General features: G+C 46.8%; 1 protein-coding gene and 1 long non-coding RNA gene across 3 annotated transcripts; one reads left to right on the top strand and one right to left on the bottom strand.

Annotated features, from left to right (window-relative positions):
• Positions 1 to 25,351: 25,351 nt before the first annotated feature.
• On the bottom strand, positions 25,352 to 42,904 carry Nrros (negative regulator of reactive oxygen species). Of its 2 annotated transcripts, none has more exons than XM_006248448.5 (3): positions 42,702 to 42,904; positions 30,597 to 30,717; positions 25,352 to 27,566 (listed from the first exon to the last, which is right to left on the bottom strand). In XM_006248448.5, the coding sequence occupies exons 2-3, from the start codon at positions 30,702 to 30,704 to the stop codon at positions 25,596 to 25,598; spliced, it is 2,079 nt and encodes a 692-aa protein (XP_006248510.1). In that variant the 5' UTR covers positions 30,705 to 30,717; positions 42,702 to 42,904; the 3' UTR covers positions 25,352 to 25,595. The 2 variants fall into 2 exon arrangements, with proteins under 2 accessions (XP_006248510.1, NP_001020166.1); NM_001024995.1 differs by having other exon boundaries at positions 42,642 to 42,787.
• Positions 42,905 to 42,948: 44 nt separating this feature from the next.
• On the top strand, positions 42,949 to 53,945 carry LOC134481090 (uncharacterized). Its single transcript, XR_010056310.1, has 3 exons — positions 42,949 to 43,525; positions 45,011 to 45,135; positions 46,481 to 53,945. It is a non-coding gene; the product is annotated as an uncharacterized LOC134481090 (long non-coding RNA).
• Positions 53,946 to 64,778: the final 10,833 nt, after the last annotated feature.

Here is a 64,778-nt window from a genome sequence, read left to right as displayed (position 1 = left end):
AATTGAACTCAGGACCTCTGGAAGAGCAGTCAGTGCCCTGAACTGCTGAGCCATCTCTCCAGCCCTTGAACTACAAGTTTTTGTTTTTGTTTTTGTTTTTTTTTGGAGCTGGGGACCGAACCCAGGGCCTTGCGCTTGCTAGGCAAGCGCTTTACCACTGAGCTAAATCCCCAACCCTGAACTACAAGTTTTTAAAATGCAGTTATTTGATTATTCAATGTACATGTGTGCCTGTATATATGCATGTGAACCACATGTGTGTCTTGTGCCCTTGGAGATCTAAAGAGGCCCTTGGGTCCCCTGAAATTGGAGTTCCAGACAGTTGTGAGCCATCATGTGTATCCTGGGAATTGAACAGGTTCTCTCTTAATCACTGGGCCATCTCTCCAGCCTCCTTTTTTGAGACAGCATTTCCCTCTACCTCAGGTTGTCCTTAGTAGGCCTCATGTCTCAGCTTCTCAGCTGCTGGAAGCTGGGAACCACAATACCCACTATATTTTCATCCTAAGAAAAGCAGGATGCGGGGCTGAAGGGATGGCTCAGTGGTTAAAAGCACTGACTGCTCTTCCAGAGGTCCTGAGTTCAATTCCCAGCAACCACACGGTGGCTCGCAACCATCTGTAATGGGATCTGGTACCCTCTTCTGGCCTTCAGGCACACATGTAGGCAGAATGCTGTATACATAATAAAATAAATAAGTAAATAAACAAACAAATAAATAAATAAATCTGGATGTAAGCCAAGCAGTAGTGACACTCACCTTTAACCCCAGCATTTTAGAGGTAGAGGCAGGCAAATCTCTGAGTTTGAGGCCAACCTGGTCTAGAGAGTGAGTTCCAGGACAGCCAGGGTACACAGAGAAACCCTGTCTCAAAAACCCAAAATCAACCAAACAAAAAACAACAATCAAAATCAGGATGTTTATTGCTGCTAAAACAAAATGTGAAAGAAAAAAAAAACTACCATCAGAGGGCAGTATTCGTTTTTTTAACTTATCAAAGTGTACCTTTCATCTGGTAGCAGAAGGTTTTAATCAATCTGTTTGATGACATAAGCAATGTGCCCTGGTGGACATCCATGAAGAGCCTTGCTCAGCCTCTTGTTGCCTTTTCATAATCTAAGTTAGAGTCGTTCTTTATTCGTCTTAAATCATTTCAAGCACTGACGAGATGCCAAGTGCTGTCCCCCTTAATGGGAACACAGCTCACATTTCAGTAGGGAGGACTGTCCATAAAAATGCCATATGGTCCTAAGTGCCGCAGACTAAGTGGGTGAGAGGAGGTCCGTCTTCGCTGACGTCACCACTGACGTCATCGCTACGCAGATCCCGAAAGGCGGCAGAGGAGAAAGTACAAGCCCAGAGGACTCCTGTGTATGCAAATTAGCTTCATAGAATTAGGGCACTGTATGGCCAAATCACATATTATAGAAACTTATGCTCAAACCAAGCTTGGAAGAGCGTACTTGTTATCACAGCACTCAAGGAGGCAGAGGCAGGGGGATCTCTGAGTTCGAGGACAGCCAAGACTACACAGAGAAATCTGTCTCAAAAACCCAAAAAAAGGGGGAAAAAAGAAAGAAACAAAATTTATGCTCGGTAGCTTTATGGTAAAATCTAACTTTATCCTTGGAGTTCTTTCCCTCTGACTTTATTTTATTCTCAAGGCTGAGACCTGTCACCCCACAGGTTTCTGCTTCCCTTTCTTCCAAATCCTAGGCCTTCATCTCTCTGCTGCTGAGCCCGGTACCTCCTATAACACTGCAGACTGCGGCTCCAGCAGCCACATCCACATCTGTATGCTTGGTTATCCCTGAGACTGCTGGCCTAAAACACAAACAAGCAATTGATAGAATACGTGTCAGTTCTTGCATGGGTAACGGTTGTACTTTTAATCAAACGTTATTAATTGTGGGGATGGAGATGAGCGTCAGAGGACCACTCTCAGGACTCAGTTCTCTCCTTCCTCCAGGTGGATTTCATGGATCAGACTCTAATCAGCTCGGCAGTGGGTCCCCCATCCACCACCGAGTCATCTCCCTGGGGCTTGCTAGTGCAGAGTGGGAGAGTCACAGCTGTTAGCAACTTGTTTCACATCTGCAGAGACCTCTGCGTTCAAATCCGACTGCTTTATCAAGACATGACCTTCAAGCCTCTAACTCAAGCTAGATTTCCATCTTGAGGATGTTTAGACTCTCACCCACCACAACCTCTGCCTCAGGGGTTCCCATTCCTGAGCCTGGGGGTACGACTGAGAATCTTCGATCCAACAGCCTCTCCAGACCCCACTTGGAGAACAACCATGCTGGGCTTTTGTTCTTCAATTTTGGAGACCCACAATCCACAATTCTCTCTTTTTCCCGTTAACGCCACCACAATCCCACTGTGGGTCTCTGCTCAAGAAACGCTCAAATAACTTATTAGATAACTTATTCTATTAGATCCAAGTTACCTTCCATTCAAACCTTCCCACAGCCACAACCCTTGGACATTGTGGCTCACTGGTCCACCCTTACTCGGGTGCTAAGCACGTGGAAGGCATTGTCACAAAAGAGATTCCACAGACAGAAGGATTGATCCAGGCTAAAGCAACCGGGACACTTTAAAATGGGGACCAGGTTCAGCCAGGAGGTGGTGGTGCACTTGGGGAGCAGAGTCAAGCGGATCTCAGAGTTCACGGCCACATGGTTTACAGAGTGAATTCTAGGACAGCCAGGACTACACAAGAGAGTCCCTGACTGGGTTCTGTTTTATTCTCAAAGGTAAATGTGTCTGTTTAGAATGCAGAGGAATGAGCATTGAAGAGAAATGAGCACTGCTGACACAGGAATTATGTGACCCCAGAGAGCAGGAGGATATACTGGGAAGGCAACAAGGCGGTAAATTATTCCATGGGAGGGGCCTGTCTTTTGCCAGAACCACTAGTCCAACCAACCTGCACTTAAGCCTGAGTGCTACCGAGTACTACAGGGTGAGGCAGTGTGCAGCCACCCGGGGAATGGGTGTGTTTACTTAGGCCTAGAGCAGATTAATCTACTTCTTCTTTCTGTGGAAAAAACTGCTCACCCCTGCAGGGCGCGGCAAAAACTGACCCGAGGAGGAAGCTTTGCTCAATAGGAAATGAGCACCAACATTAAAATGGGGAAGCACTGCTTCCCTCCAGCTCGATGATTCTGAGCTGAAAAGAGTAAGAAGTGGACCTGAACGGCAGGGGGTCCCTGGAAACAACCCACGTGGGTGCCAGGAAGACAACGCGAAATCACCGTGGAGCATCTGTGCAGTGGCTTACTGGATTAGCTTCACCTCGTACCCGTGATAAGGTGTCCTTACAAAAACAATTTTGGAGAGCTATTATTCTAGCTCACAACCTCAGACTACAATCCATGGAGGTCTTGGTGTTAGAGGCTTGAAAGAGCTGGTCACATGATAACTAGAACAAGTGCGCGCACGCACGCACGCACGCACGCACGCACGCTTCTCAGCTCAGTCCTTACTGTCTGGCGTTCAACCCATGAAATGGTGCTGTCTGTCCACGTTGGAAGCGAGTCTTCCCACCTCAATGAAGGAAATCCCTCACAGACATGCTTGAGGGCTAACTTAATCTAGACAGTTCCTCCTTCAGACTCCCTTCCTAGATGATTCTAGATTGGGTCAAATTGACAAATAAAACCAACCATCATACTTGGCCGTAGTGGCTCACGCCTTTAATCCCAACACTCAGAGGCTGAGGCGGGCAGATCTCACTGAGTTCCAGGCCAGCCTAGTGTACAGAGTGAATCCCAGGACAGCCAGGCATACACAGAGAAACCCTGTCTTGAAATCAAAGACTAGAGTTGGAGAGATAGATGGCTCAGCAGTTAAGAGCACTAACTGTTCTTCCTAGAGGTCCTGAGTTCAATTCCCAGCAACCACATGGTGGCTCACAACCATCTGTAATGGGCTCTGATGCCCTCTTCTGGTGTGTCTGAAGACAGCTGCAGTGTACTGTACTCATATAAATAAAAATAAATCTTTTAAAAAGAAGAAAGAAAACAAAGACTGACCTGGAGACCAGGGGTAAAGCCAAAGGTGACCTGGAAAGAGCTCGGGATGGGATCCATGACTAACTGAAAAGCAAGTTGCCACACAGAGAGCAGAATCTAAACCCCGTCCCATCGCCCAGCGGACCCCCCACCCTCACAGGTCCCAGGACCGCAGCCAGCTGAGGAGGGACTGTGCCAGAGTAGGGCTTCAGCACTTAAATGCAAAGACTTGGTTCCCGCCCTTTCGTTGACCTAAATCCCATCTCCAGATCTTTGCTTTACTTGTCCCTCCCTTGTTGCTTCCCTCTCCCACACCAGCTCCACACTCCCATATACAAACCAAACTGGACCTTTTAAAGAGGTGTCCTGCCAACCGAGCTGGGGTTGTAACGCCCTTCTGCTTAGTTCAGCGGGAAGCCTAATTCTTCAAGCTCCTTTCCCCGTAATTAAACCCAATTAATCAGTTTACAGCTTTGTTCAGTCTTGAATTCTTTCCCTGTTCTTTCACTTGCCCATGCCCTCATAGGCCTACTCATAGAAATTGCTATTGGCTGGATTTCGTACCTCTCCCAAGGCTTGGACTTTCATCATATCCCCTAATAACAGGAAGACGTGGATATGTTCCACAGATTAAAGTTCACTAAAGAATCAAAAAGAAAAAAGAAAGCAGGGGAACTGCAATTCCTGTGAGTAGGTGGGTGGCTTCTGACACTTCCTGCAGGTGTAGTGAACACTGATGGACAGGAAGCACCAGGGAGGCAAGAAAATTAACCATTTATTTCGGGGTTTTCTTTTCACGATTTCCACCTCGCTCTCGCTCTCGCTCTCGCTCTCGCTCTCGCTCTCGCTCTCGCTCTCGCTCTCGCTCTCGCTCTCGCTCTCGCTCTCGCTCTCGCTCTCGCTCTCGCTCTCGCTCTCGCTCTCGCTCTCTCCCTCTACCTCTATCTCTCTCTCTCTCTCTCTCTCCTCCCCCCCCCCCGCCCCTTTCTCTCTCACCCACACACCCCTCGGGCAAGCACCTCCGGCCTTGTCCATGCAGTTCCGAACATTGCCACCAGGGAGCAGGAGTGTTCCGGTGACTCTATGTCTTAACCTGCCTGGTTGAGGCTTTCCTTGAGAGCCTTCCGAAGAATTTCTAGCACTTTTAGAAACGACTTGGGAGTGGGTGACGGGTGACGTAAACAGCAGGAGACTTAGCATTTGGTGAACGTCAGAGGCGAGGCTAATCCGTGGTTAAGGGTCTTTAGAGATCATTGGAATTTATAACTTATTTCTCCATTTTCTTCAAACCCCCCTTACTAAAGGCAACATCAATGTTACTGCAACTCCTTTTCCCGGTTTATTTCACTTACTGTTTATTCATGTGATTGTGCTCACGTGTGTGAGGTACTTCCAGAGGCCCAGAAGAGGCCATACAATCACCTGGAACGGGAGATACGGTAGCTGTGAACTGACAGATAGGGCATTGGGAACTCAACCCAGTCCTCTGCTACAGCAGCGGGTGCTCCTAACCATTGAGCCGTTTCTCTAGCTCTCCACCCTTAGGGACAGTTCTGTGTATCCCAAGCTGCCCTCAACCTCACTAGGTAGCTGAAAATACCCTCCACCCTCTGATCCTCCTGTTTCCCTCTCTCTTTTTTTTTTTTTTTTTTTTTTTGGTTCTTTTTTTCCGGAGCTGGGGACCGAACCCAGGGCCTTGTGCTTCCTAGGTAAGCGCTCTACCACTGAGCTAAATCCCCAGCCCCCCTGTTTCCCTCTTTTCTGCAGGAATTGCAGACACGCAGCGCCTACGTTAATAGTTTTATTTGGTGCTGGGATGGAACCCAGGGCTTCATGCATGCTAGGCAAGTACCCTACGGAGCGAGCCACATCCCAGCCAAGGTTTATCATTTCCAATACCACCTGCCCTGTACTGAATATCAAAGAGAGGCTTAGCCACACCCACCGACCTTGACATACGTCTTCCATTGAGAAATAACTTCCACAGTGGTGTTTGCGTTGTTACAGCTTTCTTCTAAAATGCCACCAGAGTCCACTGGCTGTACGTGGGTGCATTCCTTAGATTAGATCTCTATGCTGAGCTGGCTAGATGCCCTAAACCAGTGTGTGTGCTGTAGGAGTGGTTAGCCAGGCAGGTTACACGCTTCAGAGAGCTCTGGGGCCAGCATGGTGGATGTGAGAGATTTTTTTTTCACTGGGGAAGTTGGTAGTGTCTAAGATGTGTGGCTTCTCTGGAAATACTGGGGACCACGCCCTGCCAAGCAGGGTCACAGGCCTGTCACCCACATGCTGTAGACTGAATGGTATTGAAGCCTGTTCTAGATGACCTGCAATTCACTGCTGGCTCAGAAAGACTTTTGTCTTGGCCCTAATTAAGACTTGATAGGGTGACAACCTCCTGGGGGGGGGAGGATGGGGGTTGGGAGAGTGGGCAAGAGGGTGGTACCTGGAGAGACAGAGGCCTGAGGCTTTGTGAGTCCACAAAATATGTCTTATGACGATTTTGTTAACGTATCTGATAGCAAACATTGTACACATGTGACCAAATTTGGGCAGCAGACCCTAACATAAGCAGCCAATTTGCCGCAGGCTGTTTCACAACACCTCGTTCACACAAAAATCTTCCTAATAAATGTATCTTCCAGGAGGGAGAGAGATCTTCATGGTTTAGTAAGAGGAAATAGTTCTCTTTTCTCCACTGTTTGAAGAACCATTTTCTACAACATGCTTTATAAACAAGGTGTATTCAATAACTGAATAGCCCTTTGGCAAGTTTCCCTAAGCTAGATCTTCTTAGATAATTTTTTTCCTTTCTTTCTATTTTTTTTAATTATTATTTTGTTTTTGACATAGGGTACACAGGGTGTCATTGTATAGCCTTGGCTGGCCTAAACTTGCTACATAGAATAGGCTGGTCCTGAACTCCGAGATTCACCAGCCTCTGCCTCTAAGTGCTAGATTAAGGGTGTACTCCACCATCCTGGGCCTGTTGTTGTTTTTAGTTTTTGAGACAGGATTTCACTGTGTAGTCCTGGCTAACCTGGGACTCACTAGGTAGACCATGCTGGCCACAAACTCATAGCACCTTTCTGCTTTTCAGAACTCAAGTACTGGGATGACAGGCATACGATTCACTTTTTTTTTTTTTTTTTTTTTGGTTCTTTTTTTTCGGAGCTGGGGACCGAACCCAGGGCCTTGCGCTTCCTAGGTAAGTGCTCTACCACTGAGCTAAATCCCCAGCCCCACGATTCACTTTTTGAAAAACATTTCTATCAAATATTTAAAGAATCAATGTCCCTTAAAATATAAGATAAAACTGCAAAGAAAGAGCATTTATATATTTATATACTCATCCGGGGAGGATTAGTTTTAGCCCTTTTTTTTTTCTCTAGGGTGACGTTCTTGTGGTTCCCTCCAAGTCTGTAAGCACCAGTCTCATGAACTCCTTCCTTCGCCCTATGTCCACATTTGCTTTCCTAGTCTGCTGTCTACTGTTCCAGTTCTCCACCATTGCTATCCCATAGTGCTTTTCATTGTGCGGAAGGACAAGGTGCACCTGCTTTAAATGTCTGGCCCGATTAATGTGTCACCTCACACTGTTCGGTCACCTCACACTGCGCCCCCAAAGGCAGCAGCCACTCTGAATCTGCCCACATTGTTCCCGTCTTACACATCATTGGCTTTTGCAGTGCGATCTCTGGCAGCTGACGTCTTTGCCCAACACAGGACAGTGAGACCCAGGTACCAGCATGTGCTGACACTTTACTGTTTGAGTTGCTATGTAACATCCCATTGATGGCTGTGTTACAACTTGGCCATCTTTTTTATCTGTGTCTGCCATGTGAGGTCAGGTACCCTTGGAGGCCAGAAGAGGGTACAGGGTACCTTAGAGCTGACCGTGAGCTTCCCCATGTGGTTGCTGGGTGTCAAATCTGGATCCTCTGGAAGAGCCGCCAAGTGCATTTAAAAGCGAAGTCTCTCCAGCTCCAGTGTCCAACCGAGAGTGGTGAACAGAGTTTTAAGCTGTTGCCAGTTTAGGGTTATTGTGAAGAATGTCAAATGTTCAGAGAAATGTCTTTGTCACGCTTTTGTTTTCTTGTATAGTAGAATGGGATTGTGGACTATAGGATATATACATATGTCTATGCATATTTACTGTGATGATTTGTATATGCTCAGCCCAGGGGTGGCACTATTAGAGCATGTGGCTCTGTTGGCATAGGTGTGGCCTTGCTGGAGTAGGTATGGTACTGTGGGTGTGGGCTTTAAGACCCTCATCCTAGCTGCCTGGAAGTCAGTGTTCTGCTAGCAGCCTTCGGATGAAGATGTAGAACTCTCAGCTCCTCCTGCACCATGCCTGCCTGGATGCTGCCATGTTCCTGCCTTGATGATAATGGACTGAACCTCTGAACCTGCAAGCAGCCCCAATTAAAGGTTGTCCTTATAAGAGTTGCCTTGGGGCTGGAGAGATGGCTCAGTGGTTAAGAGCACAGACTGCTCTTCCAGAGGTCCTGAGTTCAAATCCCAGCAACCACATGGTGGCTCACAACCATCTGTAATAAGGTCTGATGTCCTCTTCTGCTGTGTCTGAAGACAGCTACAGTGTACTTACATATAATAAATAAATCTTTAAAAAAAAATAAGAGTTGCCTTGGTCATGGTGTCTGTTCACAGCAGCAAAACCCTAAGACATTTGCTTTAATAGATATCATAACACTTCTACAAACTGCTTCAATTTGCCTTCCTATCAGACACTAGTGGTTCCATAACCTCAAGAAATTGGTATCACCAGAGTTTTTAAACCCTTTCTTGTAGGCCTGTGTTAGTAAATTATTTTGAGGTTGAATCTTCATCTTTTCCTGATTTTGAGCATCTTGTGTGTTTTTCGGTTGATTTGATATCCTGTTCTTGCAACACAGCCCTGGCTGACCCCAAACCCGCAGCCATCCTCTCGTATCTGTCTGCCTCTTGAGTGCTGGGGTTAGAGCCATGAGCCACCACACTCAGTTGAACACTGCAGCTGGAGAGACACTCAGCATTTAAATGCACTTGGCTGCTCTTCCCATGGACCCGGATTAGACACCCAGCACCCACATGGGGAAGCTCACAACCCCCTTAACTCCAGCTCCAAGGGACCCTGTACCCTCATCTGGCCACCAAGGGTACCTGACCTCACGTGGCAGACTCACAGATTAATAAGTAAACATTATAGTGTTTTATTGACTTTTGTTGTCCTTTTTTAAAAAAAGATTTATCTATTTATTATACATGAGTATACTGTAGCTGTCTTCAGACACACCAGAAGAGGGCATCAGATCTCATTACAGATGGTTGTGAGCCACCATGTGGTTGCTGGGAATTGAACTCAGGACCTCTGGAAGAGCAGTCAGTGCTCTTAATCACTGAACCATCTCTCCAGCTCCTTGTTGTCCTTTTATTGATTATATAAGTTCTCTGTATGTGCAGATAGTGAGTACAGGCTATGAACCTCTTCTCCCAGGTCAAGGCTTGTCTTTTCACCTTTTAAATAGTGTCTTCAATAAATGACTTCAATTACTTATTTATTTTTATCTTCTGAGACACTCCGGAGCCCAGGTTTGCTTGGATTTTGCTATATTGCCCAGAGTGGCCTTGAACTCGGTAGGCAGAGGCAAGTGGATCTCTGTGAGTTCAAGACTAACCTGCTCTACATGGTGAGTTCCAGGACAGTCAAGGCTGTATAGAGGAACCCTGTCTCAAACGAAAAAGTTAGACTAGGCATGATGATACATAATCCCAACACTTGGGAGGCTGAGGCAGGAGGATTTCAAGTCAGAGGACAATGTAGGTCACATAGGAAGTATCCCTCTCCCCACTATTATCTAAATGTTCTTGAAGAATACGTTTCTTCCTTCAATACCTTGGGTAGCTGGCAAAGCAATGCGGACATGGTATTTTCTTTGTGGGAAGTTTTCATTATAGATTCAGTTTACAGTGGTTTGTTTTCTCTTTGTACCCATTTTATTTATTTGTATTTCCCAAAGAACCTGCTGATTTCATCCTATATTGTCCAATGTATGCTTAGGCAGGAAGATTTCTTGAGCCCAGAATTTCTTGAGCCAGCCTAAGAAACACAGCAAGAGTCTTTCTCTTCCTCCCTCCCTCCTCTCCCTCCTTCCCTCCCTCCCTCCCTCCTTCCCTCCCTACCTCCCTCCTTCCCTTCTCTATCCATAGAGACCCTTCTCCCTCTGGCTTCTGAGTGCTGGGATTGAAGGCATGCACCACCATTTTAAAATTTAAGACTTAAATAAACAAAAGCAATAAACAAATCATTCAACCAAATACACAAAGATATATCATTTTACTAGCAATGTTATAGTGTTCATTTCTTCTTTTCTTCTTCCTCCTCCTCCTCTTAATCTTCCTTCTCTTCCTTCTCCTCCTCCTTTCCTTTCTTGGTTTGGAGAGGTTTTTGTTTGGGCTTACATTTTTGTTTTGTTCGGTATGGTTTGGTTTTCGTTTTGGCTTTTTGAGACAGGGCTTCTTTGTGTACCCTGGCTGTCCTAGAACTTACTCTTTAGACCAAGCTGGCCTCAAACTCAGAGGTCCACCTGCCTCTGCCTCCCAAATGCTGGGATGAACGGTAAATGTTAGCTTACCTGACCTAACTTTTATTTCTGATATTAGCAACTTGTATTTTTTTAAAGATTTATTTATTTATTATATATAAATTGCTGTCTTCAGACACTAACTTGTTCATTTTTTTCCCCCATCTTTATTAACTTGAGTATTTCTTATTTACATTTCGATTGTTATTCCCCTTCCCGGTTTCCGGGCCAAAATCCCCCTAACCCCTCCCTCTCCCCTTCTCTATGGGTGTTCCCCTCCCCATCCTCTCACCATTACCGCCCTCCCCCAAAATGTGAAGCCCAGGCTGACCTCGAACTCGTGATCCTCTTGCCTCTGCCTCCTTCAGCAAATCCTACTGGCGTGCACCACCACAACCGGCTTTTTTTTTTTTTTTTTTTTTTTTTTTTTGGCTTGTTTATTTTTAAGACAGGGTTTTGCGGGTTGGGGATTTAGCTCAGTGGTGGAGCGCTTGCCTAGGTTCCCTGGGTTCGGTCCCCAGCTCCGAAAAAAAAAGGAAAAAAAGAAAAAGAAAAAAAAAAAAGACAGGGTTTTGCTATGTAACCCCACTGGCCTGGAACTCATTACATAGATCAGGATAGCTTCAAATTTCCAGAGGTCTGCCCGTCTGTGCCTCCCAAGTGCTGGGATATAAAGACATGTGCCACTGTAACTGACTGGTAATTCATATTTTTTGCCTGATAAATTTATAGAAAATTCCTGTGCATTCCTTACCCAGTTTGTTTCCATACTACATTTACCAAATCTCAAAAATAGCATTCATGTACTGCTAACTCCATTAGTTAGCTCCAGCATGAACCAGATTTTACCAGAGTTTCACCAGGGGCTTGTTCCAGGATCTAATCCAGAATACTACATCACATTTGGTTTAGTTTCTGTCTTTCTTTGTTCTTTATGACCGTGATAAGTTTAAGAACTATTTGGTCTGATAGTTTATAGAATACCTCATACTGGAGTTGTTTTATGTTTTCTTATGACTGGCCTGTGTTAGAAATCAGGAGTGCTGGGCAGTGATCGCATACACCTTTGATTCCAGAACTCAGGAGGCAGAGGCAGATCCCAGAACTCTCTCTGCGTTCGAAGGTCAGCCTGATCTACAGAGTGACTTCTATGACATCCAAGGTTACACAGAGAAATCCTGACTTAAGAAAACAAAACACTCCCAAAATATTTGCTTTTATTATTTATTTGCGTGCATGAGCGCGCGCGTGTGGGTGCGTGCATGTGTGGTTGCATGGGTGCATGAGTGTGTGTGTAGGCCAGAGGAGGGCAGGAGATGCCCTGGAGCTGGAATTACAGGCTGTTGTGAGGTACCCAGATGTGGATGTTAGGATTCTGACTCGGGGCCCTCTGGAAGAGCAGGATGCACTCAACTACAGAGCTGTCCCTCTAGCGCCTGCTTTTCTCTTTTAATATTGTCTTTGTTGGTATTCTGTCCAAGCTCCACCCCCAGAGCTACCTGGCGTATGCTCCGCCCCACAGTTGCCTAGCAACAGCCAGCTGTGCCTGACACTATATAAGGGGCTGCTTGGCCCCTCCTCATTCTCTTGCTCTTTGCTCTCTTCTCTCCAAGTTCCTTCCCTTTGTCCCTTCTCTCCCTATCCCCGCCCCTTCCCTCCAAGTGCTCAGGACCGGTTACTTCTCCCGTCTTCTACTCTTCTTCTCTCATTAAACCTCTCCTCGTGGAACCATGTTGGTTCGGTGTGTTCTGTCCGGACGCGACCTGAGATTTAAACCCCAGCACCATTCTTTTGAAATGAGTCATTAACTCCAGCCCATACTTAGGAAACTGAGGAAGGTGGGTGGGGGAGGGGAGGGGGGGAAGGGATCAAACTTCACCTCTAGGGGCATTTGTCTACATTACCAAAACTCTGTAAAGAAGACTTTCCCTCACATTTAAAAAACGTATTTCTATAATACAGATGGACATGGAAAAGCAGGGGGAGTGGAGACAAAGTCTAAGGGGAAGAGGTTGCGGACTGGTGTGAGGGTTAAACTGATAATAGTAATTTCTTTATGATTCAGAGAGTAGAGCTTGGACTCGTGTACCTGTGGGATGACTAAATCTGTGACAGTTTGGTATTCTGTGTCACCCAGCTTTGGAACTGAAAATAAAAAGAGGCAACTGTGCTACATTACTAAGCAAACGCACAGATACATCACTCAGGAACAGAAACTGACTCCTCTCTTGGGACTTCACTGATTAAGAAATCTCAAGGGACGGAAGAGGGGAGATATTACTACACAGGCCCTCCCCGTTGCTGCCCACATATGACAGACAGCACTAGTCAGTTCTCAGCTCTCAAGGATGCTGAGGAGAGTCGAGCAGGGCAGGGACTAGAGATGCCAAGGAGGAGAGAGGATTTATAAGCCGATAAGAAACAAACAAGCAAAGCCCCAAACCCAAACTGTATGCATCCCCGGAGTTAAGAAGCACCCGACATAGAGCCAGGGGGATTGTAGATGTTTTCCTGAGCGGATGAGTAGCTGCTTCCTCCTTGGCAAACACTGAAGGGCAAGGAATCAAGGGTTTCTGTGTGTTCACACATAAAATAAGGCAAAATAACGGATGCTCGGTCCTAAAGGTTGATGCCCTTCAGGCTCATGATGCTGAAATCACAGAAGACCCTGAGCTACATGTGGCTGCCAGGTTTGGGGACCCGAGAATGGGCTGCTGACAAAGCTGTTTCTCTAAAACACCACTTGATAGACACCAGGAAATCTGTGGGCAGTTCTCTGGGGAGTATCCTTGGTCATGCTCAGAAACTTCTAATCTTTCTGTAGCCCTGTCCTCTCCACTTGGTGTCTGTTGATTTGGGAGCTGGAGAAGGGGAATTCCAGTCCATCTGGGAGCTACTTAAGATAGGGGTTCCGTTGTAATAAAATATAATAAAGATCCGTTTCTCTCCTCCCAGCCCCTTAGTCCTGGAGTGACGACTCTAAGACTATTTATTATTAAATGCCGTTGGCTCATTCTCAGACTAGCTCACAACTTATTGACCCATTCAAACTATTCTATGTCTTCCACATGGTTAGCTACCTCTCCTTCAGTCCCATCCTCCTTCTTCCTTAGTGTCTCTCTCAAATCTCTCCTTCAGTGTCTCTCCATGAGGCTCCTTCTAGTCGCTCACTACTTCCCAGAATCCTCTCTCTTCCTGCCAGTGTCCCGCCTCCTCTTTCCTGCCTCAGCTCATTGGCTGTCAGCTTTTCAGCCGGTGTCCCGCCTCCTCTTTCCTGCCTCAGCTCATTGGCGGTCAGTTTTTCTATTGACAAGTGTCGCTCATAAAAGATTCTCTCTGCATTCCATCCTGGTCATTCTGTCACAGGTTGATCCTGGAACTCCCATAGAAGGGTAGGGCCCAACCCTAGAAGGGTAGGGTCTCAAGTTCACCGAACTTTTCAGCAGGATCCAGTTTCATTTGAGCTAGGTAAAACTCTTAGGAAGTTTGAGAAGCAAGATCATCGAGGTGTTCCGACACACCTGGAAGCTCCCGTTATGTACAAGAAGATAAAAGTGGTGAGCACAGACAGTAAGACTAGCCAGGTGTGGTGGCCAGACCTGTATCCCAGCATCCAGCGAGCTGAGGCAGGAAAATTGCTGTCTGTCAAGGCTATATTAATTCCAGACTATCCTGAGCTAAAGTGTGAGATACTGTCCTGGTTGGTTATTTGTCAACTTGACACAAGCTAGAGTCATTTGAGGAGAAGGAGCCTCCATTGATAAAGTTCCCCCAGCAGATTTGAAACCTGTGGTGCATTTTCTTGATTGGTAATAATGTGGTGGGGCCAAGCCCACTGTGGGGTGTGGTACTGTCCTTGGGTTGGTGGTCCCAAGGTGCTGTGAGAAGAAAGGCTGAGCAAACTACTTGAAGCAAGGCAATAAGCAGCACCCTCCATGGCTTCTGCATCAGCTCCTGCCTCCAGGCTCCCGCCCTGCTTGAGTTCCTGTCCTGCCTTCCCAAAGTTATAGACCGTAGTCTGGAAGTATGAACGGAAATAAACCCTGTCCTCCCTATGTTGCTATTGGTCATGGTGTTTTATCACAATAATAGAAACCGTAACGAAGACAGACCCTGTCTCAAAAACAAAAGCCAGGGATGGAGAAATCGCTCGAGGGTTAAAGTGCTGGTCCAGCAAATCTGAGGGCCTCGGTTTGGATCTCCAGCCCTTACATCAAAGGCAGGCATAGTAGTATATTCCCATGAAACTTGTGCTAAGGAGGTGGATGCAGGAGGATGGCTGGGTTCAGTGTGAGACCTTGCCTTAAAAAAAAAAAAAAAAAAAAGGTAAAGGCTTACAGGTAAAAGCGCATGCTACTCAAGTGTGATGGTTGATTCCCAGAGCCCATAGTGAACAGAGAGAGCTGAATCCTGAAAGCTGTTTACCAGGTTCAAACATCATGGCTGCAGTCATGTGCACACCACATACACAAACAACAACAATAACAGCAATAATAATAAAATTACCCTTTAAATATTAAGAGGGGAAAGTGGTCTCCAAGCATACACAGGAACACACACACACACACACACACACACACACACACACACACACACACAGAGAGAGAAAGAGAGAGAGAGAGAGAGAGAGAGAGAGAGAGAGAGAGAGAAATAAAAACAAAGGTAGCCTGCATTTCCACACTGGAAAATCGAGCCAGCCTAAAGGCAAAATCACGAACTCACAAGAGCACAGAACATCTGCATATGAGAAAAGAGAGAGTAAGTGTGTTTCAGAGACAGGGTGTAGAAGCAGTACTAAGGGCACCAAGCACCACAGGCGTACAGACTGCTCGAGCCGGACCTTAGCTCATGAGTGGAAGCTAAATAGACCAGGCTACTCTTTGACAAGGACATTTGGTTTGCTGGAATGATTTGATTTAATAGCTGGAAATTTTCCACGGGGCACTGACAGATTCAAAAGATCTTCAACCTTTGCCTGCAAACATCCTGGCTCGTAGTTTATAGGCAGACGCACTGTCCCAAGGTCACTAGGTTTCCCGTGCAGCTGACACCATCTTCCTGCATAAACATTCTGGCCAGGCAGCTCCGTTTGGGCCTTTCCCCTCACCCTTCCCCTTATTTTATGGGTGTGGGTGTCTTGCCTACATGTTTGTCATGTGCATTTCTGGTGCTTACAAACATGGAGAAGTGGGCTTTGGATTCTCTGGAACTGGAGTTACAGACAGTTTGGAGTTACCCTGGGTGGGTAACTGGGAATTGAACCCATGTACTCTGGACAAGGAGCCAGTGCTCTTAACTGCTAAGCCATCTTTCTGGTCTGTGGGACAATGGACCATGCCAAGAAACTTGGTAAGGTTGAGGGGTCTGAGACCCCAGTACCCAAGTACCCACTTGAGAAGGCAGGGGTCTCCTTCCTCCCTACTGGATTCCTGGCCTGGAACATGGGCCACACTTCCCACATAAGAAATGAGATCTGTGGTCACATAACTCAGAACAGAGTTCTTCATGCTAATGAGGCATCTGGAGGCCTTGAGGGTTTAGCCAATAAGCTTCCCTTCTTGGGCATTCCTCCCTGCAAAAGGTATTCAATCTCTGGTCCAGAAGGTAGAATGTACCCATTTTCCACAATGAACAATCAGTAAATAGTTTGGAGCCAAGGACTGTCTCTGTCAGCAAGAACTGTTGTAGGGAACATGGAGAAGGCCCTTGCCTACCCAGCCACACTGCCTAAGTCTCCCACCGAAGACCTCTCTACATTCACACACACACACACACACACACACACACACACACACACACACACACACACAGCTAAGGACCCAGCACAGGACAGCAGCAGTGCTGGGTAAACGCAGTCCAGCATCTCTGGGTTCTGCCTACCCAGAGCAGTTTCCCACACCACAAAGCACGCGCACCCACACCCGCCTGGAGCTTATCTTGGACAGCTTTAGACAGTTGGGCTGCAGTTGCTGACAGATCACAAGGACAGAGGAGGAGTGACAGCTCACCAGCTCCTGTGAAGGATCAGTCTACAGAACAAGGAAAATCAGACACAAAGGTTAAGTCAGCAAAGGAGACAGGCACAGTGTAAAGATGGAGATGTCTGTCCCATTCCTGTCAACTATTAGATATCTGATGGGTAATATTAGATATCAGAGCCAGTGCTTTAACTGAAGGAACCCTTGGGTCACATCATGTTGGTTTGCTATACACTGAGAACTAATGGATATTAGAGAGCATTTGACAAACTTCCATTAAAGTTGGTCCAGAAGTTAATTAAATATAGCTGATATTTCTGGTTTAAAAAAAAAAGAGGAGGGAGAAGAGGAGGAGGAGAAGAGGAGAGGGGAGGAGGAGGACATCTTTAGAAACAAAACTGCAGGGGTTGGTGGGAAGGCTCATACAAAGAGTTCATCCTGGTCTTCTGCAGGATCAGAAGTGGGTTCTTGGCACCCAAGTCAGGAGGCTCAGAACTGCTTGTAACTCTAGCTGCAGGAGATCCAAGGATTTATTCTAGCCTCTGTGGGCACTTACACCTACAGAGCATTCAAACACTCACACACGCACACACACACACACACACACTCACACACACACACTCTTAATCAATCAATTAATGCACAAATATTAAAATCTTAATCAAGGGCTGGAGAGATGGCTCAGTGGTTAAGAGCACCGACTGCTCTTCCAGAGGTCCTGAGTTCAAATTCCAGCAACCACATGGTGGCTCACAACCATCTGTAATGGGATCTGACGCCCTCTTCTGGTGTGTCTGAAGACAGCTACAGTGTACTCATATACAAAATAAATAAATAAATCTTAAAAAAAATCTTAATAAAAAATATTAAATCCCCGTAGCCAGGCATGATGGTGCACTCCTTTAATTCCAGCACTCAGAGCAGAGGCTGGTGGATCTCTGTATTTAAAGCCAGCCTGGTCTACAGAGTAAGTTCAGGACAGCCAAGACTACACAGAAAAACCCTGTTTAGGGGGGGAAACCCCTTAAAAAAGAGAGAGGTAAAACCTCAGTGTGCCTGGGTGAGGGGACAGGAAGGCAAAGCAGACATTTGTGAAAAGCTAGAAATCTAGAGGATGTTTTCTTCTTCAATCGAGCATTAAGATAGAAGCAGGATTTTCATGTTGCTGTCTCTCTTCAGAGAAAGAATGCTCTACTCCCTCAAACAGGAACTGGAGGAAGTTGATATTACTTGAAATCGCATTCAAGAAAACCAGGGTTGGCTTGAAAGCAAACGTGAAGCTTCTTCAAACACTCAAAATGTTAGGAGCAGTGACCCGAGGGTGAACGGTCTCCCACGGTGTTAAGAGGGGAGCAGGGACGAGGCATGTGGCCCACCAACATGTTAGAGGGGAAAGAGGTGGGTTCTGAAGAATAAAATATCAGAGAAATGCTAGACACAGTCAGGTTCCTCTGGAAGGGACAAGGATGACAGTGCTGTGAGAAAGAAAGTTATTTGGCTTGGTTCTCTTGATAAAAACAAACGTCTAGTTCTCGTTCTCTTGTTCTCTCCTGTTCTTACCTTCTTCCCCCGTTGTCCCTTCTCTTCCCATTCCCTTCCTCCCTTCTCTCCACGTGCTTATGGCCAGCCTCTACTACGCTTCTTCTCCCCTCCCCCTTCCCCGTTCCCCTCCTCCTTCTTCCCTTCCTCCTCCTCTCCCTCCCTCTTCCTCTCTCTCTCTCTCTCTCTCTCTCTCTCTCTCTCTCTCTCTCTCTCTCTCTCCTTCTCTGCCTTATTACTCTTAACTCCCTTCCCCATGCCCTGAATAAACTCTAATATATACTATATAAAAAATAATCTAAATATCTCGTCACCCGTCAGCAGCACCCGTGGACTTGCACCCAGAGATGAGGATGCTGTCCTGCTAAATCCTACGAAATAGTTCATGGAAGCAGAGGTGCTTCCTTCCAGGGATGAGAAGCAGAATCTAATATTAAAATGATTCTTTCCATCTCTGCAGGGCGTTGGAGGTGGAATGGAAAGGGTGAAGGGGCACACGGAGGCTGCACAGAGTTCTTTGACAGTCCCACTCTTTATGTATATCTTCATCCTTAGGATCGTCAACGGTGCTGTCCATTCGGCTGCTTTTCAAGGTGGAGAAATTCTCTTCTGGTTCCGGATTGACCTGAGGATATGACATAGGAATGGTGCCTTTTCCTCTCCATCTCTTGGAAGAAAGCCAGATGTGGTCTTCTGGAGCCTGGCATCCTGACCTAGCCAGAGCGTTCCACTTCCTCCCTTTCCCCCCTTTTTTTCTTGGCTTAGTATTTGCCTTTTGCAGCAGCATTGGTAAGAACAGGAAGTGCCAGGTTTCCTCTCCAGGGCTTTCCATAAAAGGGATGTGCTTACCACATCGAAAACACCAGCCGGAAAGAGAAATGCACACACCCTCTAGAAAGCATGGCCCTCTCCGCCCACCCCACCGCCTCTGTGCCCACGCACCCCGCTCTGTGCACCTCCATGCTGGCCCCGCCCCACCGCCAAGAGCCTCAGAGCTGTAGTTATACCATAGTTTGAGCCATGGCATCAAACTTGACAACCTGAGTTCTATCCTTGGGGCCTACAAAAAAAGGAGGAGACAAACTCCACAACTCGTCCTCTTCTACACATGTTCCCTGGGTACACACACACACACACACACATTAAATGTATTTTTTGAAGGGAGGAGGCCAATGCTGTGCGAGGTGTCACTAGCTGTAATCCCAGTACTTAGGAGACAGGAGTTAGGGAAAATCAGAGATGAGTTTGAAGCGAACCTGGGTTACGTGGGACCACCATCTTAAACAAACAAACAGGAAGGAAAGAGCTGGTGAGATTGACTGTAAACTCCCTCCAGGCTGTCCCCAGGCTGCGACTGTGCCTCTGGAGTCCCAGTAAGTGATAACTGCTAGTCTGAGCCTCCTTACCTCTGCCCCCTATGAACCTTCTGCTTATTTGACATTTAATCGGTAAGCGCGTGTTTTTTGGGGACCGCTAGTCAGCCAGGGCCGACAGTTTGATATACTTGATAGAGATGGCGCGGTGCTGAGACGGCTTTCTGTAGCACGCTGATAACATCTTGACTCAATTCCATGTGATCTGCAAATCTTATCTGTTCTCAGCCCAGGGTTTCCCTCAGACGAAGTGAGTTATATAAAACATTAGAAAAGAGAGGTGTGTAAAAACCGTTGACGACGACGGAAGACGACGCGACTAGTGGGGACTTTTTAAAGCTGCTGTTAGTTTAATGGAGTCTCTTGTTTTAATTTTTGTCCTGAATTTCCCGTTGCATTCCAACCTTGCTGTCACCACCGACTCCATGGAACAGCGAGATCTCTGTGCAGAAACCCCTCAGAGAGCGCCTCACGACCAGAGTCAGGTGGCTGGGAACAATAGTATTGTCCTCGTTAAACAGAAAGTGCCTTAAAAATGTTTTTATGTTTGTTTGCTTTCTCTTTTTCTGTAGATGAATATTTTGGCTCCAGATACAATCACTTGTTGGCATTTCATCTAAGCTCCGCCCACAACTACCTGGCAACAGCCAGGTATACCTGACTCACTGTAAAAGGGGCTGCTTGCGGGTCTGGGGATTTAGCTCAGTGGTAGAGCGCTTACCTAGGAAGCGCAAGGCCCTGGGTTCGGTCCCCAGCTCCGGAAAAAAAAAGAAAAAAAAAAAGGGGGGGCTGCTTGCCCCCTCCTCACTCTCTCTAGCCCCTTCTCTCTCTCTCTCTCTCTCTCTCTCTCTCTCTCTCTCTCTCTCTCTGACTCCCTTCTCCTCTCTCCCTTACCCCCTCCACCCTCCCTCTCCATGTGTCTCCATGTGTTCCTGGCTCTCTCTCTCTCTCTCTCTCTCTCTCTCTCTCTCTCTCGGTGTGTCTCTGTCTCTGTCTGTCTGTCTGTCTCTCCTCCCTTCTCAACTCCCTTTCCCACACCCTAAATGAATGCTAGTCTACATTATACCCATTGTATGGATGGTACCTCAGAGGGAAGGGCTGTCTTGGCATGAGTCCACAGAGGCACCCCTCCCATACCTCACTCTACAAAACATATCCTTGGCTTAAACACACACACACACACACACACACACACACACACTCACACTCACAGAGCAATCACACCCTTTCTGTAGTTCTTTCTTTCCCATCACCCTCTCTCCTGCTTTTAGACCTTTAGCCCTCTATCTCTCTTTCCATAGGCACACGCTCCCACCTGCACATAAACGCACTCCCTGAGAAACCCATTCAGTGTCAGTTCTGTGCGTAAAAAAGAATGTAATGTGGAGTGTTCTGTTTTATTTTATGTTTTATACTTATTTGTCTCTCTCTGTGTGTGTGTGTCTGTCTGTCTGTGTGTGCAACTGTGTGTGTGCTCACGGAGGTTAGGGTATTGAATCCCCTGGACCAAGAGAATTGTGAGCTGTCTGGCAAGGGAAGTCCTATGGAAGGACAACATATGCTCTTAACCACTGAGCCATTGTTAGGTCTCAGGAAGCACATGCGTCCATAAATGGCAGTCTTGGCTCACTTAGCTCACACTGAACTGTAGAAGGATGTCTGCTGGTTAAATAAAAGCCAGCATTCCTCAGGAACTGTGAAATAGCTTTTCTGTCCACCAAAAGGAGCCATTTCCTTGCCTCTGGCCAAAGGAGCTTTCTATTGATCAATACCTGTGGTTTGCATGTCATGCTGGCCCATGCTGTCCTCCAGGCTCCCTCAGTCCCTAGTCACAAGTCCTGGTTCTAGATCAAAGCCCACACTAACACCCTGGCCCTTCTCACCTCCTCCTGCTCCAGTTCACAGGTTTCCTTCCCTGCAGCTATTCATCCTCCTTATAACCTGAGTGACTTCTTCACACCCTCCTGCCCTCCCTAGCCCTGGCATGTCCGATCTTTTTCTCTTGGCTCTGGAATCTTCCAGTTCCCTCTGGATGCTCCCTCTTTTTTTTTTTTTCCTTCCGGAGCTGGGGACTGAACCCAGGGCCTTGCGCTTGCTAGGCAAGTGCTCTACCACTGAGCTAAATCCCCAACCCCTGCTCCCTCTTTCTTATCCACAATACAACTGCAGCCGTTTGGGTTGCTTCTTTACTGTGTCCCTCACATAAACCATCTCTCCAGCCACAGAGAGTATTTTCAGTAACTCCTGTTTGGTTCAGACTCTGGTACAAGGGTCTGAGGTGCATATTTTACATATCAAAGCAGACCTGCCCTCCAGGTTCTCCCAGCATCACTCAGGGCATCCCACCTGGCATTCCCTGCCCCAAACCGTGAACTTTCCAGCCCAGGGGCTGCCCTTCCCCCAAAGGCTCTTCCCTATATAATCTAGACACTTTGGTCTCTCTTCTTCCTCCTCTTCCTCCTACTCCCCCTCCTTCTTTTCTCTCTGTTCCCTTTTCTAAGAGTACACTGGAGACAGGAGAACCTCAAAGCCTGTTCCCAGAGCTCTCTGGTAGGACCCAAATGGCTGTTTGCCTGAGATCTCCTACATAGCCAGACTGTGGGTGGGAAGTTGCCACATGCCAGAATACTCAGATGCGAGAACATTCAGAATACAGGAGAAAATGGAAGGCTTCTTCATTGGCACAATTCATAGCCATTCAGACTTTGACAGTCAGTCACAAGGCCAAAGCTGGAGGAGGTCTTTCTAGAAGTACTGAGTGCGTTATTAGAGATCTGCTGAGGTCTAACAGACCCTGATTGCGAGGAATTGTATGGCCCTTAGTTTGATTCCATCTGGTCTTCTATCCATTCACAGCACACTTTATGTTTACTCCGTGTGCCATATAATTCCCTCTGCAACTCCAGCTCTGTGGTCCACCCCACCTGGAAGGCTGGTTTGGTTAAATAGGAACCTCAGCAGTCTGGAGGGGAGACAGGGATTTCCAGACTTCTCCCTGTGGACTTACCTTGGGCTGGCTGCACACTTCTCTCAGGGTGGTCTGTTAAACTCACACCTCTGCCTGGCATCTAGGCCCCTGACTCTCCTGGTCTCTACTCTATGGGCCTAGGGCTGAGTAGCAATTCTGTGTCACCGGCCCTGTGTAGGTGCTTTGTCCTTTCTGGGATGCCTTTCCCTAACTGCCACTTTGTAAACCATCCCTTGGGAGTGCCTTGGGGTTCTGCTCTTGCTTGAATGTCCTATTTGGTTCCTATGGGTACCTCGAGTGGTAAAGTTCCTTATTTAGTAATACCAGCTTGGAAAAACCCTACAATTTGCATCCAAAAGCCACAGAATGCTAAGAAAAGAGCCAGGAAGGCCAACCCCAAAGGTGGCTTCTCTCTGCGTTACGGGTGGACTTGAGGAAGTAGATGGCTACGAATAGCTGGCCTATCTCATCATATTATGAATTGACTTAAACTTTACCCAAATTTACCATGGTTTCTAGCCAAAAGAATGTGGGTGTTGCGATGGCTCAGGGAGCAGACAGTGGGGCTAAGGAAAAGGGTGTTGGTAGCTTACTTGTCCTCTGCTGTGGTGAAATGAGCCAATTTAAGCCAGATTAGAATATATTAAAGGCAGGCTTATTGGGGAACTGTTCTCAGCCCCAAGAATTGAGACCAGGGGAGTTGCCATGGGAAGGGGCAGAGGGGGAGGAGAAAGGGAGAAAGGGTGTGTTGCTCCCGTGGGAGACTGGAGTTGGGTTTCCAGAAGCCACATCAGGTGACTCACAACCACCTCCAACACTAGTTCGGGGGAGGGGGGTCTAAGACTTCTACTCTTCACTAGCTCCTGTCTCACACGCTTACACCCACACATACACACATGATTACAATTACAATTATTCTTTTTCGAAAGTCCACCAGCACCAGCCAAACTTCACGAAAAAAGCCTTCAGACACTCGTGATAGAACAAACTTAGCAGGACAGTCAGAGTCTTCTGAAGCCACAGATAGTTGCAGGGCTTCCAAATTCTGAAACTGAGGTCCTGCCTGCTGGTTCCTAGGAATAGTGGTTATGACTTAAGGAGAGCTTCAAAGGGCCTCTCAGACCCCAAATGTCTCCCCCAAAAGACTGAAATTCCCTTCGAAGTTTCCATCATTTGAGTCAATCCTTTATGCCAAGAACCCACTTCTAGAAGCCTTCTGCTAAGACATACATGTCGGCCTAAAAATGTGTGACGGTTCTCGGCTCCTCTTTTGGTCTTTATGGCATCTTTCTTCTCTCCTGTGTTGGGAGACTCTGTCTAATATGAGCATCTGCAAGAGGCACAGATCGTTGTTGGCAAAGTATCCCACCTAGGGGCACATCACGTGCTCCGTGCGCATCCTGTTGGCAGCCAGTCATGGGACCTACAGGACCTAGGGGACCTACAGTCAGTTAGCCATGCACTTGAGTTCACCTGGTGGCACAGGAGAATTTATGGGACATTTATTAGGCAGTAGCTGGTGGTTGTGACATTAACCCTGTGGCCCTGGCAGTAGCATGAACTGTGGATCCAGGATTAACGGATGGCTTCGGCCACATTCTCAAAATCATTGCGTTTACATGGTGGCACCAATGCTAACACACCATCCTCTGCTCCCAGCTGCCTTCTGAGACGGATCCTCAGCCTCCCCAGAGAGCTCAGAACCTCCCAGGATCCTGTTGCTTAAATTCTCACGATGCTTTGATCAGGTAGGATCAAGCATTCGTTGGGAGATCCCCAAAGCACCAACTGGACTAAAGCTTGGCAGGCTAACAACTCAAGACCAAGCACAGATTAAGTTTCTTTGTCTGAGAAGCTGGTTATCACTCTGGCAAATAGCAGGGCCCCAGGGAATGGGTCATGTGAGCGGGAGGTTACGGGAGCCTGGTTTTGTGAGCAGTGGCTGACAGAGCTTGCCTATCTGAACAGAGGCTTCAAGGCAGTGTGAGGGGTAGAAGCACTAGGCAAAGGTTGTGCTGGATGATAGGAAAGGTGGGTGACTCTAAGGGCAAAGTCTAATGCCATCTAAGAGTTGCCACCAATGCCATGGAATGTGGGGCCTTTCAGAAACAGCTGGGAAGAACATTCAAGGGAAACATCCGCTTTGCCAAGTCAGGACCATTGTTTTCCTCTTTGGTGAGCACAGAGGTTGAACGTTGCTAACATGGGTGAGGTGGAGTGGGGAATCCATAGGGAGGAGGCTTGGGTTTCCTTCCTTTCTGCATATTCCTGTTTTCCCTCAGAGCAAGCCCAGTCCGTGGGTCACAGACAGGGCAAAACCAGGCTGAGTTACTCTTCTCTTAGCTTGTCAGTGGAAGTATTATGTCATGTTAGAGACTCCAGATGTGAACCCAGGGCATCTGGAAAGGGTCCTACCACAGCCCTTTTCTTCCTCTCGCCGCTGTGGCAATCAGCCATCACTACAGTGAAGACTTCTCATCTGGTGCCAGATTCTTCAGCAGTACCTTGAGATTCTTGTCCTGGGTAAATCTCCAGGATGCTGGCACTCACCCTCCTGGGACATGCAATAGGAGATGTATTTGGGGGCTCACTGACTGCTCTTCCAAAGGTCCTGAGTTCAATTCCCAACAACCACATGGTGGCTCACAACCATCTATAATGAGATCTGGGGTCATCTTCTGGCCTGCAGGCACACACGCAGGCAGAAAGCTGTATGATGTATACATAATAAATAAATATTTTAAAAAAGAAAAAGAAAAAAAAAGGAGGTGTATTTGTTGTCAGGGGGCACCAGACTGTCACCCTTTGCCTGCATAAATGACCCTAAAGAAAGATCACTGAAAAATAACCCAAGAGGAACCACTGAAGAACATCACACAAGATGCATTTGATTTTTAAAATATTTATAAGACGCACCCTTTATTCTCACAGAATGTCATTTAATAAATATTTCACCAGGACAATGAGGATAAATCACAAGGACGAGAGAAGTTAATGGGACTGCAGATGGAACTCATTCAAATTTTAGTTTGACCTTCAACGCACCACACTTGACCCCTGAACAAGTGAAGACCCAGTGGAGAGACGCATCCTCGAGAGACAAACCAAGTCTCTAACCTTGGCACCCGGGTCAGTATATGGAGGACCAGTGACAGCGGCTCTTGATGACCTGAAGCAAAGGCTTCTTAAAAGTGAGGAAGATGACGGTGCTGGCCACCAGCAGGGTGAGGCAGCTGGGCAGAATGAGCACGAGGTAGAATAGACCAGTGTCCACCTGCCCCCACTTACAGTCCTGAGGTATGCCCTCTGGCAGCTCTACCACACGAATGATCTTGGAAGAGAGGTTGCAAGTGACCATGGACAGGTCCGCAATAGTCTTGAAGTGCTGCAGGGCCCCCCATCCCTCCACCCCACAGCAGTCATAAGGGTTCTGGCTGAGGTAGATGGTCTGCAGACCCCTCAGAGGCTGCTCCGACACAACCCTCTGAGGTAGGGCTGTGAGAGAGTTTCTGCGGAGGTCGAGAGTCTGCAGGGCCGAACTGCCCTTGAACTTGGGGAAGCTGGTCAGGGAATTTCCTGACAGATCCAACTCCCTCAGATTCCCAAACCCAGAGAAGTCCATCTCTGCAGCGCCAGAACCAAGGCCCACGTTCCTGAGAGACAGGACCTGTAATGTAGGGGCAACAGCCGAGAGAGGGCTGACGCTCCCATTCAGAATCCCCCAGTTGCTAGACAGATCTAAATGAGTGAGGGAGGTCCCCTGGAATGGGCAGTCTTGTAATGCCTTCAGCCCACAGCCATCCAGAGAAAGGCTCCTCAAAGAGGCCATGTTTCTGAAATCCACACAACTGGAGGGCTCCTCCCAGTCTAAGGGCACTGTCTGGGGACAAAGTGAGATCTGATTGTGGCTCATGTCAAGTGTAGTGATGCTGCTGGCGCTGTGGAAAAGGCCAGTGGGGACTCCCAGGAGCTGGTTGGAGCTCAGGTTGAACACTCTGAGGTTCTTGAGGGAACCAGTGAGCCCAGGGGCCAAGTGCAGTTCTGCCAGCTGGTTGCGGCTCAGATCCAGCTCAGTGAGCGCTCCCGGCGGCTCGTGCTCCCGAATGTGGAGCTTCGTCAGGCAATTTTGGTTGAGGTTCAGGTGGGAAAGGGAAGGCGTTTTCTTCAGGAAACCATCCGGCAGGTGCCGCAACTGGTTTTGGCTCATGTCCAGGAAGCGAAGCGCTGACAGGTCGCTGGAGGAGAACTCCTCCCAGAGGCTGACGGTTGTGATATTAGTAACATTACCATCCACGAGAAGGAACTGGGCCACCATCTCCTGTGGGGAGGAGGTGTTGTAAAGCTCCCTGTAGAAGCCCATGCTGTTGTCCTGCAGCAGGAGCGTGTGCAGCTTGCCACACTGAGGCAGGAGCGGGAAGAAGAGCAGCTGGTTGTGAGACAGGTCCAGTATCTCCAGTTCGAAGGCCGCCTCTTCCCTGGCTGCCAGGAACCACTCCAGGATGTTGTAACTGACGTTGAGGAACCGCAACTGTGTGAGGCTGAAGTCCACGATGCAGGGGAGGTTGTTGTAGGCAAGGTTGAGACGCCTCAGCTCAGTCAAGCCGTCAAACGCACCGCCCTCGATCTCAAAGATGTAGTTTCTCTGCAAATCCAGCTCCACGAGGCGCTCCAGGCCCTCGAAGACAGAGTCGTCGAGCCTCATGAGGGTATTTCTTGCCAAGGACACGACCTCCAATGAGGAGAGGTTCTGAAGCATGAGAGCTGCCATGTCTTCTGTCAGGGAGTTTCCAGACAAGTCCAGTCTTCGAAGTCGCAGCAGGGTGTGGAGAGCTGTGGCCGACTCCTTGTAGTTCTCGGAGAGGCGGTTGTCTGCCAGAACCAGGTTTTGTAAGTGGCCTTGCTCATGGAAGGCCCAGTGGCTGATACGGTCCAGGTGACAGCTGTGCAGGCTGAGGTCCTCCAGGCGTGGGTAGGCCTGGAGGGAATGATTCCACAGAACCCTGAGAGGGTTGGCATCCAGAACGAGCATCCGGGAATGGGCCGGGAGGCCGCTGGGTACTGAAGCGAGGTTCAGACTGCGGCAGTCAGCGACTCGGTCGACCTAGGTCCAAAAACACGTGAGGCTTATGCACAGAAATATTGTTAGCAAAAGCAATCAGCTAGCCGGAAGGTATTAGTTAGATGTCCAGAAAAAAGAACGTTAAGAAGAGCACAGCCATCACTTTCTGCAGGCTGGTCAGGAGGACGCGGCCGTCGAGTACCAAAGGCCCATCTCTAAGACAAAGTGGAATGAGGTTGCATAAGTGGTCTTACTCTTGGAAGATACGGTGGTTAAAACAAAGATGCCCAGCTAGCACTCGCTCTGAATGAAGTTCTACTCTGCGGTATGTTAATTTGACCCTGAGCAAGGAACCAACTAACCTCTTGCAGTTTTAAATTCTTTATCTGCCTGTTCAAATAACGCCTACCTCTTACAGATTCAAATTCCTTATCTGGTTACTAAAATAAAACCTATATAACTAAAACGTTGATGCGATATTGAAGAATATAAATAAAAAAACAAGACAAAAACAAAAAGAAATTGGGCGTGGTGGCACAGGCCTTTAACCCCAGGACCAATGGAGACAGGAGAATCTCTGTGAGCTTGAGGCAATCTGGACTACATAGAGAGTTCCAGGCCAGCCAGGACTATATAGGAAGACCCTGTCTCAATAAATAAATAGGGGTTGGGGATTTAGCTCAGTGGTAGAGCGCTTGCCTAGCAAGCTCAAGGCCCTGGGTTCAGACCCCAACTCCAAAAAAAAAAAAAAAAAAAAAAAAAGGAAAGAAAAAAAAAGAAAAAAAACCAAACAAACGAACAAACAAAAGAAAGAAAGAAAGAAAGGAAGGAAGGAAGGAAGAAAAATAAAATAAAGACCCTCAGATAATCTCAAGTCTCCCTCTCAGAGAAAAGTCACTAACCATTATGCTTGTAATTTTCTTATAGAATTTTTTTTCAAGGATTAAGTATGATTATATATGCAAATCACATTTATTATAGCTAATAAGTGTTAGCTTAGCATGTCAGCTGTAATTACCAGCATGTGTTAATTAATTAGGCTGCTTATTGTTGAACACTTGAGGGTTTGTTTTTATTAATTTCAGCATAGACATTAGAATGAATTTTTCAGGTTCCTTCCTACCTGGACTGTCCCTCCCAAGGCCTACTGCATTAACATTGGGGTTGCATTAATGCGTGGAGAACTGACGTTTTAATAAATTGAATCTCTGCACTGAGAGACAGGTGTATCTATTTTCCTGAGGCCTCTGGAGATCACTGTGCTTAGAGGCTTGCCTCAGCCTGTAATGGAGCCTGTTCCTCCACAGTTGCTCTAGTCAAAGGGGGATCAGACTTGATTCCCACGGATCCACCAAAGTCTTGCAAAGGACACGGTGTGGCCACCCGAGCCCACAGACAACTTTACCATGCCCATTTTATGCTAAGGTTGAACAGCTCACGTAATGAAGAGCAACGGAGACGAATGCCTGAACTTGCAGACGCCTCAAATCGTAACAGCCAGAGGAAACCACTGCTTGACCTCTTTGATGGTCAAGTCCCTACCACATCCCTCCAAGCAGAGTCCAGACTGAGCCCCGAGAAGCAGCTGAATAACCCATACTTTGCTCCCTTCCCTTCCTATGCCTAGTGACCGCACATAGCTACGGTGGAGTTAGAGCCAGAGGGCTGGGTTGACACTGATAACGTACTAATGATACTTGGAATGGCACATGGCACTCACTGCACATCAGGCATCGTCCTCAGGGCTTGTTATAAATGCATTTGATCACCACAACAGCCCAGTGTCATGATACCATTAGCAGAAATCATTATTGTTGTCATCATCATTGATAGCCTCCTGTAGCCCACACTGGCCTTTAACTTGAAATGTAACTGAGACTGGCCTTGAACACTTGACCCTCCTGTCTCCATGTCTGGAGTACTGGGTTGTCAGGCATGTGCCACCATGACCAGCAGATATTATTACTTCTACCTTACAGATGGAGAAACTGGCTCAGAGTGGTTTTGTATCACCAGCTAAGCAGTATTGGAGTTAGGATTTAAGTCCAGGCTGACTGGTTGGTGACCTTATCATATTGGAGTGTCCTCAAGCACAGTGGTTACTGGTTACCACGAGCAGGTTAGAAGCACGATAGCCACCATCTTTAAGATTAATCAATGTTGGGCTGGAGAGATGGCTCACAGGTTAAGAGCACTGACTGTTCTTCCAGAGGTCCTGAGTTCAATTCCCAGCAACCACATGGTGGCTCACAACCATCTGTGATGGGATCTGATGCCCTCTTCTGGTGTGTTTGAAAACAGCTAGTGTACTCATATAAATGAAATAAATAAATCTTAAAAAAAAAAAAAGATTAATCAATGTTACGAACACTGTCTTTACCTAGCACCAAATCCACTGAAAAAGGTCCTGAATATAAGTATTGACTCTGGCTTCCGGTTTGTCTTTCCAGTTCTTGGGCTTGAGGAATGCATTAATAGGCACGTGGTTCTCAAACAGATGTTTGATAACCTTCAATTATAGGCAAATTCCTAGAATCGACCTCAGCGATGAACTAAATCTATCTCCTTGTGCAACCAAGAAGCCTTCAAACGGCTCACGACGCTCCACCTCTGAGTTTTCAGAGTCTTAAGCTTGGTCGTGGGCACCTGCTCTACAGCACCATTTGGGTACACGTTCTCTGCGGGGCTGCTGAAGCCATCTTTGTTGGCTCTCACATGACCTTGAAGGCAGGACTTCTCTGGTGCTGGTGTTTCCCTCAGTGACTCTGGAAGCACCCGTGGACCTCAGTCGCCCACAGGCTTAGCCTCTTGGTAGTTGCTCTAGGCCTGTTTCTGGGGCCTCTTGTCTTCGGTACATAGGAAACAGTGGGGCAGGGACTTCCGGTCCTTCCCAAGCGCTAAAAACTCGCCTGCTAGTGAGCAGTAAGCACACTGTGTACCGGGCAGGCACACACTGGGTCTGACTCGTTCACTCCATGTCTCCTTCAATTGACAAGTCATCTGCCTTCTGAGCAGACGAGGCCTCATCAGGACAGGGGCAAGGGAGAGATCCGAACCCAAGGAGAAACTCACCACCTTGCAGCCTCCTTGGGAAGCTGCAGTAGCTGTCCCACGTCCGCTCCTCCATTCCACAATCAAGAAGTGAAAACCCAGGCAAAGCCACAGGGGCAGGAACTCCATCTCAGGTGCAGCTCTGTGGATGGACGAGCAGGAAGAACTGAGTAAGACAGATTAGCCATGAGGGCTGCTCAACACGGGGCAGAAGGAGGCCTCCCACATGAGTCTGGTCTTAGAGGCCCACAACTACAAGGAGGTGGAAAACCACAGGTTATTCAAATTTCTCAGGTCAGCCAGCACGGTCAACCTTTCGCTGACACCAAGGACCAAGGGCAAGAACTCATTTTGTTTTGCCTATGCCATTTAATGGGCAGGTGGCTGACCTCTGAAACCCCAAAGGGGCAACATGGGGGAATGCAAAGGACTTGAGTACCAGGGCTGAGGTCACAGAGTTTTCTGTGCTTTGCCATTCTGCAGTCTTCCTCTCCGAAACTCATCTCTACCTGAGGTATACATGAGCTCAAGTTATACGCCATGAATGAATGAATGAGTGAATGAATGAATGAATAGACAAAAGAAGGAGAAACTAGGATAGAAATACTGACCGTAGCTTCTGGACTCATAAACATATCAATTATCTTGCTAAAAGAAGGCTTTTAGGCCAGGTAGTGGTGGTGGCGCACACCTTTAATCCTAGCGCTCAGGAGGCAGAGGCAGGAGGATCTCTCTGAGTCTGAGGCCAGCCAGGTCTACAGAGTGAGTTTCTAGACATCCAGGGCTACACAAAGAAAACCTGTCTTGAAATATGAAGGAGGAGAAGGAGGAGGAGGAGGAGGGGGAGGAGGAGGAGGAGGAGGGGGAGGAGGAGGGGGAGGGGGAGGAGGAGGGGGAGGAGGGGGAGGAGGGGGAGGAGGGGGAGGAAGAGGAGGAGGAGGAGGAGGAGGAGGAGGGGGAGGAGGAGGAGGAGGAGGGGGAGGAGGAGGAGGGGGAGGAGGAAGAGGGGGAGGAGGAGGAGGGGGAGGAGGATTTCAGAAATATGCCTATCACATTCGTTACCTCTTTTAAATATGGCCTTTCAAAAACAAACAATGTTCATGTTTTCACTTTGATAAGAAAAAAGCTTGAGAAAATGAAAAAGCAATCTTTGGATGGATTACAACATTCCAAAGTATGCTTGCAGCCCCCTTGTCTGAACAGCAGTCCTGGGAAGACTTGAAATGATACATGTAGCAACAGAAGTCTCCAATGAAGAGGCAACAGCACGGTCTTCACGAATTCCAGGGGAATAGGGGTCCAGGGATGACACTGGTCTATCTAGGGTTCCAAATGGACCGTGTATCGAGGGCTGAGACCTCCATAGTGGGAAACTGGGGGGCTTTCCCCTATAGATGTGATTGCATGGACAACCCTCCAAGTGTGAGGTCTAACAGCCCAGGGTCTATCCCTGCCCTTCTTTAGCCTTATCGGAAGCAAGAACCTGATGTAGATAATCTGCCCCGTTCTTGCCTGGACACCCCAGGAAGGACCACAGGGCAGCTCTTCAGTCTCTCCCTGGATCAGCCACACCCTGGTAACGAGAACCCCCTCACCTTCCGTGACACTTACTGACCTTTCCGCCGACACACACGGGCCACCTTTGCATTCCTCCTCTTTACTTTTCTTTTAGCGTGTCTACCCATCCTGAAGGGTAGTTTAACATCTTGGACAGATATGCATGCTCACCAGTGAAACCAGACTATCAGAAAAACTAACTGAAACCACACAAATCAGCCTCAGCCATCGCTACAGGCCAGGTCAGATCCCTGTTCCACAGAAACAATCTGGGATCTGTCCTCGCTAGCCTCTGGGAATCCTGCCCAGGGCCCTCTTTTCCGTTTCTGCACATGTGCAGGAATTATCACTCCATGGCCAGCACAGGGCACAGATGGCATATGTAGAGCCATCTGGACTCCTGTCCTCACTGTCCTCCCGGCACCCTCCCACACACACAAGGGCCCCTGAAGCTTTGGGATCCCCGCCCATCCTGAGAGAAGGTTGCCAAACTTAGTAAATGCTAAAGACGCTAAAGAATCGCTCGATCATGTTCTCATCTCACTGAACGTCCTGCGGCTGACGACGGAGGAGAGATGGGGAGATGGGAATTGTCAGCCCAGTAAATCTTCTCCACTTCCTGTCGTGCGTGGGCTGCTACGGGCCACAGTACCCTGAATACTGACACACTAGATCTCAATGTGTGCAGGCCAAGATACAGCTCTCCGAGGCTGGAGGACGCTTCAGACTGGCATGTTAAATAAACCTGGCCCGCCACACACACAAGTGTAATTTTAATTTGTGAAATATCAAAATGTTTACAAAATTTAAATCCTCCTAAACTCAGCCAACTAGCCCAGGATACATACATACATACATACATACACATACATACACACATGTATATACATAAATACACACGCACACATACATACATACACACATACATACATGCATGCACACATACATAAATACACACATGAATACATACATACATATTACATGCATACATACATGCACACACGCACGCTCACGCTCACAAACACACACACACACACATACACACACACACACACAAACACACACACACATACAATAATAAATCTTGCCATGCCCATAAGGGCAACATCTGGCCATAAGTAACAGAATGTCAGAAAGACTGTAGAGTTAGGAACCTGACAGTCCAGAGTTTAAATTCTGCCTCCATTCTCCATCATGTGTATGGAGTCTCCAAGACTTGGATAATCCTCCTGCAAAACAGGAGCAGCGATATCCACTCACAGACTTTTATGTGAGCCGCAGGGGATGGTGTATGTGAAAGTGCTTCATTAACCATGAAAGCCGCTAATGACCTAATTATTATTTATGAATTCCAAATAGCGCCGAGCAGCTCGAGTGGTTGCTGTCCTTATGTATCTTCTCTGTGACGATACAGAAAAAGGACAGCGGCGTGAACAGCTAGAGGGATGGCTGCATTGCTACACCAACTAGATACATAGCATCTATCCAGGAAGGCTGGCTCTAAAAGTCTGTATTAACGATCAAGACGAGGGGCCGAAGTGTTGGTTAATCACGATCATTGCTTTTGCAGAGGACCCAGTTTGATTACCAGTACCCATGCCATGTGGCTCACAACCTCCTACAGCTGCAGCTCCAGGAGAGCCAACACTTCTAGCCTCTCAGGGTACACACACACACTCACACACGCACACACACACACTCACACATGCACACTCACTCACACACACACATGCACACACACTTGTGCATGTGTTCATACCCACACACATGTGTTATAACCAAAAATAGATTTTTTTTTAAAGAAAAGAATAGGATGATCCTTGGACACACTGGAGCTGGTGAACAGCTATCTATCCTCAAAATGATGACCTCACCTTGCCTTGCTCTGCTCCCTGTGACAAACTGGGAAGGCTCTGCTTGCTCCCCAAGCCCTGGTAGCAACTGGCCCATAGCACGTTTAGGGTACTGGGAGCGCTGCTGGGAAGTTAGCAGGTAGGAGAGTGGAGAATCCAAAATATCTCTCTCTTCCCTCTCCCCTTGAGCTTTTCCTGGTAACCCCAGACTCTGGGACCACTTCCTCCCTCCTGCCTAGGGTACAGATTCCTGCATGGCCAAGGGGCTACTGTTGGGCTTCTTCCATGGTTTTGTGACAATCTCATGCATGTCATTTCCCATTGAAATAGTCTAGGTGACCTCTGCTTCCTTTCTGATATCTAACAATGTAAATTAAAGTGGCCTCGAAGCAGTGTCCCATAAACACACAGAACCAGAGGCGATGGTTTCTGCTCTGAATTCCAGCCAACTTAGGAGGCTGAGGCAGAAGGATCACAACTTTGAGGCCAGTCTGGTCAACTTTCTGAGACTCTCAAAAGGGAAGATAAAAAGGGCTGGTGTTCTTGGGCGGGGTGTAGCTCAGCAATAGGGTGTGGCAGACAAGCACGTGTGTGAGGTCCTGCGTGCACGGCATGAAATGATAGAGGGAAAGTAAAAGACTTTAAAAATAGCAACTTCTCAGGCTGGGAACACTCTTCTAGACTGCACACCTGCAGAAAGTTCCCAAGACACACAGCACGGCAGGGGCCAGGATAAACAGTGCAGCTATCATAGAAAATCCCAGGAACCCTTTCCTGGTACCCAGGACCACAGGACGACATCCTTACCTCTCCACCCTTCCAACTGTTACCACCATACCAGCTGCTGCCAGGAAAGCAATCTCCTCGCTAAAGGAGTCATCAGCAAGTGTCATACATACATTACCACATAGTTAAGAGCTTTCTCCTCAAATAATCAGAGAAGCTTTATTTAAAAAGCCTTAAAGAATGGGGCTTTGTGGAGAACCAGGCAGCTGTCAGAGGCATTTTGCATTAGAGATAAGAAGTTATGGATTGGGAGGCAGGGGTCATCAGAAGCAGGTTACAGCACTACCTGGGGAAGTTGACACTCTCAGCTCACAGAGGGTCTGACTATGCAGCAGAGAGAGGGCTCTGAGAGAAAGCAAGTCTGCCTTTGTGTAGCACCTAGGATCTTGGGAGCAAGGGGAGGGCAGCTGGTCTCAGACCACAGCACAAGGAGCGTTAGCATCTCCACTGTGACTACTTCAAGCAGTCCCACAGAGCAGGGGAAGCTCTGGGCAGGCAGGTTTGTTCCCTTGGAGTCTTAGCACACCATTAGCGGGACTCCTGCCTTCAGCAAAATTCACATCTAGAGTCATCCATCCAAGTGCCCTGAACTTTGGAAGTAACACAATCCTCTGTCCTCACAGTCCCGAAGTGTGAGGGCATGCCCTGAACCCAGTCAACATGAAAACTCAGATGTATCCTGTCTGTAATGCCCTACAAAACAACTGACTTAGAGTCTCCAAGGGTCAGAGTCTTGTCCAGTGTCATGATTCACATTTATTACCCCACAAGGCTGAGACAGGAGGACTGTGTGTCATGAGTTCTACATACCCTTCATATAGACCAAGACCCCCATCAAAACACAAAGAGAGTATTATTGACTATTAATTATATATACACATGCATACACACGTCTACACACACATATGAAATCCTACATTCAATGGCTTGGTCAGGGTAAAAGCAAAATGCTCCCTAAATTGGTCAACCAATTACTCAATTTAACATTGTGCTTTTAAAAAATGGTTTTACTTTCATTTAACCTTTCTATAACTTGAAATTTTTCAAAATTAAAAAAATAAAGAGGGCTGGAGAGATGGCTCAGTGGTTAAGAGCACTGACTGCTCTTTCAGATTTCAATTCCCAGCAACCACATGGTGGCTCACAACCATCTGTAATGAGATTAGATGCTCTCTTCTGGTGTGTCTGAAGACAGCTGCAGTGTACTCATATACATAAAATAAATAAAACTTTAAAAAAAAAGAATGTGAGGTTAAAAACATTTGAGAGACAACTTTCACAATGCATTCTTCATAATACGATTATTCCGATTCTAATTAGAATTCTAATTAGAATAATTCCAATTCTTAATTCTAATAAGTTTCTTCTCCCATAAAATGAGACCAGCAGTGGTGCAGGTGTTACTAGATTAAGGATTTTTTAAAGACTTATTTGTATGAGTACACCGTAGCCAGAAGAGGGCATCAGATCCCATTACAAATGGTTGTGAGCCACCATGTGGTTGCTGGGAATTGAACTCAGGCCCTCTGGGAGAGCAGTCAGTGCTCTTAACCGCTGAGCCAGCTCTCCAGATCTAGATTAAGTTTTAAAAGATGTTCAGAAAGTAGCATCATGACAGCCCCTCCCACACTGTTAAGGGACTTGTGCTCAAACATATCTAGAGTAGGACAATTCCTTCAAAAGCAGATGATTGTGCTATGGGGCCCTGCTGTGTTGGTTTCTGGGACACAGGCTGAAGAGCAGGTAAGAAGTGAGAGCATTTGAAGGGGAATACTAGGGGTTGGGGATTTAGCTCAGTGGTAGAGCGCTTGCCTAGCAAACGCAAGGCCCTGGATTCGGACCCCAGCTCCGAAAAAAAGAAAAAAAGAAAAAAAAAAAAAAGAAGGGGAATACTGCCCCTTGAACATAGGGCATTTCTTCTGCATGAAAAAGGGAAAGTTGGCTGCATATGACCCCCCCCCCCCCGGCAAATAATTTTTTTTTCAAAGTTTGGAGTTGGCCACCCTTTTGATAAAAAGTAGCATTTCTGTTCTGGCTAGTTTCTAACTATGAAACACCACATTTCTGCGTAAACAACATAGCCAAAATCTACTCAGGAGGAAAGGGCTTATTTCAAGGTAGGAATCTGGAGAGGAGACAAGGACTGAAGCAGAGACCACAGAGGAGTGCTGCTTCCTGTCCTGCTCCCCATGACTTGCTTGACTTATTCCCTTCCTCCCTTCCTCCCTCCTTCCCTCCCTCCCTCCCTCCCTCCCTCCCTCCCTCCCTCCCTTCCTTCCTTCCTTCTCTCCTTTCCTCCTTTCTTTTTCTTTCCTTTCTTTGGGGGGAGGGGTGGAGTGGGAGATTTTTAGAGACACTTTCTCTGTGTGCCCTGGCTGTCCTGGAGTGAGCTCTGTAGACCAGGCTGGTTTCGAACTCACAGAGCTCCACCTGCCCCTGCCTCCCAAGTGCTGGGATTACAGCTGTGCACCACCACTGACTGGTTCGACCTGTTTTCTCGTGGCACCCAGTACAATTGCGCAGGGACATCATTATCCACAGTAGTCTGGGCCCTCCTACGTCAATCATTAATCAGGAAAATGTCCCGCAAACTTGCTTACAGGCAATCTGGTGGAGGCATTGTCTCAACTGAGGCTCCCTCTTCCACATGACTCTAGCTTGGGTCAGGTTGAGCAACATCTGGCTAGCACAATTTCCCAAGGGCCCACTCAGGTCTGTTTCAGAGTTGGAAATCTTAACAAAAAGATGAAGTGGGTTGGGCAGCCAGCCTGGGGAACTGTGTGGAATGGCACCAAAGCACTTGTCAAATACAGAGCTCATGTCTCCTGAGCAAATGTGTCAGGTCTGACCAGGCTCTACCCTAGCCTCTGTTTGAATGGAGGCTTAAGGGCTACAGGTCAGCATTACCCTACACTGAGCTCTTCCTATAGGGACTGCTTCAAGCACTTACTACCTGCTCGAATGCCATTTCCACAGAGCCACAGATGAGTCAATTGGCTCCTCGTGTGGTCAGGGCTAGCCCATCCAAACCAAGAGAGGTCAGCTCACTTCGTCCCTTCCATGACCACAGAATGCATCTAGCCACAGATCGTCAAAAAAACGCAAGTGCGTTCCCACTGACAGATAACAGCTGGCTCTTGTGTGTCTCCCTGTGGCTGACCATGAGTGCCCCCCAGCCCGCCCTTGTATATGAGAAAATGCCTGATCTCTTCAGATGCTCACCCTGCATTGTATTAGTTTCTCTGTTCCTTTCACAAGTGCGTTCCCACTGACAGATAACAGCTGGCTCTTGTGTGTCTCCCTGTGGCTGACCATGAGTGCCCCCCAGCCCGCCCTTGTATATGAGAAAATGCCTGATCTCTTCAGATGCTCACCCTGCATTGTATTAGTTTCTCTGTTCCTTTCACAAGTGCGTTCCCACTGACAGATAACAGCTGGCTCTTGTGTGTCTCCCTGTGGCTGACCATGAGTGCCCCCCAGCCCGCCCTTGTATATGAGAAAATGCCTGATCTCTTCAGATGCTCACCCTGCATTGTTTTAGTTTCTCTGTTCCTTTCACAAGTTCGTTCCCACTGGTGACTTCTGGAAATACGAAGGCCAGCCACCGTGCTTCTTCAAGAGGAAGCAGGACAGCCACAGATACCAGCACAGACTTCAGCAGTCCCACTCAGTAGGCAGACATATGCCTCGGGGAAGCCAGGTATTGGTGAACCAATGGGAAGCGAAGGCCTTCTGTGCTAAAGAGTCAGTATGAAGGAAAAACCAAGACGAAGGAGCCATGCCCTCTCCTTTCAGTCCTGGCAATGCCACTGGAATCTTAGACTTCCCTGGGGAAGGTGACTACCCAGAGTCTATAGGGCACCATACACGGAGACCACAGAGATTACTTGAGGCTAATTTTTTTTTTTTTTGGTTCTTTTTTGCGGAGCTGGGGACCGAACCCAGGGCCTTGCGCTTCCTAGGTAAGCGCTCTACCACTGAGCTAAATCCCCAGCCCCCGAGGCTAATTTTTAAGAAGGCACAAAGGATCGCCACCTGACAGGGACTCCTAACAACTGCACAGTGGAGTAGAAATGCTGGTGTCCCTTGTGAGACCCAAGGCCCAGAGAGGTGTGGCTGAATGCCTGGAGAAAGGAGGGCGTTCAAACTCAATCAAGCCTGCGAGTTCCGCATCAACTCCACCTCAACTCCCCAAACCCCAAGCCACCCTGGGACGAGTGTGGTCCTCGACTGAATCACACATTTCGCAAGCTGTTTCCCCTGCAGGAAAGACCCTCTCTGTGGTCTTCTTTTACCAAACCCCTATTTATCCTTGATGGAGCTCCCTCCTGTGTATACCCTAACAGCTCAGCTGAAGGGATAACCCACGGTAGCACATTAGAGGCTATTTATTATTTATTTATGTACTTACTTACGGTGTTTCAAGGGTTTCTCTGTGTAGCCCTAGTTGTCCGGGAACTTACTCTGTAGACCGGTCTGGCTTCAAACTCAGAGAGCCTCTCTCCTTCTGCTTCCTGAGTGCTGCGATTAAAGGTGTGCGCCACCACTTTCCAGCATTTTTATTATTGTTTTGTTGTTATCATTATTGTCATTGTTATTATATTTAAAAACAGATGTCAAGGAGCACCTACATCTGGTAGCTCACAACATCTCCAGCTCCAGAGGATTCAATGCTTCCAGTATCCATAGGCTCCTGCATGCACACGGAGGCTCACACACTCCATAGGCTCCTGCATGCACATGCAGGCTCACACACAGACACACTGACACACAAACGATTAAAAATCAATACAGATGGGGCTGGAGAGATGGCTCAGTGGTTAAGAGCACTGACTGCTCTTCCAGAGGTCCTGAGTTCAATTCCCAGCAACCACATAGTGACTCACAACCATCTGTAATGAGATCTGATGCCCTCTTCTGGTGTGTCTGAAGACAACTATAGTGTACTTATATAAATAAAATAAATAAATCTTTTTTAAAAAATCAATACAGATAAATCTTAAACAAACAAATGAAAACCCCAGCACAAATGGAGTCAGAGAGAGTCTCGCTGGCTAAGAGGGCTTGTAGCTCTTGCAGAGGACTTAGGTTCAGTCCCCAGCACCCATATGGGGCTTCATGACTGCATGTAAATACAGTTCCACAGGATTTGATGCCCTCTTCTGAGATTGTGAATCCATGCATGCATGTGGTGCACACACATAGCCTCGCACACATGCAAATACAGGTAAAATTAAATATTTAGGAAAAAAATTACCAAAATAGTTGGGCCCGGTGGAACATAGCTGCAATCCCAACATTCAGGAGGCTGAGAGAGGAAGACGGTGAGTTTGAGGCCAGCCTGTGCAATTCATGGCCTGCTCTCAAAACAAAAGGTTAAAAGGGTGAGAGGCAGAACAGGGGAAGAACTCTGACCTGGCGTGCACACGGACCTGGGTTCAGTCATCAACAGCAAACAAAGAAACACACCCTACGGTCACCAGTACATCTCTTCCAAAATACTTCAGAGTGGATATAAAATGATGGAACCCTTTCAACATTCCTGTAAGTGGAGGTAGAGAGATGGCTCAGCAGTTAGGGGCACTGGCTGCTCTTCCAGAGGACTTCAGTTCACTTCCTAGCACCCCCATGGCAACTCAAAACTATTGTTAACTCCAGTTCCTGGGGATCCAATGACATCTTCTGGCCTCTAGTCAGTCACATTAGTTAAATAAACACAAAATTTTGAAAACCTGTCAGACCAACATTGAGGAGACTGAGGCGTGAGTGAGGACAGTCCCACGTAGAAGTTTCAAGTACTTAGGGGTGGCCACAAGGACCATTAACTTGTCTTGAGTTGAAAGATGTGGGTGGCCCCAGGCCAGGTAGGGAGAGAGAGAGCTGACTCTGGAGTCTGAGGGTCAAAGCTCAGTCTTAGCTCCAAGGAAGACAAGGAAAGCCAGGAAAGCCCAGGGATAGCAGAGATATCTAGGGCTTGCTGAGAAAAGGCGGTGTGAAAGCAAAGTCAGAGCCTCAAATGCTGTCTCCTGAGAGAAATCCCCTCCAGATTGTTATCTTTCTTAGAGGTAAGAGCGAGCAGGCAGTAGCACTGAAGGGGAGTCCACGGGCAGTGCCTGAGGGTGGTAAATGTGAAGGCTGGGGCTGAAGAAGGGGAGTCCCCAGGGACCTCACAGAACTTTGTGGCCATGCCGAGCACATCACTGGTCCCAGCCTTGTTCTTCATACCCACCTCGATAAGTGAGAATCAGGGCAAATCCCACTTCCTCCTTTGTACCCTTGGCTGAGGCTAAAATCACACACTGAAGACACAGACCGCTGGGTCTCAGCCCCTGATTCTGTTTGTCCTGGAAAGTCTGTCTAGCAACTTCATTTCTCCTGCTTCTGGTACCAATTGCTTGGTTGCTTCTGGGGGGAAACACACACACACTCCCTTCCTTCCTCTGTTTATCACATAAACCGTTACTTAGCCGTTCTCAGGCCCGCAGTTCAGTGGTGTTGGGTACATTTTACTGTTCAACCAAACCATGCCTCCTTAAGAAGTCCAGGTTTTGTTTCTCTGGGTTTTGTTTTTCTCTTTCAGTCTGAGCCCAAGCCCTGACTCCAGTTATAAGGACTATGAAGAAGGCTGGTCCTGTTACAACCTTATATTAGGCACAGTACAGAAGCTAGCTCCCCGAGAATCTATCCTGGGACAGTTACATCACTGAGGAGAAAGAGTTTTTCTCCTGCTTCACAAGTCACACCAGTGGGATTAGCTTAGAAGCTAGAGTTCCAAGTGGATGTGCTCCATTGTCCAAAGTTCCCTTGAGGGACCAGTCAAATGGAGACACCTTCTCTGTGAGGCTGTTTGGTTTTTATTTTAACCTAAGTGTTGAGGGGTTTTTATTGTTGTTTTGTTTATGGTTTTTTTTTTCTGAGTCCATGAATCTATAACCCCCTCTAGGAATTCTGGGGCTCACATATAGAGCCTATGGGGGGGTGTCCCCAGGCCTCAAACACCTACAGCCATGAAAATAGTCTGTACCTCACAGTCAGTAGCAGAAAGAGACACTGGAAAACCCTCCTTAGTCTGCTCCAGTCCTAGGTACAGTGGGGCACGTGTTCATCACCGCAGAGTGATACTGGGTTAGCAACTGCTGGGAGAGCCGTGCTTTTTCCTGCCCAGCTCCTGCCTGTGGTTTCATAGATGTGTGTCTATGCCTGGAGAAGCCACAGCAGAACACTGGACAGGAGTCAGGAGAGCCCGGCTCTAATCTCCCTCTGACACTTGCGTAGCTCTGGACCAAATAACACCCCCAGTACAAGTAACCTAGGACGAAGGCTACAGGAGAAGGGCTTTTGCTGTCTTCTGGTTCAACACACACAGCTGACCCTGGGAAGACCCTGGTTAAGTATGTGGGACTGTAGATGAATTTCCGTGCCTTTGCCGATGAAAATGATGGGTCCCAATTTATGTTGAGGGGCAAAAGAGTCGATGCAAACATCCGTTTTCTGAGTGTTCACAGCGTCCTCTCATTATGTCCGGTCACTGAGACTAGGCAAGGAGCACTAACTATTTTGTAGATGAGAAAAACAGGGAGGCTCAGAAAAGTTCTCTAACCTGTTCACATTCTCCCTGAAGAGCCAGGAATTAAACCATAGCTAATTGTAAAGCCCTACGTGCTTCTCCCACATCACACCTCCTCTCTCTGCTGTAAGAGTTCCCGAGACTTCCACCTACACCAAAGGTGTAGCCCCCAAATCCAGCCCAGAGGCGGGGAGTCTGGATACTGAAAATCCAACTTCACAATGAGCCTGAGCGTGAGCGCGGGGTGCGGTGGGGGGCTGCCACCTGACCTCCCGCCACCCATCCTGGTTCCAGCTCGCCCACCTCTAGTACCCCAGCGATGCTCGCGATGCTCGGCGGTGAACCCACGCACGAAATACTCACTGCTCCCGCAGGCCCAGGCGGCTCCGCGGGGCGCATCGTCTCCAGGGCCCGGGCCTCCTGGACAGCAGTTGCCGCTGCCGCGCTGCCTACTCGCTCTGGGGCATCAGATTATTTTAGCACTTGCGGAAGGAACGGACGGAAACTGAAGTCACATGGAGACCTCGCCTCTCAGCGACTCAGCACTCAGCAGGCGTCTTAGAAGGAACTGCCACCGCGGGGGGTGGGGGGTGGGGTGGGAAGAGGACGCAGGTGGCACATGTCCCTTTGAGGACCAGCAGGGCTGTCACCATACAGGTGCAGCATGCCAAGCTCTGCAAGGTCGCTTAGCATGCTCCTGTGCCTCCTGCTTTGGTGGGTGCACATAGGAGTCCTGGCTTGTGGTCTGCTGTTCCGGAACTCTTCTACACGCTTCTGTCCAAGGACCGCTTGGGGCAGAATTTAGTGAAGGGCAACACAAGTTTGTTTAATTGGAAAGGGGGACGAGTTCGCCATTTAGAACGGTCATCCACTCAGTAGTCTGTTTTCATCTTCCCAGCCAGTCTTATCAATCATATCGTACTCTTTTATGAGCACCCTGCTTCTTAAAAATGAAGTAAATAAATAAAAGGGGAAAGGAAGTCCGCCAGGGTGACACACACCTGCGACCCCAACACTGGTGAGACTGAAGCAAGAAGATCAGAATCCAAGGTCATCCGGGCCCTAGCAGGTTTGGGGCTACCCGTCACAAACAAGAAGGACAGATGGAAGAAAAAGAAAAGTTTTGTCTGCTTGTTTTTAACCGAACGCGCATTGCAGGTTGTCAGCACCATGAACTTCTTGGCTCTGTAAGTGGGGTGTTTGTTCCCAGAGTTGTTTTGATTTGCTGTGTAGAAGTTCACTGTCAACTGTGGCAACATGCCAGACATCTGCACAGATCCAGACCTGACCCCTAGGCCCGGCGCTAACATGGAGAAATGCACGCGAGCTCCCGTTCCCAACCATCCACAAGGGAAAATACCGTGTCTCTAAGGGAGTCTCGCTGGGTGTACAAACCACACTAAAGGGCAGGCCCCATGCCCAGCATTAGATGACAACATAAACGGAAGTCATAGGGGGTGGGGGTGGGGTTGGAGGTTTTCTTTTCTTCAAACAATGATTATGTAAATTAATTATAAATCCTTTAATTTTTTTGAGATTAAAATATAATTCTATCATTTCCCCCTTCCCTTTTCTCCTTCTAACACTCCTATATACCCTATTGCTCTCTTCCAAATTCATGGTCTCTTCCACTTTAACTGTTTTCACATATATGTGCGTGTGCGTGCGTGTGTGTGTGTGTGTGTGTGTGTAAAGGTAGTAACGATGGCACCATTGAGGAAAAAAAATAAGTATAGAGAAAATTGTGAAACACTGAGGTTTCTGACTCCAACTTTTTCCTTACGGCCAGATGCATGTTCTCTATCTATTTCGTATCTACTGCTATGTGGCTAATTCTCAAATTTTTATCGCTAGCACCAAGCTTCTCTTCCAAGAAAGGACTTGTATTCATGTTTAACATGTTTGTTTGTTTGTTGATTGACACAGGATCTCTCTACATAGCCTTGGCTGTGTGGAAACTCACTATATGGACAAGGCTGACCTCGAATTCATAAAGATCCACCTGCTTCTGTCTCCTGAGGATTAAAGGTGTATATGCCACCACAGCCAGCTATATTTTATTTAGTTTTATTTTACAGGTATGCTCTTCCCGTGTCAGCCTCCCAAGTGCTGGGGTCACAGGTATATGTCACCTTAGGAATGTTTTTTTTTTCTTTCCGTTTTTTTTTTTTTTGAGCTGGGGACCGAACCCAGGGCCTTGTGCTTGCTAGGCAAGCACTCTACCACTGAGCTAAATCCCCAACCCCTCTTTCTGTTTTTTTTTTAAACAGTTTTATTTTTTTAATATATTTATTTATTTATAAGATATAAGTACACTATAGCTGTTTTCAGATACATCAGGAGAGGGCATCAGATCTCATTACAGATGGTTGTGAGCCACCATGTGGTTGCTGGGAATTAAACTCAGTCAGTGCTCTTAACCACTGAGCCATTTCTCCAGCCCCATAGTTTTATTTTTAATAAGTGAGTGAGTGAGTGTGTGTGTGTGTGTGTGTGTGTGTGTGTGTGTTTATGTAAGTGCATGCCATGTATGTGGATACCCAAGGATACTGGAAGAGGGTGTCAGACCCCCTGGAACTAAAGCTATAGGTGATTGTGAACCACCAGACACCATGGCTGGGAGAGAACTTAGGGTCTTCTGAGAGAGCATTGATTTATCTCTTCTTTCCTAGGAATGATTCTTGAATCTGATTGTTGTGTGACTTTCCTTGGGGAGATCCCAACAGTTATTCACCCAAACAAGGCACTGATGACAGATCAAAGAACCAATTCCACACAAATCTAACTTAGAGAACCGGTGAGTTTTCTGTGGTTACTTATAGGAACATGGCGATTCATCAAGAAACCCACTGTGGGGTTGGGGATTTAGCTCAGTGGTAGAGCGCTTGCCTAGCAAGCGCAAGGCCCTGGGTTCGGTCCCCAGCTCCGAAAAAAAAAAGAAAAAAAAAAAAAGAAAAGAAAAAAAAAAGAAACCCACCATAGCATGAATAACATCTCACAAAACTGCACTCCCAGAGACTCCTGCACACACACAGGCAGCTTCCCATTATATTCTCTCTATAGATTACTGTGTTATGAGCTTAGGGACGAGAATCTTATGAATCTTGCAAGTTTCAGGAGCTTCCTGGGCTGCTTTTGTTTACTTTCTGCATCTTATAAGCCTCTTTCCTTCCTACAAGGCTCTAGCTCTCACCAACTCATTTCTGAATGACTTCAGTAGCTTCCTTAGTTGGCTCCCTGTCCCAAATCTTGTCCATCTCCAAGTTGGACTTCACCCATCTTCCATGGGTCATGAGACTAAAATGTGAGGATCAATTCATTCCTTGTTTAGGGTCTTTATAGCCAGCCATGTTCCTGTTTACATGGGCCAGTGTTTAAATCCTGGTTCAGCCAGTTTAAAAATCATTGATGCCTGGGCTCTAACATCCTCATCACTTTTCTTCCTCTTTGCTTTTTGTAAGACAAAGTCTCATTTAGTTCTCCTGAAAGTCACAGTTGGCCCTGCCCTGATCCCCTTGCCTCCATTTCCCAAGTGCTTTCACATACACACCACCACGACCAGGTCTCCCACTTGTATATGCTTTACCCATTGCCATTCTTGGCAAGATTTCTTTCAAGGAAACTTAGAAACTGGCCATCTTAAAGGCTGTGGAGAAACAAGGCTGTAGTTTTCTGGAAAATAGCACAGACTCCTCCTATAGTAGCAGCAGAAGGACCCAAAGACTTCCAGGAGAAACTAGGGCAAAGCTAAAAACAGGACATTCCTCACCTCATCAGGTCTGTAAGCCTGAATGTCCGGCCAGAATTCTCCTGCTCAGTTGAATACTCTAGGCTCCCTCCCAAGATCTAGGAGATCAGAGTCCTTGGTCTCCAATACCATCAAAGAGGTCCTGCTCTCACTGGCCAGACACATTCCTCTCAGCATAGCTTTATGTCTCTTTCTTGGCCTCATGGAGTTTGTTCTGGCTCTTGATCAACAATGCAGGTGTTATAGTAGCTTCATGTCATGTTGCCATGACAATATATGACCTGAGCAATTTATGAAAGGAAAGATTTATTTCAGTTCACAGTTCTAGGCTCCATCTTGGTGAGGGAATCACGGTGGTATGAGCCTGAGATGGTTGGTCATGTTGTATCTGCAGTCAGGAAACAGGAGGAAGATGAAGGCTCACGGTCAGCGACATTTCTCACTTCACCCAGTGGAGGACCCAGCCCACGAGATGGTGCCGTTCACAGGTAAGGAAGGTCTTTCTATATCCATCTAATCTAGATGAGCCTTGGCTAGCATGAGGCTTGTCCTTTACGGCAAATCCTGACAATCAGGATTAACACCATCACGCTGTCACGAAGTGCTCATACGACCCTGTGTGATCTCAGTGAGAAGAGAGGCCAGCGCGTGGCTCGGGCTCCCAGAATCCACTCTGTCCAGTGTGCATTTCCTCAAACGCACGCTGTTCTCCCTCTGTCTAGAGACCTCCTTGGCTGGAATGATCTCCTCGCTGCCTTTCCTAACCCTTTCCGTCCTAAAGGCATGGCTGGGGCTCCCTCTCCTCCCGGAAGCTTTCCCCCACCTCAGGAGCCTCTTCCTCTGCACACATTGTATATAATTCCCCCTGGCCTCAGGACAGAGCTCCTGCTGTTATTTGTCCTTTGGAAAGTATGTCTTGTTTTCCCAGTTACACTGTAAACTTTTGAGTGTAGCAACCATGTGCTACTCTATAACCCATATTGCCTAATGTGTTATTCTAAAAATCATTGTGCCCAGTGTGCATAAAGAGGCTCGGTAAACATTTGCTCAAAGAAGAAAGGAAGAAAGGGAGAGAAATAGGCAATAAATAAATAAATCTATCTTGTCTGTCACTCTCCAGTTATTGGTTTTTATATTTTATTTATCTATTTATTTATTTGTTTGTTTGTTTATTTATTTATTTGAGACAATGTCTCTCTTGTAACAGTCCTGGCTGTCCTGGCTCTCACTCTGTAGACCAGGCTGGCCTTGAAATCACAGAGCTCTGCCTGCCTCTGCCTCCCAAGTGTTGGGGTTAAAGGCATGTGCCAACGCACCCAGACAGTTATTGACGTCTGAGAGTTGTTTTAGGGTGTGATGGTTTAAATAAAAGTGATTCCCATGGAGTCATGTGTTTGAAGACTTGTATTGGGCAGCAGTTTTCTCTGGGATGGGAAAATTCCATCTGATGGGGAACCGCCTTAAACCAGAAAATAACTTCAACCAGCTTCAGGACGTCCCTGAATCTGTTCAGACTCACTAGGTTTCTCCTTCCCAGAGAAAGCAATAAGGACGCCTGAGGATCACTCTCAGACAAGCCAAGCTGTAGAAGATCTTAGGCTAGACCAGCAGCAGCCTGGAAGAAGTAGAAACCAGTTGAGCTGCCTGGAAGCTTGTCACCAAGCTGAGTCACTTGAAAAGGACACTCTCCAACCTGCGTGCAGGCTGTGCACTGTTCCCAGCTTCTGTGAGCGGTCACCAGCTCTGGAGTGGTCTTTGGTGATGCAGCTGTCTTTGCATCACGTCTACTCCTGTGAGCAACCCCTCACCCATATTCCAGTAAGTGACCTGTGGTGGTTTATGTGAGAAAGCGCCCCACCCCATAGACTCATAAATTTGAATGCTTAGTTATTAGGATGTGAAAAGATCTGAGAAGGATTCAGAGGGGTGGCCCTATTGGAGTAGATGTGTCATTAGGGGTGGACTTTGAGGTTTCAAAAGCTGACACCAAGCCTGTCTCTGCCTGCCCATCCACCTGTGGATCAGGATGCTGTTCTCAGGTGTTCTCCAGCACCATGCTTGACCATGCTCCCTGTCATGATGATATTGGACTACCCTCTGAATTCATAAGCAAGCCCCCAATTAAATACTTTCCTTTGTAAGAGTTACCTTGGTTACAGGTCTTGTAGAACACTTGGTCTCTGTTTTATGGCTGTTTGCGGAGGACTGGGAGGTCAGGGTCTTGTTGAAGGAAGTATATTACTACAGGCGGCTCTGAGGTTCCAAAGGACTCAGGCTATTTTGAGTTAGCTCTCCTGCCTCCCACTCGTATATCAAGATACAAAACCTCAGTTGTTTCTGCAAAGCCATAGTGGACTCTAAGCTCTAAAACCGTAAGCACGGTTAAACAGTCTTTCATAATGGTCTTGGTCATACTTTGTCCCAACAATAGAAAAATAACTAAAACAAGTATTTTTGTGCATGTTTTGTTTGTTTCTTTTCTTTTCTAACTTGAGACAGAGTCTTTCTACATAGCCCTGGCTATCCTGAAACTCACTATATAGACCAGGCTGGCCTCAAACCCAAAGAGGTCCATCTTCCTCTGTCTCTTAAGTGCTGGGAATACAGGTGAGTGTCATCACACCTATTCTCTTTTATTTCTTTCTCTTTTTTTTTAAAAAAAGAAACCAATTATCTTTATTTTATGTGTATTGGTGTTTTGCCTGCCTGGATGTTTGTGTAAAGGTGTCAGGTCCCCTGGAACTGGAGACAGTTGTGAGTCACCAGGCGAGTGCTGGGAACTGAACCTGGGTCCGCTGGAAGAGCAGTCAGTGCTCCCTACTACTGGGCCATCCTTCCAGCCCCTATTCTATTTCTTAAACTAAGCTTCCTAATAGCTTGCCACTTTGTGGGCCATCTCAATCTCCCAGAGAGATCAAAAGGAACTTGCTTTGTAGGTGACAATTAAATGCTCTTCTGGACCAGTATCAGGAGATGCTTACAGTGGAGACTGAATGGTCACATACCTGAGTCGGAGCAGAATGTATAACAGATCTGCTAGGAGAAAGGGGACCAACTTTCCCAGAGGGGACCACGGGAAGGAGGAGACAGTGAATGTGACCCAGCCAGGGAGTAGCAAGAACTAGGCCTAGAAGGTTACCGTGGGCCCAGAGACTGTCCATTGGCTTCACCTCTGGCGTTTTCCACCTGCCATGGTCTCTCATCCTTCTCACCGCAGACAGAGCGACTTTCTTATGCTGGCCTTTCAGTATGGTGGCTGGGCCTGGCCACGCAGTGAGCTGGTGCCTACTGTGCTTCTCTCAGCCTTGGCACATGACAGGGAGGGGACTTCCTTTGAGGGTTTAACTGGGAATTTGTCCTCTTGCCCCACGTCAACTGGTTGCTTCAGGACACTCCTCAATAGTTTCATTTCCCTCATTTGGAATAAAGTTTTTAAGAACCAAAAATCCAAACCAGAGAGAGAGAGAAATGAGGCGGCCGCCCACACTGGCACCGCATGATGCCAACCCCGAGAGGGCTTGAGGTTAGTGTAAAGACCCGAAGCTCTGGGGAGTGTGAGGTTTGCAGGTTGCCATGGGGTCCTTCCCAGCATCCCACTCTTCTTGAGCCATCTGGAAGATGGGGTTGCTCTCAAATCCTGAGGTCATCTCCTCAGGTTCTGGTCTTCTCGGCCACTAACTGCAGTGACTTATCTCTATGGGCACACCACCTCTTCCTGTTTTGGAAACAGTGACAGTATCAACAAATACACAAAGATCTCATGCAGTACAAAGACAATGAAATGGTCATGGACGTCTCCTGTCAATGGCGGAGATTTAAGGATGGCAGGACAGGAAGGTGGATCCCCCCAGCTGACCGCCATAACAGAAGGAATTAGGCATTTGAGCCTTGGTGGGCAGAGGGAGAAGGCATAACTATGGAAGATCTCAAACAAGCTGTTCTGGGATATCTGAGCTGTGACTTGTACGGGTCAGAGACGGGGCAGACAGGATGGGGAGAACCTTAAATAAGGCCAAGGTCAAAAGAATGGAGGATGGGAAAGAGGGCTTATCCATGGCTCTGTCCAATGCTGAAAGGGAGTCACTGAACTGTTGTGGTTCTCCACATCCCCAGGCGCCCTGAGCCCTGAGCCCTGAAATGCTAGGGCTCTGACTTGGTCTTGTTTATATTTCCTTAGCCTAAGCATCTTGCAGGGGCTGTGCAAACGTTTCTTAACCAAACGAAGGTTGGCGTCATTTCCTCTACAACAGTGGGAGAGGTTGAGGACTTGAGAAGTCATTCATTGGTAACTCAAAAGTACGTTTCCCACAAGCAGTGGTGGTACTCATATGTGAGGCCAGCCTGGTCTACACAGTGAGTTCCAGGGCAGCCAAGGCTACACAGAGAGACCCTGTCTTTTAAAAAACAAAAAACAAACAAACCACTTCTTTTTTTAAAGGTTTTTTTTAGGTTTGTTATACATATGCATGAGTGTTTTCCCTGTATGTCTATGTGTGCACCATTTGTGTGACTGGTGCCCATGAAGGTTAGAAGAGGTGTTGAATCCCCTGGATTTGGAATTACAGAAAGTTCTGAGGCACCATATGGATGCTGAGAAAGATCCTCTGTAAGAGCAACACGTGCTCCTAACCACTGAGCCACCTCTCCAGTTCCCGAGAAGGATTTTTTCATAACTAATGAATGAAAACCTCAGAATCCTTGCTGGAGGTTTCTCTCGTTTCATCCTGTTTCCATGCTTAGTCCCTCCACCAAAACACGAAGTCTTCCTCGAAGCCCAAATTCTGTCTGGGGCCAGTGAGATGGCTCAGGGAGTTAAGGTGCTTGCCTTCGAGCCTGAGGATCTGAGTTCAATCCCCAAGACCTACATCTTCAGGGTGTCCTCTGACCTCCAAAAGCGTGCCACGGTAAGCTTGTACCTATGTACCTATGCGTACATTCTCTCCAAATAAGTCAATATATCTAAGATGGCAGCTGGTCATGGCAGCACATGTTTGTAATCTCAGCAGAAGCAGAAGCAGATGGGCCTCTGCGAGTTCAAGGCCAGTTGATTGATATAACGACTATTATAGCCAGTTCCACACCAGTCAAAGCTACGTAATATGACAGTCTCAAAAATATGAAGTTAAAAAAAAACATAAAACTAAGAGGCAGGAGAGATGGCTCAGTGGTTAAGAGCACTTGCTGCTCTTCCAAAGGACCTGGGTTCAACTCCCAGCAACCACATGGCAGCTCACAAGTGTCTGAGTCCAGTTTCAGGGGATCTGACCCCTCCACAGTGCATAGATACACATGCAGGCAAAGCATCCCTTCATATGAAATACAAAATTTAAAGAATTCTGCCTTGGGCTTTCACCTTTTTCTTCTTAAATATAGAATGTTCTTAGGCCCTTTGTACCATATACCCACATCATTCATCTCTTAATTCCTTTTAGGTATCACTTATTCAAAGAGGGTTCCTCAGGCTTGAAGGCAAGCACCAGTAATTTAAATACTAACTCCCTATGAGGCAGTGGTCCACGTTAGAAAACCTGGTAAGGTCAAGTGATGTCTCAGTCAGGGTTCCTATTCCTTCACAAATAATATGACCAGGAAGCAAGTTGGGGAGGAAAGGGTTTATTCAGCTCACACTTCCACATTGCTGTTCATCACCAAAGGAAGTCAGGACAGGAACTCAAGCAGGTCAGGAAGCAGGAGCTGATGCAGAGGCCATGGAGAGATGTTAGTTACTGGCTTGTTTTCCTATAGAACCCAAGACTACCAGCCCAGGGATGGCACCACCCACAATGGGCTGGGTCCTCCCTCTTTGATCACTAGTTGAGAAAATTTCTTACAGCTGTATCTCATGGGGGCATTTCCTCAACTGAGGCTCCTTTCTCTGTGATAACTCCAGCTTGTGTCAAGTTAACATACCAAACCAGCCAGCACAAGTGGATTCAGACACCCCCACTCCCAGCCCCTGCACCCTCATGCCTGAGAACCGTAGGTGTTTGTTTCTTCTACTCCTGACCAGATTGCTGTCCTGGAACACGTGACCATGACACCCCACATAAAGAACATGACCAGTAGTCATGTAACACAGAACACAGAGTTCTCCATGCAAATGAGGTGTCTAGATGGGCTCTGCGGGTTTAGCCAATTAGCTTCCCTTCCCAAACATTCCTTCCTGCAGAAAGTATTTAATCTCTGGTCTACTCTGAGGAAGCTGCATGCACCCATTTTCCACAATGAACAATGAAAAAACAGTTTGGACAAACAAGGACTGTCTCTCTCATCAAGAACCACTGTGGATGATGTAGGGGAAGCCTCTTTTCTTTGTACAGAGCCACCCAGCCTGTCTCCCTCAGAAGGCCCCACAGTGCTCCCAGATATCTACCTCATCGCTCAGCCCCACCCCTACCCCATTCAGGACTCCTCAGACTTCCCAGCAATGTCTGGGTATTCAGGAGTTAGGGAACCCCAGCAACAGACTGTGTCATTTCTCACCAGAGCTTCGGACTGTGTTCTCCCATCCCCTGAGCGGTATATCAGTGCTTTCTGAAAGCCCAACACCTGATGGCAGAGAAGGGTAAAATGCAGCCTGGGCGGAGTTCTGAATTTGCACACCCCAGCAGCAAGGCAGGGTGCCTTGCCAAAGAGGGAATCCTTAGTCACACCATTTAAATACCAACCCCTTGTCACTTTCTTTTCCCTGACTTTGCCTTTTCTTTACAGTATATGTATTTATGTCACCTTACAATGTTTTTATATACTAACTTACTAATTAATTTCTCCTGATCACCAACTAGATTATGTGCTCCTGGGGAAAACACCATCTGTTAACTCACTGCTGTACACCGAGATGCCGCAGAGCATGGCACATACCAGGTGACATGAATGAATGACTGAATGAAAGACCATCTACATAGAAGCTTCAGTTGAGTGGCAGGGGCCAGGAGCCAGGTGTCACCTGTTGTTAAATTAGTGAATTGGGGCATTGGGGGCAAATAGGAAAGGACCATTGTTCTTTCAGAGAATGAGCATTTGGTTACATTGTGAACCCCTAGACTGTGAACTATAAGAATGTGTTCGTAATTGTGGCTCAACCTTTGATCCTCAAGTTTTCTGTCTACTGTAAACAAGTAGTTGTAGTGTGGTTCAGCCCAGGCACACATTTTTAATCCAAGAGCTAAATAAGGTCAGCCCTAGGTCAAGAGGCGGAGCAAGCAACCAGCCTATGGGAAGTGCACATAAGTAGCCAGAAAGGAGGTCTTTGAGTTGAAGGGTGTCTACCACATGGACTTTGTGGGGAAGGAGATAAAGCTCTTTTTTTTTTCTGGGATGTTAGTGGAGTAGGAAGGTAAGCCGGGTGCTTTCTTTGCCTCTCTGAGCGGCAGACTTTCACCCCAGCGTCTGACTCCCGGGTCTTCATTTGGTTACAATTGAACAGCTGGGATTTAGTTTTTTTAAACAACAATTCATATCAGGTGGCTCAAAACTACCTTTAACTCCAGCTCTGGGAGATGTGGTGCCCTCTTCTGACCTCTGCAGCGTCTACACTCACATACACCCACATGCACACACACACACACACACACACACACACACACACACACACACACACACATAAATAACCGAGTGGATCTGTGAAGGTGGCAAGTTATTACATAAACATCATCTTAACTTATAAATTATCACATAAGGCCCCATTTTCCCCTGACAAAACAGATCCGTGAAAGGTAAGCAGGGTGGGACCCGGTGTCCTTAAAATATGGTTTAGCTGTGACAAAAATTAAAATCGTCCACATATGGTGATGTAATCAGCACAGAGGAAAGAAACCTGAACTTCCTGTTGAGCATCAACAAAGACACACCTGGAAAAAAGAGGCTCGGGCTGGAGAGAGACAGCTCTGTTGGTAGAGATGCCAAGTCTGGGGACCTGAATTCAACCCCCGGAGTCCGTGTGGTCATCCTCAGATTGCCGAGCGTGTGCTCCACACAGTCACCCACACTAGATATATGGGGTGGGGGAAAGACAGGTTTTACGTGGGAACTCTCAGCCTGCGCTGTTTATGACAACAGCAAGCAAACCCAGTGGAGAAGAAAGCAGACTTTGACATGGAGCCCAACGCACAGCTATTTTCATTCAGGCCCACACACTGTAGTATTCTTCAATGACTCTGCTTATAGGTAATATAGTTTGCAGAAGAGAAAGACTGGATGAGTGGAGTATACATACAAGGCCACATAGTAGAACGTGTACTAAGCACCTACTTAATTCTTCAGAAATGTATTTGAAACCATGTGTCCATGTGGGTGACTGTTCACGTGAGTGCGGGAAGCCAAAGGTTTTAGACCCCCCTGGAGGTGACGGTTACAGATGGTGGTGAGCTCCCATGTGGGTACTGGGAGCCAAACTCAGGTGCTCTGCAAGAGCAGCAAGTTCTCATGACCACTGAGCCATGTCTTGGGCCCCACCAACTAGGTTTTTAGGAATGTTGACTGTTTATTACCCGGGGACTGGAGCAATGGCTTGGGGGTTAAGGGTGCTTACTGCTCTTGTGGATTGATTCCCTTAGTTCAGTTCCCATATGGTAGCCCATAACTGTCCATAACACCTTCTTTTGATTTCCATGGGTCTCAGGCACACATGTGGCGCATATATATATATGTATATATATATATACACACACATATATGTGCATAGATATATGCAGGCAGAATGTTCATATAAAATATAAAAAGTTTTTGAACTGGGATGTGGTGGCACACACCTTTAATCCCAGCACTTGGAAGGCAGAGGCAGGCAGATCCTCACAACTCTGGAAGCTTCAACTGACGCTCCACCCTATCCCCTCCTCTGCCCTCTCCCCTCCCCCACCCCCTCCCCCACCCCCAGTCCCACATCCTCCCCGTTCTAGGAAGTCACCTCCACTCTGTTCCCATGGGTATTCCCTTCACGGGCTCACCATGTCCAGGATGATTCTGAATTCTAAAAAGCACTGAAGGTTTGAGGCCAGCCTAGTCTACAGAGTGAGTTCCAGGATAGCTAGAGCTACAGAGAGAAATCCTGTCTCGAAAAACAACAACAAAAAATATATTGTATATATAAAAAGTATTTTTTTTTCTGACTGCTAAAGCAAGGCAAAAATAATAAAAAGCCTATTCACCTATTGCAAACATTATATGGCCTTTCAAGCTTCCCCAATTGCATGCACAATTCTATATAATTATATATAGTATTATATTCTGTCATTTGTATTATATTCTGCATGCTTCTTATAAATTTGCATTATAATTTATAGCAGTTGGGTTGTCTTTTCATGACTGCACAGTTCCACTATCCAGGTCTCCTTAGGGCGGCACCTTGGCTTTGGTCCAAATCCCTCACCCTAAATTCTGGAAGCCAGAAAAGTGCCAAAGATCACAGTGTCTCATAATTTAGAGCCATGACACTGTTGCTTACATAATTCCTTCAACCGGGCCTAGGGCCACGATGCCAAATCAATACAGTGATATTTTTGGCAACAAATGCGAGGTTCACAATCACTGGGCGGTAGAGCAACTGAACAGAAAGCTCTTTGCCTCTTAAGGCTACACAATCAAAACAACCCTTCGGTTTTTAGAGCTTTTTAAGAGTTCAGAATCATGACCCATGTAAGGGAATACCCATGGTCAGAAAGAACAAAACGGGAGGGAGGTGAATTCCTAGAACAGGGAGGATGCAGGGCTGGGGGCGGGGGCGGGGGCGGAAGGTCAGCTGTAGCTTCCGGAGTTGTGAGGAAATGCACAAGCTAGGAGGAAGTCCTTGACAGCCCAGAAGAGCTCTGGCAGTGGGGCAAGGTGCACCCGCCACAGAGGCCCCCAGCTCAAGTTCACCTCACAGCTGCCTATCACCACAAACTATACACTTAAAAAACAAGACCCCACCGGAGCCCCTGCGGAGGTCCAGAGGAAGGGAAGCCTAGCTCTCCTTCCCGGGGTAGTACAGTAGGCAGGCCCTTCCCGCTTCAAGTGCGGTTTACTGTGGAGTGCTAGCAGATTTTCCCACAACTGGGGGAGGTGAAGGCAGAAGCCCGGGGAGAACGTATTGCCCTGTGGTGACACGAGTGATTGACTAAAGCCCCTTTGAGCTGAAGTGCAGGGTGAATGGAAGGAACTGAGACTTCTCAGCAGTGCAAGGCATACTGGGAAATGTGGGTTTTAATTGGCAGTTGGGCAGTTTAGCCACAAGTGGGGGCAGGGTGGGGTCGGTAGAGAAGAGGGGCCACTGAGGCGGAAACAGGGAAGCTTTTTTTTTTCTCACACCAATAAACCAGAGGAAGATGAACCCTAGAAGCAGTTACCAGCTTAGCTCTGAACTCAAAGGCTTAAATTCAGACCCCCAACCACCAAGGAAAGCTCTTTTCTCCACATAGTAGCTATAAGAGCATACAGTAGCTTCAAGAGTCGCTCAGCAAAGATAGGATTTTCACTGCCATCCTAAAGATAGGCGCTCAGATGCTACTGCCTGCTTCTCCAGCACCCCGCTCCGCTCCACTCCACCCCACCTCTGCCCTCTCTTTTTGGTCCCTCTCCTTCCCAAGTTCCTCTAAGACTCTTTTTTAAAAGTATATTTTTATTTAATGAGTACACTGTAGCTGTTTTCAGACACACCAGAAGAGGGCATCAGATCCCATTACAGATGGCTGTGAGTCACATATGGTTGCTGGGAATTGAACTCAGGACCTCTGGAAGAGCAGTCAGTGCTCTTAACCGCTGAGCCATCTCTCTAGCCCATCTAAGTCTCTTCTGGAAGTTGCTTTCTTGAGGATTCCACAAATGCCTCTCCTACACTAGCCCCAAGTGTATAAATGATTATTTCCACACTACTCAAGCTATTTCCACTTGCATAAAATGAATGTTCCCTGACTCTTCCAGAATCCAGCCATCTGACAACTATAATCGTGGGTAGCTACAATTCCCCAAATCCTAGCAGACAACTCTCAAAACAAGATGCCTTGTTAGAGGAGAAGCTGAGTGGCCCCCGGCCTCAGCCTCTTCCCAGAGCAGTGATTCTCAACGTGTGTTTCGTGACCCTTTAGGGGCGACCCTTTCCCAGGGGTCGCCTAAGACCATCGGAAAACATAGATGTTTACATCACAAGTCATAACAGTAATAGTTTTATGGTTGGGAGCTGTGGGCTACTCATGCCAACTTAAGCACTAGGGAGGGTTTTCCTAGCCATAGACTCCCTTTGTAAAGTTTGTATACTTTGTAAACCCTCAGGGCTTCAGAAGTGGCCAGGCCCTACCTGAGGAGCTCCAGAAGCTAGGCAGGGAAGGCTAAGACAGACATAAGGCTGGAAACTGGTCAGCCAACCACCACCCCTCCCCTCTCTGCCCCCGCAGGCCATCGTTTTGAAACTGCAGTCGTTCCGGGTACAAAAGTAGAAGAGTGGCCAGGCCCTGCCCCACAAGGAAAAAGAAAAAAGAAAAAACACCAATCCCCGAGCTTGCCCCCAAAATCAGGCTACAAAATCCCTGCAATCCCAGAATGCCCTGGAAAGCTCTGCTCACTGAGAAACCCTACATCATCTGTGTTCCTCCCAGTGCTCTGCTGCCCCCAAGCAGAGGCAGACAGTTCCACTCCTGGGGGACCGATTTCACTCATGCGTGTTCACTGTATGGAAGCAAATGATCGTTGGCTGCTCAGTGGATAAAACACGGGGCAATCACGCCTCCATTTCTTCAGGTGATTTACTCCAAGGCATCAGCGTCCTTTGGAAAGACAACTTCCTCATATAAAACGGTGCTGTAGTGGCCGGCATGGTAGAAGGAAAGAACTGACTCCCACAGGTGTTTAGACTTTTAAATTACATTTATTGTGTATCCACATACATGTGCTCATGCATGTTTGTAGGTCGGGAGACAACTTGAGAGAGTCAGTTATAGCCTTCTCTTTGGATCCTAGGGCTTAAAGTCGGGTTCTCAGGAATGGCGGCAAACAACCTTTACTCACCAGCCCCTCCTGTGTACTTTAAATCATTTCTAATACTTCTATACTGTTCTATTCTAAAACTATACTATACTGTTCTAGTCTATACTGTTCTAGTCTATTCTGTTCGAGTCTATTCCGTTCTAGTCTATGCTGCTGTACTATACCTCATACACTAAGTCTGTAAATGATTCTTATCCTGTATTCTTTAGGGATATAGCAAGAAAAACAATCTCACCTTAGTGAATGTATATGTATATTTTAAATTAATTTTCACTTTACTATACAACATTATGTGTTTCATAATGGCATTTTTATAAACATGTATCATTATACTTTGTCAGGCATAGTTTCTTATTTTATTTTGCTTTAGGACAGTTTTTAAAACTGTTTCTGATTTGTTAGAGACAGGGTTTCTCAATGTAGCTCTGGCTGTCCTGAAACTCACTCTGTAGACAGGGCTAGCCTTGAACTCAGAGATCCTCCTGCCTCTGACACTTTTTTTTTTCCGGAGCTGGGGATCGAACCCAGGGCCTTGCACTTGCTAGGCAAGCGCTCTACCACTGAGCTAAATCCCCAACCCCCTGCCTCTGACTCTTAAGCGCTGGGATTAAAGGAGTGTGTGCCACCACTATCCAGCTAGACAGTTTCTTATAGCCCAGGCTGGCCTCAAATTTGCCATGCAGCTGAGCATGACCTTGAGCAGTCTTCCAGCCTGCACCCCCAAAGTGCTGGTAGTATAGGCACGTGCCCGGGCTAGTGAGGGCTTGGGAAAAGAGGAACCTTTATCGGGAGCTAGTGGGGATGTAAACTGCTGTAGCCACTATGGAGACCAGTGCGGACGTTCCTCAAACAACTAAAAATAGACCCAGTTATACCACTTTTGAGTTTACACCCAAAGGAATCTAAATGTACACACGTAGCCCAGAGATGCTTGTCCATCCATGCTTACTGATGTCCTACTAACAATAGCCAAGAGATGCAGGCCAGAGGCTCAAGAGGTCAGGAGAGTTTTAAAAGTGATATACACACAATTGGAGTCTATTGAGCGATAAAGAACAAAATCATAACATTTACAAGGAATGGACTGAATGAAATATTGTTATGTTAAGTGAAATAATTCAGACTCAGAAAGTCAAATATCACATGTTCACTCATGTGTTGAATCTTGATTTAAATTTCTGTGTGTGTGTGTGTGTGTGTGTGTGTGTGTGTGTGTGTGTGTGTGTGTGATGAAAGCATAAAGGGAATACAAGAGAGGGGAGGGAACAAAAGAGGGTGATAGAAAATATACGACATGAAAGCGGCCAGACTGTTGGGGAAGAGGATAAAGACTCACAAGAGGTGTGTGACAAGGGGGTGGATAAGAACCAAGTACAATTACACACACAATGTCACACTTACACACACACTCAATGTCCCAATCACACACACACAATGTTCCAATTACACACACACTTAGTGTCACAATCCCACACACAGTGTTTCAATTACATACAAATGTCATAATTACACACACATTGTCACAATTACACACACCCAATGTCACAGTTACACACACACAATGTCACAATTACACATACACTGTCACAGTTAATCTCTCAATGTCACAGTTGTGCACACAATGTCACAATTACACAGTGTTACAATTATACACACAGTGTTACAATTATACACTCAATGTCCCAATTACACACAGTGTTACAATGACACCCATTACTTTGTATGCTATCTAAAATTTTTTAATTAAAAATTTTTTTAGGGGGGTTGGGGATTTAGCTCAGTGGTAGAGCGCTAGCCTAGCAAGCACAAGGCCCTGGGTTCGGTCCCCAGCTCCGAAAAAAAGAAAAAAGAAGAGAAAAAAAATTTTTTTAGGGATTGTGTGCTTTTATGTGTGCCTGTGCGTGTGTGTGTGTGTGTGTGTGTGTGTGTGTGTGTGTGTGTGTGTTGGGGACAGTATGTATGCCATAGTATAAGTGTGGAGGTCAGAGGACTACTCTGTAAAGTCTCTCCTCCCAATTTACTTGGGTTCCAGGGATCAAACTGAGGTCATCAGGATTGTGCAGTAAATGTTTTTACCCAGTAAAGCATCTCCCTGGCCTCATAATTAAATGTTTATAAAAATAACAAAAATATATTTTGCATCCATGAGTGATTGAATCTGTGAATGTGGAATCCTTAGACGCACAGAGCCAATTGTATACCCACCCGACGGGATAACAGCTTACCATTAAAAGGACAGAGTGAGGAGTGGGAAGGTGGCTCAGAGGGTAAAGAGTGTTTACTGTGCAGGCATGAGGTCCTTGTTCCGATCCCTGACACCCAGGGGAAAGCAAGGCACTGTGGAGCACAGCTGTAATTCTGGTGCTAGGAAGGCAGAGCCAGCTCCCTGGCCCTCTGGCCAACCTGGCTGAATTGGTGAGTTCCAGGATCAGTTAGAGATCGTATCTCAAAATATAAAGTGGAGAGAGACTGAGGAAGACAGCACAAACATCAAGCCCTGGCTGGCCCTGGCACACATGCACAGAGGCTGTGCACACATACACATACACTGTGCACATATACACATACAAAGAATAGGGTGCAGACACATACTGCAAATGGACAAACATAATCCGTTCCAATGAGTGAAAGGAGGCAGTGACAAAAGATTGCATGCCTGCGTCTGAAACATACAGAGTAGGTGAACAGAAAGAGAAAGCTCTGTGGTCACCTAGAGTTAGCTCAGTGAAAACCAGAGCTGCTGCTGACTGTGGGGTTTCAGTGTGAGATGATGGAAAAATTCTCAAGAAGTGATAGCGCCCCCACTGCTCTGTGAATACGCTGAGGAGAATGTGGCCTAGGAACCTTAAATGGACAACTTCTATGATGTATGAGTTCCATTCGATTAAAACACCAATCCTACAACAGATAGAGGCCTTATATCCAAAATATACAAAGAACTCAAGAAGTTAGACCACAGGGAGACAAATAACCCTATTAAAAAATGGGGTTCAGAGCTAAACAAACAATTCACAGCTGAGGAATGCCGAATGGCTGAGAAACACCTAAAGAAATGTTCAACATCTTTAGTCATAAGGGAAATGCAAATCAAAACAACCCTGAGATTTCACCTCACACCAGTGAGAATGGCTAAGATCAAAAACTCAGGTGACAGCAGATGCTGGCGAGGATGTGGAGAAAGAGGAACACTCCTCCATTGTTGGTGGGATTGCAGACTGGTACAACCATTCTGGAAATCAGTCTGGAGGTTCCTCAGAAAATTGGACATTGAACTGCCTGAGGATCCAGCTATACCTCTCTTGGGCATATACCCAAAAGATGCCCCAACATATAAATGTTCATCACAGCCTTATTTATAATAGCCAGAAGCTGGAAAGAACCCAGATGCCCTTCAACAGAGGAATGGATACAGAAAATGTAGTACATCTACACAATGGAATATTACTCAGCTATCAAAAACAATGACTTTATGAAATTCGTAGGCAAATGGTTGGGACTGGAAAATATCATCCTGAGTGAGGTAACCCAATCACAGAAAAACACACATGGTACGCACTCATTGATTGATAAGTGGCTATTAGCCCAAATGCTTGAATTACCCTAGATGCCTAGAACACATGAAACTCAAGACGGATGATCAAAATGTGAATGCTTCACGCCTTCTTTAAAAGGGGAACAAGGGGCTGGAGAGATGGCTCAGTGGTTAAGAGCACCCGACTGCTCTTCCAGAGGTCATGAGTTCAATTCCCAGCAACCACATGGTGGCTCACAACCATCTATAAAGAGATCTGATGCCCTCTTCTGGTGTATCTGAGGACAGCTACAGTGTACTTATATATAATAAAATAAAAAATAAATCTTAAAAGGGGAACAAGAATACCCTTGGCAGGGAAGAGAGAGGCAAAGATTAAAACAGACACAGAAGGAACACCCATTCAGAGCCTGCCCCACATGTGGCCCATACATATACAGCCACCCAATTAGACAAGATGGATGAAGCAAAGAAGTGCAGGCAGACAGGAGCTGGATGTAGATCTCTCCTGAGAGACACAGCCAGAATACAGCAAATACAGAGTCGAAGGCCAGCAGCAAACCACTGAACTGAGAACAGGACCCCTGTTGAAGGAATCAGAGAAAGAACTGGAAGAGCTTGAAGGGGCTCGAGACCCCATATGAACAACAATGCCAAGCAACCAGAGCTTCCAGGGACTAAGCCACTACCTAAAGACTATACATGGACTGACCCTGGACTCTGACCTCATAGGTAGCAATGAATAGCCTAGTAAGGGCACCAGTGTAAGGGGAAGCCCTTGGTCCTGCCAAGACTGAACCCCCAGTGAACTAGATTGTTGGGGGGAGGGCGGCAATGGGGGGAGGATGGGGAGGGGAACACCCATAAAGAAGGGGAGGGGAATGGGTTAGGGGGATGTTGGCCAGTAAACCAGGAAAGGGAATAACACTCAAAATGTAAATAAGAAATACTCAAGTTAATAAAAAAAAAAAAGAAAAAAAGAAGAAAAAAGAAAATCTTTAAAAAAAAATAAAAATTACCAGTTATGGGCTGGAGATTTAGCTCAGTGGTAGAGCGCTTGCCTAGCAAACGCAAGGCCCTGGGTTCGGTCCCCAGCTCCGAAAAATAGAAAAAAGAAAAAAAATTACCAGTTATAACGAAGCAGTCAGCAAGAACAGAATGCTGCATCCTCCATGTCTTGATTATAAGATATGGGGAAAAAATTTGTCTAAAGATTTAAAAATTGTTTTCGCTACGTTTTTTTTTTTTTCTTCCCTGATTTGTTGAGACAGGGTTTCTCTGTGTAGTCCTGGCTGTCCTGGAACTCACTCTGTAGACCAGGCTGGCCTCAAACTCAGAGATCCCCTGCCTCTGCTTCCCAAGTGCTGGGATTAAAGGTGTGCACCACCACCACCGCCTGGCAAGATTTTTTAATCTTAATAAAAAATCAGAATGTAACAGAAACAAAATGTAACAAAAAGTGTCGATATACTTTCCTGTTATCAAGGGAATCTGTTTTTAGAATTTAAAAACATTTTAATATTGTGTGTGTGTGTGTGTGTGTGTGTGTGTGTGTGTGTGTGTACCTGAATGTGAATTTGTGCACACGAGCTCAACGTGCATTAAGACCAGAAGAGGGCGTCAGATCCCTTGGAATTGGGTTTACAGCTGGTTATGGGCTGCCAGATGGTGGTGCTGAGACTCGAACTCTGGTCCTCTGTAAGACTATAAGACTATCAAGTTGTCTTGACTGTCACCTCTCCAGCACCCCCCAAGGAATATACATGTATATAAATCTGTTCTTTTTTTTTTTTCTTTTTTTTTCGGAGCTGGGGACCGAACCCAGGGCCTTGCGCTATAAATCTGTTTTTCAACTGCTAGGATTTAAGTTAACTGGGATATTAAAGCAACTAGCAACACTTAAGTCCAGCAGGATGGTACAACATTCCAGCCTATTTGTGAAGCTGCAGAGTATCTCCTGAGAGCTATGAAATTTTTCATACGTATACAGCTTCTATGCTGGTTAACTTTTTCTTAACTTGACACAAGCGAGGGTGGTCTGAGAAAGGAAACTTTGATTAAAAAAATATGTCAAAAAAATAAAAAGGAAGAAAATGTGTCCTGTAGGTTGGTCTGTAGGCAAGGCTATGGGCATTTTATTTTAATTAATCATTAACCTGGGAAGGCCCAGCCTACTTTGCGTAGTGCCACACCTGGCCTGGTGGTCCTGGGTTGTAGGAAAACAGCAGGCTGAGAAAACCATCGGGAGCAAGCTGGTGAACAGTGTCCTGATTCTGCTTCAGTTCCTGCTCCCGGTTCCTACCTTGAGTTCCTGCCCTTACTTCCTTCTATAATACTATAAAAGGAAATAAACTTCTTTCCCCCAAAGTTGCTCTTGGTCCCAGTGTTTATTACAGCCCTAGAGAGCAAACTAAGACAGTCTCTTAAAGTAAGAATATTTCACAGCTATCGTACTCTCCCCTTAACATCTGCCTAAATGTCTTTAAGTGTTATATTTTGAAGGTTTTGATGTGTAAAGGCTATTCCTGGTTGTCAACTTGACTCTATCTGAAAGGAACTACAAACCAGAATTGGAGGGCTCACCTGTGATCCAGATCTTGAGGCTGGGAGATACAAGTTGACCTGGATCTTGGCATGGATATCTTGAGGCATAGTGGCCATGAGAAGCTTAGGCCCAGGCAAGGTATTACATGTCTTTAATCCCAGGAGACTGAGGCAAGGAGATCTCTGAGTTCAAGGTCAGCCTGGGAAAAAGTAAGTCCCAGATCCAAGTATGCTGGTACACACCTTTAATCTGGGCCACACCTTCTGCTGGAGACCTACATAAGGACATTGGAAGAAGGGAGATTCACTGTTCTCACCTGCTTGCACTTACTTGCCAACACGTCTGTTGGAACCTACTTCTACAGATGACCAGCTAAAACAACTAGCTTCACGGGACTGAGAACTACAAGATCCTTGGGACTTCACATCCACAGCTGCCCATTTGGTTATTTGGATTACAGACTGTAAGTCTTCACAACAAATTCCCTTAATATAGAGAGACATTCTGTAAGTTCTGTGACTCTAGAAAAGCCTGACTAATACACTATGCTATAGGTTTATTGAAATACAGTTATCTTTAATCCTATGTTGGAGGTGGTCATTAAGAAGACCGTTAAGGGGGGCTGGAGAGATGGCTCAGTGGTTAAGAGCACTGATTGCT

This window comes from Rattus norvegicus, chromosome 11, assembly GCF_036323735.1.
Source record: "Rattus norvegicus strain BN/NHsdMcwi chromosome 11, GRCr8, whole genome shotgun sequence".
NCBI lineage: Eukaryota > Metazoa > Chordata > Mammalia > Rodentia > Muridae > Rattus > Rattus norvegicus.
This window is presented reverse-complemented; position numbering and strand designations above follow the sequence as displayed.

Excerpts from the sequence above, each read along its gene's own strand:
- Nrros (XM_006248448.5), bottom strand. The coding sequence starts at position 30,704 with ATGGAGTTCCTGCCCCTGTGGCTTTGCCTGGGTTTTCACTTCTTGATT. Across the intron at positions 27,567-30,596 it reads CCCAAGGAGGCTGCAAGGTG|GTCGACCGAGTCGCTGACTG; the intron begins GTGAGTTTCTCC and ends TTTTGGACCTAG.